General features: G+C 31.9%; 7 protein-coding genes and 1 long non-coding RNA gene across 10 annotated transcripts; 4 read left to right on the top strand and 4 right to left on the bottom strand.

The window, feature by feature from the left end:
- Positions 1-4,589: 4,589 nt before the first annotated feature.
- mRpL20 (mitochondrial ribosomal protein L20) lies at positions 4,590-8,802 on the bottom strand. Its single transcript, XM_088037408.1, has 4 exons — positions 8,764-8,802; positions 5,143-5,368; positions 4,980-5,090; positions 4,590-4,930 (listed from the first exon to the last, which is right to left on the bottom strand). The coding sequence occupies exons 2-4, from the start codon at positions 5,227-5,229 to the stop codon at positions 4,679-4,681; spliced, it is 450 nt and encodes a 149-aa protein (XP_087893534.1). The 5' UTR covers positions 5,230-5,368; positions 8,764-8,802; the 3' UTR covers positions 4,590-4,678.
- Positions 8,803-9,021: 219 nt separating this feature from the next.
- Positions 9,022-15,396, top strand: LOC148173810 (microsomal glutathione S-transferase 1-like). Its single transcript, XM_088037406.1, has 3 exons — positions 9,022-9,352; positions 14,909-14,985; positions 15,092-15,396. Exons 1-3 carry the CDS (start codon positions 9,221-9,223, stop codon positions 15,336-15,338), a joined length of 456 nt encoding a protein of 151 aa, XP_087893532.1. The 5' UTR covers positions 9,022-9,220; the 3' UTR covers positions 15,339-15,396.
- Positions 12,767-13,382, bottom strand: LOC148173811 (uncharacterized). Its single transcript, XR_015770189.1, has 2 exons — positions 13,174-13,382; positions 12,767-13,120 (listed from the first exon to the last, which is right to left on the bottom strand). It is a non-coding gene; the product is annotated as an uncharacterized LOC148173811 (long non-coding RNA).
- Positions 15,397-19,008: 3,612 nt separating the features above from the next.
- On the top strand, positions 19,009-40,713 carry Ack-like (activated Cdc42 kinase-like). 3 transcript variants are annotated; one of them, XM_088037404.1, is made up of 11 exons: positions 19,010-19,113; positions 19,175-19,265; positions 19,410-19,497; positions 19,584-19,941; positions 22,422-23,236; positions 23,286-23,547; positions 23,600-24,124; positions 33,867-33,938; positions 33,992-34,145; positions 39,638-40,188; positions 40,241-40,713. In XM_088037404.1, exons 2-11 carry the CDS (start codon positions 19,262-19,264, stop codon positions 40,436-40,438), a joined length of 3,027 nt encoding a protein of 1,008 aa, XP_087893530.1. In that variant the 5' UTR covers positions 19,010-19,113; positions 19,175-19,261; the 3' UTR covers positions 40,439-40,713. The 3 variants fall into 3 exon arrangements, with proteins under 3 accessions (XP_087893531.1, XP_087893530.1, XP_087893529.1); XM_088037403.1 differs by lacking the exon at positions 19,175-19,265 and having other exon boundaries at positions 19,010-19,174; XM_088037405.1 differs by lacking the exons at positions 19,175-19,265; positions 33,867-33,938; positions 33,992-34,145; positions 39,638-40,188; positions 40,241-40,713 and adding an exon at positions 28,890-30,253 and having other exon boundaries at positions 19,009-19,174.
- Positions 40,714-44,009: 3,296 nt separating this feature from the next.
- On the bottom strand, positions 44,010-45,529 carry Icmt (isoprenylcysteine carboxylmethyltransferase ste14). The gene is made up of 3 exons (XM_088035210.1): positions 45,000-45,529; positions 44,578-44,949; positions 44,010-44,531 (listed from the first exon to the last, which is right to left on the bottom strand). The coding sequence occupies exons 1-3, from the start codon at positions 45,186-45,188 to the stop codon at positions 44,247-44,249; spliced, it is 846 nt and encodes a 281-aa protein (XP_087891336.1). The 5' UTR covers positions 45,189-45,529; the 3' UTR covers positions 44,010-44,246.
- Positions 45,511-47,754, top strand: ast (single-strand DNA endonuclease protein asteroid). The gene has a single exon (XM_088035208.1). It carries the CDS (start codon positions 45,581-45,583, stop codon positions 47,741-47,743), a length of 2,163 nt encoding a protein of 720 aa, XP_087891334.1. The 5' UTR covers positions 45,511-45,580; the 3' UTR covers positions 47,744-47,754.
- Positions 47,755-47,963: 209 nt separating this feature from the next.
- On the top strand, positions 47,964-53,847 carry LOC148173806 (CKLF-like MARVEL transmembrane domain-containing protein 4). The gene is made up of 4 exons (XM_088035212.1): positions 47,964-48,133; positions 48,430-48,579; positions 53,024-53,290; positions 53,341-53,847. The coding sequence occupies exons 2-4, from the start codon at positions 48,445-48,447 to the stop codon at positions 53,482-53,484; spliced, it is 546 nt and encodes a 181-aa protein (XP_087891338.1). The 5' UTR covers positions 47,964-48,133; positions 48,430-48,444; the 3' UTR covers positions 53,485-53,847.
- Positions 53,848-54,346: 499 nt separating this feature from the next.
- Positions 54,347-61,603, bottom strand: Orc3 (origin recognition complex subunit 3). Its single transcript, XM_088035209.1, has 9 exons — positions 61,432-61,603; positions 61,062-61,205; positions 60,725-61,006; positions 60,195-60,677; positions 59,832-60,146; positions 59,483-59,782; positions 59,199-59,429; positions 54,636-54,826; positions 54,347-54,475 (listed from the first exon to the last, which is right to left on the bottom strand). The coding sequence occupies exons 1-9, from the start codon at positions 61,456-61,458 to the stop codon at positions 54,373-54,375; spliced, it is 2,076 nt and encodes a 691-aa protein (XP_087891335.1). The 5' UTR covers positions 61,459-61,603; the 3' UTR covers positions 54,347-54,372.
- Positions 61,604-70,832: the final 9,229 nt, after the last annotated feature.

Raw genomic sequence — 70,832 nt, 5'->3', positions numbered from 1 at the left:
AACCGTGTGAAAAACGCCACTTTCATATGGAGTTGTAGGAAAAAATTGTTACAATGTTACCAAATTATCTTTTATACAGGGTGATTTTTTTAAAACGGCAGGCGTTGTAGAATTTTTATTTATGAACCGATTTTAAAAATTTAAAAAACAAATTAAATGGTTTTTAATTTACTATAAACTGATGATTTTCAAATTTTTCTAAATGTCTAGTTTCTTTTGGGCGATACTCAACTTTCTTATTTTAAATTGGAACCCATATTTTTTTTTTATAATTTGGAAGATATTAATTTTCTTGATTCAGAAATGTGTAATATGTTCTACTTTTACCAAAAATATTTTTAAAAAAATTATCAAAATTGAAAAAAAAAGCAATAAAAGTTAATAAAATCTAGGTGCATGGTGTCAAATAAAAGAATGCCGTTATTGTAATGTCAAAAAGCAGCAAATAACAGAAAGAACCGGCATTTTTTTTGAAATTATTAATAACAAAAGACAATAATAATTACAAATCATAAAAAACAACTACCTAATTTAATTAAAATACTGTTGAAACGCATCCCGTTTTTTTCATAGCACAATTGACACCTACGAGAAATGCATTGTGCATTGTAAGGTGTAGCAACATCTTGTTGAAAGAAAACTTGTTCTTTCTGTTATTTGCTGCTTTTTGACATTACAATAACGATATTGTATTATTTGACACCACGCACCTAGATTTTATTAACTTTTATTGCCTAAATTTTTTCATTTTTGGTATTATTTTTTTTAATATTTTTTGTAAAAGTAGAACATATTACACATTTCTGAATCAAGAAAATTAATATCTTCTAAATTATGGAAAAAAAAATATGGGTGTCAATTTAAAATAAGAAAGTTGAGTATCGCCCAAAAGATACTAAAACATTTAGAAAAATTTGAAAATCATCAATTTATAGGAAATTAAAAACCATTTAATTTGTTTTTTAAATTTTTGAAATCGGTTCATAAATAAAAATTCTACGACGCCTGCCGTTTTTAAAAAATCACCCTGTAAATGTTCAATTTTTGTTGAACTGAGACAACAAAATCAAATTCTATTTGTAAACTTCGGTTAACATTAACACAATATTTGTCATTTTTTGTGACAATTTTGTATACACCTGTATAAGGAGAATATCTAAAATAAAAGCTTATCTAGAGAGTGTAAAGCCTCAAGAGAATTCAAAACAAATTTAGAAAGAATTTAGACAATCCAAGAAAATGGCCAAAACGAATCCAGAGGATCGAAAAAGAATTCAAAGATCCCTGTTTATACATATAATCACAAGAAAATTAAAATAATTCAAAGAGAATCTATAGTCAGAATTTTATTACTTTAATTTAACCCCGCCTAACATAAACAAATGACGATTTGAATTTGTTAAATCAAGGAATGGCTAACCTCTTTAACCTTATACAAGGTGTTTATAAATGTTTCTAGCATCAAGGGTAGCTCTGGAATTCCTGCCGTGCACTATTTTGCCGCTTTGTTTTCATAGTGAATATAACTATCTTGAAAATTATTTATAATAGAGATAATGTTACTTACGGCCATGACAGTTTTGTGTCCAAGTTTTTGATTTTCAGGTTTTAAACCACAATTAGACCTGTTTATTTCTCAAAATTTACTTTGCTCCATGTTTGAGGTTAACTGAAAATGTCAGTTGAAAAATCGAAACCCACATTTGTAATGAGCGGCAAATTTATTTGACATTTCATAGCCACCCTTGATGCTAGAAACATTTATAAACACCTTGTATAACAAAAAATTTGACGGTTCTAGAGTCACACTTGTCAAGAAGATTTGTGGTTTTGCGGGAAAACAATTAATCGTGAAACCATCGTCGATTTCGATGTTTTTTTTGTCTTCTATAATGTAGGCATTCTTACCCCAACGTCTGGCAAATCAGACTTGCAAACTAGCTATAGGTGGCGCTGTGAAACAACAATATATCGGCCCATTGAAAGATGGACTTTTGTATTTCGAACGTTTACATGACAAAAAATCAACAATTAAACCCATTTCCAACACCACAGAACTCTCTCCACATAAAAAACACACATTAACAGCAAAAAACGCGAAATTTTAACACGTGTTTATCCTTCACCGGACAGTTCAGATTTTTTCCGCTGCACGACGCGTCGATCTCTCGGTTGGCCAAGTATCAACGATTTATCAAAATTTTACAGAATGAATCAGACTTCCAGCTAAAATTCAATTGGCCCAAAAGGTAGGCGGAGTTAAACCAAAGTTATATAATTCTGATTATAGAAAATTTAAACTTTAGCGAAAGGTTGTTAAAAGAATTTGAACATACAAAGAATCTTGCAAAAATCTAAACTTAATTTGAGGACAAGTTAAGAAAAAGTAGAAGCTCTAAAAAGAAAACACAAAGAAGAAGTTCGAATAAAAAATATATACAGACTGATTGACCTAACCTGACGACTCTGACGACTATCAAATGCAACCAAACGTCGTCTGTTCTATGAAAATTTCCTTTACAATTTGTGTTCTTCTTATTTATAATTTTGTAATAAAGCACAGTGAATAAATACGATTAGAAGAGTAACCTTCATAAATTTAATTGTTCTAAAGTCTTAGGGCCAGTTTTATAATAATTTTAAAATTCCTTGAAAATTTGAAGAAAGTTTTGCCATAGAAACAGAAACAATACTTTAACGGACCTTTAGTTAAAGCCTCCTTTAAGCGATCATTATAAATCTGGAACTTATCTAACAGAAATAAACAAAAATAAAAAAAATTTAATTGACCGATTTTGGTCTATAATTTTGTAATTTTGCGTGTTTAATAAGTATACATATGTTAAAAATAACGATCTCCTTAATTTTGAATTTTAATTATTTTTAATTTGAATTGAAAATTCACAGAATTAAAACAATAAATACAAACATTTTGAAATTTGTAGTTAATGATTAAACAAATATTTAAAAATTCGTCACATGCGTTCTAAAATGTTGTTTTAAACTTTAAAGTTTATAAGTAGGTAAGTTACGAATAATAAATCCTAACATATTGAAATGCTTTAGTGTCAAATCGGAATTACAGTTTCTAATTCGTCTAAACTGAATAGTTATTCTTTAAGCATTTATTATACGACAAACCTTTGATCCCCAGATTAATGCTCAACTTGTAAAACGATAACACCCGTGGTGCTTATTACGATTTTTGTACGATCAGAGCTATAAAAATTAGGAGTGACAAATTAATAAATTAATAATTAAAAAATAACAACAGCGAGCAATGTGCATATCTCGCCATGTTTTCTAGAGATAAAACGGATAATCCTGAAGATATGAACGAAAATTCAGATACTGAAGGATTTGATACGATAATCTGAATATTTTTTCAGTCCCGAAAGTCAAACGAACGTTGTACAAGGTGTTTATAAATGTTTCTAGCATCAAGGGAGGCTATGAAATGTCAAAGAAATTTGCCGCTCGTTACTAATGTGGGTTTAGATTTTTCAACTGACATTTGTAGTTAACCTCAATCATTGAACAAGGTTAGTTTTGAAAACAAACTGTTCAAGTTGTGGTTTGAAGCTTGAAAACCTAAAATTTTGAACCAAAACCGTAACTGAAAAGTAGCAGACGAAAATGACATTTGAAATAATTGTGAACATAGTTATATTCACTATGAAAACAAAGCGGCAAAATAGGGCATGACAGGAATTCCAAAGCCCCCCTTGATGCTAGAAACATTTATAAACACCTTGTAGTACTTTTGTCGATCTTTTACTTGCCGCCCTAGGGCCCTAAAGAGATTTACCATATTGACAACCAAATACGGGCTGTAAATATGACATACTTCCGAAAATACACGGTATATTGAAAAGTAACTTAACTAAAGGCTATTTTTCCAGCAAAGAATTTTTGTAGGCGCCAAATTTGAAATGCTCATTTTTCAAATTGTCACTAAATAGTAGGAGCATTAGCAATAAATCTTTTTTTGTTATTTTTACTGCAGATTAGCAGGAATTCTAATATAACTTTGTTGTCTAAATTATATTTTGCGTTTATTATTAAACATGGCGTTTAGTTGTAGAGCCATCTATTAATCAAATTGGCATGTATCCACTACAGGTATATAACTTATCAACTTCAAATTTTGCTGATTTCAAAAAATACTTCTATGTAAATCGGCAAATCCTCTGCAGGAAAAATAACGTATAGTTTAAATTTTGGAGGTAAACTTTTTTAGCGATCGGTCAGTTTAAAGCTAAAGAAAATAAATTTGATTCACAGTTCCGCAGTCCTGCAAATTTTATTGTTCTGTTCGCTACAAATAAAGCCTTAACAGGTCTTAATCGGTTACAGGGAGTTACAAAAAGTAAATAAAGTAATTATTATATTATAATTTGACATCTAGAAAATGTGTGAAAACTAAAATAAGTCAAATTTGCTGTCATTAAACCCAAATAACTTTATTAAAAATAAACATTTGGGAACATGTTTGTTATATTGAGTAGTCCAATCTCTATAACCTGATATTTTGAGACCACGATTGCACCCAGCATCCAAGAATGGTAGAAGAAAATTCAATACATTCGTTTGGTTTGATGATAAGTGGAATTTTATGTCAACACTACTTTTTACAATCTACACATTTATTTATTATAACTTATAAACTTATAACATATCAAGTTTTCTTTTGACTACCTCTTGCTGCAATAAACAGAGTCTTATTTCCTTTTGGTGGTGTAATTCCCTCTTCTATAGCTCTTTTTTGTGCTACATCAGTTAATGCTTTGAATGTTAAAGGCTCCCAACATGCCAGATCAGCTAAAGTTTTTCGGTTTAACAAAACATTACTCCTCGCCAAGCTTTCTCGAAACACAGGGTAACTCACGTTGTGTTGTTCACAGCCAGCAGTAATTCGAGTTTCCCATAACTGAAAACATCAGTTAAAATCTATCTAAATCTCAATAAATAAAACACACATTTGCAAAATCAGTTTTTTTCAGTTTTCTTCCTTCCGTGGCATAAACTAACGCTCGATGGACTCTTCGAATAGCAATACTGTAACAATTTCGTGCTCTGCCAATGTAGTGCTAAAAAAATTTAATGGGTTATTGGAAAATGTTATCATAATGCAAAAAATACCGCCGCTAATTTGAAAACTCTTCGTTTACGCCATAATTCATCGGGGCCTCGACTTCGAACAAGATTCACAGCAGAAGTAAATACCATTTTTCCTGTTTTTTTCGGCTTGAGTTGAAATTTGAGGTTATATCGAGTTCTAAGTTTAGGACGTGATCCACGGCACGATGGGGTAAAGGTTCTCACACACGAAAAGATGCGGTTGTCAGGCGATGAAGTCTGCTGGTTTCTAAAATTTTTCCTTTGAAGAAAATTGCAACAAAGGAATATTTGTTGTCGCGTTAGCGCCCTTTAAATTGATTTTTCAAATGTTTATACAATTTTTTCTGAAATTCTTCAAAGATTTAGAGAAAAATAAACCTCTTTTGTTTCTCTTATCACGTTCAAAAAATTAAATCAATTTGATTGAAGGCCAAAATATACCAGAGCTCATTACTATCGGTCCACTCATTGAAAAGTTAAGTTGGCAGCAGTAACAATTCACACAACATTGCCAAAACTTGTTAAATCTCTATTAAAATTATTCTTTTGCAACAAATTTTTAATTAAAGTCCGTTTTTTTATTAAAAAACCACCAACACCGCACTCTCCCACCACTTTACAACCGGCAACGTCGTCGATGGTGACTTTTTGGTGTTAAAATCAAATAGGTTAGCTGCCTAATTGACAATTTGATTACACAAAACGGCCTTTCAGGCTGTGCCGAGTCTTTTCACTATTAAATCCTTTGATTTGCAATCCAACAGGCTGTAAAAGAAACGTTTTTAACGGAAACACTGCGTAATTTTCAGAAATGTCAAAAATTTGACAACTATTTTCTCACCAAAAATCTCCCTAGGCAACGTTGCCGGTTGTAATGCAGGGGAAGATTGCGGTGTTGGTGGTTTTTTAAAAAAACAACGGACTTTAGTTATTGATTAATACAGTTGACAACGTGTTAACTTCAAAAATCGCTACATTCAATTTTTCACTAATTCCCTAAGGAATGGAAAGCCTGATTTACACCCAAAAATTTTCGAAAATTTATTTTTACACAGGAGAGTGGACGGATAGCAATAAGCTGCATTTTATAACATGGTATAAAAGCCTTGAACCACATTTTATCAAAAAATGAACCGTGCAAAACAAGCTTTGAAAGTAGACATAATACTAAAGTCATGCATTAAAGTGGGCTATTAATGAATGATTTAATGTGTTTATTATAGGCAACCAATTACAAACGACTTTTTCCCGTTTTTGGACGAATCTAGAGGTATCTAGTGTTTCACTTTAACTAAAATTTTAAAGGCATAATTTATAAACAAAAATCTCAAAAATATTTATTGATTTCAAGAAAACTATTTCTCAGAATATTTGGATTTTGTTTCGTAATCTTTGGTTTTATTAAAAATACTGTTTTCATCATGAGAGACAATTTTAATAATCAGTAGGATTTTAAAAGGGATAAGTTAGATACCTGTAGCGGATTATGTTAATTTTGTTTAATAGATGGCTCTACAAGCAACTGTCAAGTTTGACTAATGGCAAAATATAATAATGAAAAACAATAATTTACAATTAAATACCTCTTAATCTGCACTGAAAATAACTAGAACTAATTTACCGCTTGGTGATAATTCAACAAATATGACAGTTCTTGGTTGAGGTTGCGCAGAAATTGCAGGAACTTAAAAAATCAAAACCGTCTATTAAATTTCGTGCCTACAAAAAAAATTTCAGGAGAAATGAGGGTTGAATCTTTCGAGTCTTCCATCTAAGCAAAATGATGCTATGACAAAAACGGTGCTAATTCTACATAATTGTATCTACTTATAGTACATATTTGATTAAAAAAAGATGTTTTTCTACGAACGTTTAATAATATTTCCAATATTTCAACTTTTTCGATTAATAATTTTACCTATATTTTAAGCATGTGAATAATGAATTCATAATTCACAACTTTCAGCTAATTATAAGTGAGAATTTTCATTGAACCAATAAAAAAACGTTTGGTGGTTACTGTGACAATTTGCATTATAAGCCCTTTATCAAAGAATCAAATGAGAATTTAACGATGGATATTAGCACCCCTTCGTTCTTCTGTTCTAATTTTACCATAAATGTTCAAAACCCTAACTCAAAATAAACAGGGTATAAAGTTAAAATATCCATTTGTTAATAGCTATTTAACAAACACGTTGGTTAATGAAAGCGATTAATTATTGAGCGATTTTAACCGGCACGAACGTAGTGAAACATAGTAAACAAACATGGGACTTGATCATAATTGCATTGCGTGTATAATGGGTTGCCTATAATAAAATCATTCATTAATAGCCCACTTTAACGCATGATTTCAACCGAAAAATCATGCATTAATAAAACCCAGAAACAAGCGATTTTTAGGGAGCTTTTAGGTTAAAATCTAGCGATTATTGATTGAAATTTTCATCTAGCGACACTGATTTAACAAAGCCATTGTCTTCAGAATTACAATCGTTTGAAAGATTTCAATACAACTATTTCAAAAATTCACAGAACTAAATTTTAGGTCGTTACACCAAATTTCACATTTTCAAATCCAATTAGCAGTTAATAATTATTGGTGATCTGTCGATTTTTGTTTGAAAAAATGCTTTTGCTTTATTTTTCTTAATTCACGTGCATTATTTCCAGACACATAAATGTATTTTTTCTACTTTGCGTTAACAATATACAACGCAAACGCGTTTCACAATAAAAACAATTGTTTTTATTATAGCACGCAAAACAGTTATTTTTTTTGGTTATGTTGGCTATGTTATTATGCCGACACTTAAACGTTAAATCATAACCTCAATGATGATCATCATCATGATCACGAAAATGTGAATTTAGGAATAATGAATCAGAAGAAAAGCAAACGTTGCAATACCTAATTTTGCAAAATTAAACAGAAAACGTCAGTAATTATTTGAATTGAAATTTTGTTAGACAAATGTCATTACCTCTTTTGTCACCAACCTAACTTGTCAAAAATCCCTAATCGAAAATAATTTCTTTCAAATGCAATTTTTAAATTTATTTACAATGCAAAGTAGAAAAAATAGTATATTACACTCATTTCATAAGACGACTTGTAGCACTCATTCTATTTGACCACTCCTCGCTGCGCTCGTCGTGGTCAAAACTCATTCGTGCTACAATACTCGCCTTATGAAATACGTGTAATAATGTACTATTGAAGTTCTGATAAATAATCACTAAAAGTTTGAAAAAAATCAAAAATAAGCGATAATGAAGGTCATAACACAAAAGAATATGTTTTTTGAAATCCTATATCTGTGACAAAACTAAAATTTCTAATTCTAAAATTGACGGAGATGCGAAGTTGTATTCATTTTATTGCATGATTTGCAAATTATTTTTGATTGTCATTTTACATATAACATGTGTTCATTTTAGTTTGAAGTCAAACCTGTTTTCAATGAACTTGCATGTTCTTTCTTTATTATAATAATTTTGACTTCAGGAACTATAAACCTGGTAAAACTTTATGATTTCTCTGAGTCCTTATTGTGGGCAAACTGTGATGTTAAAACTAGTGAGACGACAAATTTAAATGAACACGTGTTATTTCTATTACTATGTACGTTCAAATACCTTTGCACTGATCAGTGTTAATAATAGCGTGGCGTGGTTTTTATATTAGATAACATGATAACAAGAAATAAGACCTTGGCCCCAAAATAACTATTATCATCAGTATTAGTGAGAAACTGAGAAGTACACTTAGGCAACCCAATATACACACGTATTATTTTTCACAAATTGTTGTTATTTAATATTACGATTATTTGCAAAGCTGTGGCTTTACATAAATTTCAATAAGTAATTTTACAAACGAAGAAAATAATAGTAAAACCGTTAATATTTCCTCACTTAAACGATGTTTTAGGTTAGGTATAAAGTTCAATTATGCATTTTTGCTTGTCATGATGATTTTGTCAGTGTTTGTTATTATTACAGTGAGATTACCAGTAACGTAACAGTTGATATCGATAACTCACACTTGTAAGTTGTAAGTGATTGCAGAGCAAAAAAGTAAAATATTGCCAAAATGACCGGAACAGTAGTTGATTCCTTTGTTGGCTCTGATTTATTCAAAGCTTACGCCTTTTATGCATCGATTTTGGTTGTTAAAATGATGATCATGTCACCATTGACCGGTGCCACAAGATTCCGGTATAAGGTAAGATAAGAGATAAAAAATGTGCTTAATAATACCCTAAATCTAACCTACAAGTTACTAAATTAACTCATCACAATGAATAATAATTAAAAATGTAAGGTGTGGTTAAATGATGGTTCGCAATAATTTCTTTGCGTGCCATAAATCTGCAGTTTTGGCACTTGTTCCAAAAATTATTATTTTTCTCTTATTGCCAACATAAAGGCGCATTTACACTGTCAAAACTGTCAGAACTGTCCAAATTTGGTTTGATTTTGCCATCAGTTTATGTTGCAATGTAACCGTTCTTAATGAATTAACTTTGTAAATTTTAAGATACAAGGTTGGCATCATTGGCCCCCAGAATTTGACATTTGTCAAATTATTTTGGACATCATTTTATTGACATTTTGAAAATTTGAATGTGACGTGCAAATTTCGAAGTAACACTGAAATAAATAAAGGAGGCTTTACACTTTATGACAACCAAATGCCAATTTGGCCACGACTGTATAACCATTTTAGTTTCAACAATCTTGCAATGAAATGCTCAGAAGTTCTTATCTTGTACACTTTCCCACCACTTTACAACCGGCAACGTCGTCGATGGTGACTTTTTGGTGATAAAATGAAATAGGTTAGTTGCCTAATTGACAATTTGATTACACAAAACAACCTTTCAGGCTGTGCAGTCATTTCACTATTTAATACTTTGATTTGAAATCCAACAGGGTGTAAAAGAAACATTTTTAACGGAAACAGTGCGTAATTTTCAGAAATGTCAAAAATTTGACAATTATTTTTTCACCAAAAATTTCCCTAGGCAACGTTGCCGGTTGTAATGCAAAAACGGACTTTATACAAGGTGTTTATAAATGTTTCTATGATCAAGGGTGGCTATGGAATGTCAAAGAAATTTGCCGCTCATTACAAATGTGGGTTTCGATTAGTCAGCTGACATTTGCAGTTAACTTCAAACATGAAGCAAAGTAAGTTTTGAGAAATAAACTGTTCTAGCTGTTGTTTAAAACCTGAAAATCAAAAAAATTGGACACAAAACTGTAACTGAAACGTCATTGAAGTAAGTAACATTATAAATAATTGTCAAGATAGTTATATTCACTAGGTAAACAAAGCGGCAAAATAGTGTACGACAGGAATTCCAAAGCCACGCTTGATGCTAGAAACATTTATAAACACTTTGTATATAGTTCGTACAGTGAGAGTTTGAATGACAGAAAAGTCACTAAATCTACGCAATAAAAAGTGTTCCATACGCGCGAAATTTAAAATAACAAAGTAACCCCAGTTACTGACAACCAGTGACATGTTATAATATACCTAGACGGTGAAAAGCTAGTGGTGGGGGTAGAAATCCGTGTTCCTAGCATGGGCCATCTTGGAAATAGCATTTGTGTATGCAATGATATAAATCTGATACACCGGCGTATCAAATGTTGCCTATATTGCAAAATTTGTTTTACATTTTAAAAGGTAAAAAAAATGTTATTATAACTTTTCTAAGATGTTTATTCAACGATGGCATTAAAATAAGTTGACAAGCGTCGTTATTGATTAAATAATGAGTTAAATAATAATTTATTTGTAAGAAGACAATATTTTCTGTTTTCTTTTCTTTGTTGTAACATTCTCAGTGATTTTTAATAAATCCAATGATAATGAGTGTAAATACTAAATGGTCTGTAGTTTTTATAATGTATAATGTATAATTTTAATGTATAAAAATAGTTTAAAATTGTAGGAGTGATCAGTTTTGAAAATTTTTAAAATGGTTAAATAAAACCTAGTTATTAATTAAAGCTCTTGTTTATAATTTTGGTCGTTTGGTATACCACTTTAGTCATAATTTATCAAATTTTGCATGTTTCTTTAGACTTTTTTCGGTGGTTTATTTAAACTTAGAGTAAAACATTACACTTGAAAATTGCGGGTTGCCTAAAAATTTGAATCCACTATTTCCAATATGGCTGGTGAGTAGGAACATCATGGCGGGTACTTTGCACCATCTAGGTTATTTAGTTAAAGTCAATGCTGACAACCCTGTCAACCCATTTCGCGTAGGAATTTAGTGTTTTTAGTGTATTTTGTAGCATAATTTGCTGCCAACCTATATGTCAACTGTCGAAATATCCCAATTTCTCATGGGATATTCTATACAATGGTGGACACAGAATCTTGGACAGAATTGTCATTTGATTGTCAAAGTTTCTAAACCGGGCTTTACGGAGGACGTTTGTTCATAACCAAACTTTTAATTTTTGATTCAATTGTCATTTTGACATTTTAGCAATAATAAAACCACTCGACTCCTAAACTCTTCGCCCATGACCACGTCCAAGTCGCCCATGACCACGACCAAGTCGCTACATGACTTGTAGCGCAAAACCAATTCTGACTTCCTTGTGGCGGCACATCAAGTGTTATTGTAAGGTCACTAGATCAAATTGTCTGTTTTATAAGGTACCGCTGTTAGTGACAAAAAGAAAGACAACGATATCTTCTGTCTATCTCTACATGCGCACTAAATTTTGTGTTGTTTGTGTGGACACATTGCTTTATGAACTGTCAATTCTTGTCAAATATCGTTTGTAATAAAATGGTTTGAATGTGCGATTTCTCAACACGAATCGTTATGGTGTTTTTGTTTCCTCCGCCGTAAGTAAATACTATTTGACGTTTTATGTACGACGACTTTCCACAAATTTCAGAAAACTCCAAATAGAAGGTAGATGGAAGCCCTATCGAAGCCGACAATCATTGTGACATTGGTTAAGCAGTACGTATTGGGGGAATTCTAAAGTTGGTTTTTGTATATGAACCCTTGAGTACTTCTTATTATGTTATGGAATTTTGTACCTGTTAGTTTACGAATTCCGTGAACTAAATTTAAATAATGTTCCCCCAATTTGTCTTCAATCGCTTTTGTGTTTCAATAGCCCCAATACCAACATGAACTTCTTGCAGTCAGGCGAATAACTCGTTCATCTTATTGTTAATATGAGTTGAAAATCAAATCTATGGGCAAGAAAATGGATGAAGGAAAACCACTCACATGTGGTACATCACAAAACCTGCGTTATGGACAGAAATATTATTTCAAATGCCTAAAACACAAGCAATGATATTGTAAAGTGTAAGTATATCGGCCTCAACGGTAAACGTTCTCAAAATGTGTTGTAGGACCAACTGACTGCTATCCTTAATGTAACAGCGGGGCCTCATAAACTAGCAGGTGGACAAAACACAGTCATTGCACTCATCACTTGAACAGTGCAGATATACAGTCTCATGAGGATGACACACCATTGCTTTCAACATCAGCGGCAGAAGATAGTTTGTTTGAAGCCGCTGCTACTTCCTCATAATGAATGGGAAAATGCAATGGGACATGAAATATACATAAGATATGCAAAACTGGTTCTATAGTTTAATGTGGCGTACGAAGGTCCTTACACGCATTCAAATGGTCTCCTGTAGTGTTAAAAATATATGTAATTTTGTATTTCAGGGTGATTTAAGTAAATAATTTTAACATAACCTTAATATTTGTTCTTGATATTCATTTTGTTGCAGTTGTTTTGCATAAACTCATTCAAGATCTTAAACATGTCTACTTCTTCAAACTTGTAAATTCTTTCTTCTTAATAGCCCCTTTAAAATATCTCATGTACTTCATTTTCTGCTCATGTTCTTGCTACTTCCATTTGTGCAATGCTTTCTCTCAGTTACTTTAACATTTCATCATTGTTACTACATCGTCGGGAGAAGCTACAATATAATAAGTGCTAATAGCATATTCTAATTAGGGCGTTACTGCATACAAGTCGAATCGTTGGAGATTAGAAAAGACAGTGCTTGAAGTCCGAGACCGTTTCTGAGTGTTGCACCTCCTTAACGTGCTAAAATGGAATCGGTTCTAATGTCGGTTCGCTCACCTCATACGTATTCACATAGTCTGTTATAATGTTGGAACCAATTTTCTTTTTGTACCCACGGTTTATTAAGTGTATTTTAAACAAATAAATTTAAGATAACCTTACATTTTGTCAATGACAAATTTTACGTCAACAATTTTATGACAATTCCCTAGAATCTTGCGTCTCGTTCTAACCCATTGATTTATGGACTATGTCTGTCTCTCTTGAATTGCGCACTGGAAAACTAACAGCGGTACCTTATAAAACAGACAATTTGATCTAGTGACCTTATGTTATTGGTGGCATATCGCAGAAATACGTTTTTAAAATTTGCTTGACTTTTGTATTAACGTCAATCATAATGACAATAAAGCTAGGATTACATCAAGACTTTTGGAAATGACAGGAAAGTACTGTCCAAGATTGTGTGTCCACCATAGTAGTATATCCGGTGAGAGATTGGGATATTTTGACAGTTGACATATAGGTTGGTAGCAAATTATGCTGCAAAATACACTAAAAACACTAAATTCCTACGCGAAATGGGTTGACAGGGTTGTCAGTAACTGGGGTTATTTTGTTATTTTAAATTTCGCGCGTATGGAACACTTTTTATTGCGTTTAGTGACTTTTCTGTCATTCATACTCTCACTGTACGAACTATACCAGAGCTCATTACTATCCACTCATTAAAAAGTTAAGTTGGCAGCAGCCCCTAGCGATTTTTATCCGTGACAGTTGACAGCAAAAGCGTTTGACCTTGACGCAACTGTGGCATGCGTAGAAGCTAATCGTCAAGCGCAAGATTGCCAAAACTTGTTAAATCTCTATTGAAACCTTTCTTTTGCAACAAATTTTTGATTAATACCCTCCACTTTGACAACATGTTAACCTCAAAAATCGCCACCTTCAATTTTCCCCTAATTTTCTCCCTAAAGAATTGAAAGCCGGATTTACACCCAAGAATTTTAGAAAATTTACACAGGAGAGTGGACTGATAGCAATGAGCTGGACTTTACCTCCTGACGAACTAATTAGAAACTTATAGAGCAAGAGACAATTTTTAATATTGATGAGGAACCCAGATTTGCACACCGAGCAATCAAAATAAAAAAATCATTAAAAATGGCTAGAAGTCATCTCTGAAAACAAAATTTGTTTACAACTTCCTTCATTCTCATTGTGTCAACCTTTTCCCAAAAATGCATCGTTTTATCTACATTTGTGCCCTCCTAACAATGGTGTACGCTGCACCTTCTTCAAACTCATCCATTTGGAGAATTCCGCGAAACGAAGATAGTGATAAGTTGAATTTATCACTTTTCTTTCAAAAATTTCTACTAAATTCATCGAACACAACTGAGCAAGTTCCCGAGCTATCAAAGACTTCGTTTGAAAACGATACTGCACAGTCAATCTTCTCTACAAAGAATTCCACTCAAAGAGTAATCACAGGTTTTGGAGTTCATGGAGAAAAAGTTGATTTTGTCTATACTAAACGCGAAGGAAAGAACGACGCCAAAATGAATCGTATCAGTGCAGTTGCTGGAGTTTTTGCTCTAATTCTGAAGGCGTTGTAAATGTTCAATAAATAAAGCACTGTTAGTACTGGTTTGTTAGATTTTCTTGTTGATTGCAGGCTTTTGCTAACCCGGAAGATGCCGCTCCGAGTAAGTTGAAAGTGCGTGTCGACGACAACGTGGAAAGAGTTAGAAGGTAATAATTATTATTTACATTAGAATTGTTAACCCATAGTCAGATGGGTCGTAGACAAGTTGCTATTTTAAGTGTTGTTTTTCTCATTTTAACTGTTTCTTCTCAGGGCGCATTTGAACGACTTGGAGAACATCTCCTTATTCTTCATCATTGGATTTCTCTACATCTTGACCAAACCATCCGTGGCCTGGGCAACCCTCTTGTTCAGAGTTTTCACAGCTGCAAGAATTGCGCATACTCTTGTTTATGCAGTTGTTGTGGTGCCACAACCAGCTAGAGCAATTTCTTGGTTTGTTGGTTTTCTTGTAACGGGATATATGGCTTTGTCAACGATTTGCCATTTTTCGGTGTAACCGGTTACTGGGAAGAAGTTTTGTAACTTTTTAGATTTTAATAAAGACTTTAAACGTTTTTCTTGGTTTTATTGGATCAAAAACGTGTTAAATTATTGTAAGTAAAGGATTGAATAATTTTCAATTTACAAGAAGAGTTCAATCAAAATTATTATTGTCGAAGGGTTGGAGCTCAATTTTTCAAAATTTTAGTTGGTAGTGTGAATTAAGGGCGCAAAAGAAAATGTTAAACATTAACACACATGACTCCAACATCTTAAGATTCTTCTTAAATCTTCAGATTTGGGGGCTTTGCATTTTTAAGTAAAATATAGAAGAATGATTTCATTGAATTTTGCTTAGATCCTCTGGAGTCTTTAGATTTAGCTTTCGATTTTTTAATTTATTTTTAGGTACATTCTCTTTGTTTTACAATTTTTTTTGTTTCTTAGATTGTTTAAAATTTGAAGAATATCAAAGTTCACATATTTTCTATGGAGATTTTCTTTAATTTCTTTATAGATCTTATTTAGAGCCTATAAATTTTCTTTTAATTTCACTTTAAATACTTTAAATACATTCTTTAAATGCATACATTGTCGTTGAATTATTTATAGATCCTTTTGATTTTTTATGTTACATTCGTCTTTGATTGCCTTTGATGTTTGAGTTAATCTTCTGATTAGAGTGTTTAGATTTTCTTTATCCTTTAGATTTTTGGCTTTTCTAGTAGATTTTCATTGGATTCTCCAAGTTTTCCTCAAATTCTTTTTAGATTTTCACTGAATTTTCAAGATTTTGTATACATTTTTTTTCTAAGATTCTTTTTAGAGATTTTCGTTTTTTGAATTAATTTTTAGATTCACTCTAAATTCTGTAGATTCTCTGGATTGGGATTCCCTTGAGATTCGGTTTTATTCACTCTATATTGCTGTAGATTGTTTTCAGCTTTTGTTCAAACATTTTCTTGATTTTCATTAAGATTTATGTAGATTTTATTTAGATTGTGCATAAAATCTAATTGAATTTTTCTTGCATGCCTTAAATTGTTTTTAGATTTACTTAAGGCTCTGCATTTTGTATTTTTCTTGGATTCTGCTTAGACTTTTCTTTGATTTCTCTACATTTTCTATAGTCTCTAGATTTGTTTGAATTTTACTTTAAATTTTCTTCTCATTTTTCTGTGGTTTTAAATTTTTCTTAGATTCTCTAGATAATCACTATAACTTCTGGTTGAATAAGATTTTTTCTGTTTTTAGATTTTCTTTCGATTTTCTCCGAACTGCATAAATTCTCTTCGAATTATTTAGATCCTCGTTCGTTTCTTTAGATTTTTGTTTTTCTTTGAATTTCTCTCAAAATTAATTTTTCGATTTTTTTTAGATTTTCTAGATTTCTTTTAGGTAGTGTAATTTTGTTTTCCTATATTTCCCTAGATTTTCTGCAATTTTGGGTTTATTTAATTTTCTCAAGACTCTGCCTAGTCTTTTCATTTTCTTAAAACTTTCTTGTAAATTTTAATACGATTCTTGGATTTCTTTGAATTTCTTTAGGTTCTGCTTATAGTCTTCATTTTTCTTAAGAGTTTCCTTAAATCTTCTTTAGATTTGTTAAAGATTTTTATTTGGATTTTATTATTACTTTGGTGTTAAAATTGTGAGATTTATAGATTTTAATAGAAAATGTAGAATTTTTAACTCAACCTAGAAATTAAAAATTCCAAAATTTTCGCTTTTTGGTCCAAAATTGTGAAATTTAATACACTAAAATAAGCATCTATGAATAACAAATTCGCCAAATTTTATTATTTTGGTGTTAAAATTGTTGGACAGTTTTAATCAAAAACTAAAAAATTCCAAAATTTTCAACTTTTGTTCTAAAATTTTGAAGTTTGGTGCACCAAACTCTCTTAAGTAACAATTTTGACAAATTTCATTGTTTTGGTGTTAAAATTGTGGGATTTATAGATTTAAATGGAAAATTTAGAATTTTTAGCTCGATCCAGAAATTAAAATTTTCAAAATTTTTTTTTTTTTGTTCCAAAATTCTGAAGTTTGGTACGTTAAATACGTATCTATTGAGTAACAACTTCACCAAATATCATTATTTTGGTGTTAAACTTGTCAGACATCAAATTTTAATTAAAAATTTGAAATTTTTGGCTCGATCAAAAAATTAAAAATTCTAAAGTTTCAAATTTTGTTGTAAAATTTTGAAATCTGGTACACTAAATAAGCATCTCTTAAATAATAAATTCGCCAAATTTCATTACTTTGGTGTTAAAACTGTGGGATTTATAGATTTAAATGAAAAATTTAGAATTTTTAACTCTATATAGAAATTAAAAATTCCAAATTTTTGTCTTTTTCTTCTAAAATTCTGATATTTGGTACACTAAATAAGCATCGATAAAGTAACAACTTCACCAAATTTCATTATTTTCGTGTTAAAATTGTCGGACTAACAGATTTAAATTTGAGATTTTTAGTATGACCAAAAAATTAAAAATTCCAAAACTTTCAATTTTTGTTTTAAAATTTTGAAATTTGGTGCACCAAATAGGCTTTTCTTAAGTAACAATTTTGCCAAATTTCATTGCTTTGGTGTTAAAATTGTGGGATTTATGGATTTAAATGGAAAATTTAGAATTTTAGCTCGTTCTAGAAATTAAAAATTCAAAAATTTTTCCTTTTTGTTCTAAAATTCTGAAATTTGGTACATTAAATAAGTAAGTATCTATTAAGTAACAACTTCACCAAATTTCATTATTTTGGTGTTAAACTTATCGGACTTACAGATTTTAATTAAAAATTTGAAATTTTTGGCTCGATCAAAAAATTGAAAATTCCAAAATTTCAAAATTTTCAATTTTTGTTCTAAAATTTTGAAATTTGGTACACCAAATAGGCATCTCTTAAATAATAAATTTGCCAAATTTCATTGCTTTGGTGTTAAAATTGTGGAATTTATAGATTTAAATAGAAAATTTAGAATTTTTAGCTCGATCTAGAAATTAAAAATTCCAATTTTTTTTCTTTTTGTTCTAAAATTGTGAAATTTAATACACTAAATAAGTATCTATTAAGTAACAACTTCACCAAATTTCATTATTTTGGTGTTAAACTTGTCGGACTTACAGATTTTAATTAAAAATTTGACATCTTTAGCTCGACCAAAAAATTAAAAATTCCAAAATTTTCCCTTTTTGTTCTAAAATTTTTAAATTTTGTACACCAAATGAATATCTCTTAAGTAACAAATTCGCCAAATTTCATTACTTTGCTGTTAAAATTGTGGGATTTATAAATTTAAATGGAAAATTTAGAATTTTTAGCTCAACTTAGAAATTAAAAAATCCAAAATTTTTATTTTTATTTTTTATTTCTTATTGTTAGATCCTTCAAGCAATGTAATGTTTTGAGATTCAGTGTAATTGATAAATAATAAAATTTCCCAATTTGTTTTTATTCTCAGATATTCTTTGATTTTCTTCATCAACCAACACTTCATTTGCTTACTGATTGAAAATTATCAAGATTTAAAACAACAAACATTTTGCATTAGCAAATGATATTTGACGACGAAAAAAATTATCTTTACTTCCTTGGTGCACCTAAATTTACGCCACCGCAGTGTACGGACACCTTTAGCATCTAGGGAGAATCACGACATCACAGGACAAGTCCTGCAGATAGCCGGTGTCAAATTACAAACCGTCACTGTCAGTTGTCAAAAGTGTCAATTTCACGTCACAATGGAGGATTGATAAATATTGAGCAATAAAAATCTTTGGAATGTATTTATTTATTTAAATTGTATAAATATTTATCGTGCATTCATCATGGAAATTCTTCCAGGTACACTTTAGATGGTCACTGCAAGTGTGTACTAGTTCATTGTAGTGTATGTGTGTATTTTAACCAGTTTTCCCTAGTTTAGTGGACATGGGTATGAAACTCTTTTTATTTTCTTATTATTATATTTAAGTCTATTTGTATTTATCCAGAATGTTTTTTGTTGCACGTATTCGTGTAAACTCTGTTGAATTTTGTAAGATCCTAAAATGAAAGTCACGTTCATTCTTTGTTTTAGAGGGTGTCAATGCCTCCATCAAAAAGGGGCCTGGGCTCTACGAATTTCTTGTAGAGGCAGAACTACAACATTATTTTAATAGTTTTAAGTAAGTTTATCGATTTATTTCTACAATTCGGCACCTGCAAAGCATTTAAAAGTTCACTGAAATAACCATTTGTTTATTATTTTTAGAAACACACTGAAAATTGCTCATCCTTCTCAGTTGAAGTTTACAGCTGAAAGTGATTTATTAGAAATAGGAATGTCCAAACCGGAAATGAGACGCCTTCGTAAATACTATGATAAACATTTTCCACATAATTATTTATCAAAACTGAAAAAAATCATCAACTACAGAAAGCAGGGACAGTCGTCAAATGATGCCTATCTTTTAATGAATATTGATTCATTATCAGTGTCCAGATCTCCCAGAGTACCAAGCAAACACATTATTCCTGCTGCTAGCATAACCATTAATAAGGAACTAGGAATGGGTGAATTTGGAGTTGTTCAACAGGGAGTTTGGTGCAATGAAGGTGAAAGGATACAGGTAATTGTTTTCATGCTTAATTTCCAAACTGAACTGTTATTTATGAGGACAAGGTCGTCTTAGAAATTAGATACTTGATAATTTGTTTTAAATTTATATTGTATGATACAAAAGTTTGTCAAGGCTGCTAATGAAAAGAAAAAAAATAGGTGACGTATGGCGTAGAGTTCGTCACACCAATTAAGCTGTCAATAGAAAAACGTCATCTGTAGTTTATTTTGTTTACTGCACGTAATTAACAACACTGTTTAAATAAATAAATAAACAAACCATTATAATGTGTAATGAATGATAAACCATTGGATCTCAAACATATTTTGTATCGTACAGTATAAAAAAGAATTTACGGGTGTTTAGTTGAAAAAGCCATTTCTATAATTTCGTTTCTTGGATTTTCTTTCGAGTTTCTAATTTTATTTAATTAAGTTTAGATTTTCTCTAATTTTTGTAGATCTTCTGGATTCTCTTTATCTTCTTTATTCGTTTTAGTATCGCTTTAGATTTCCGTCAAATTTCCTGTAAAACTTTGTAAATTTTCTCTTGATTTTTAGTTCCTCTTAATTCTCTTTAGATTTGTCTTTAAATTTATCTTTTCATTTTTTAGGGGCCTTCGGTTTAAATTTTCTCTACATCCTCCAAGTTCTTTAGATTATCTTTAGAATCTCAATTCTCGTCAGATTCTTTATGTTTTGTTTTTAAATATTTAGTATATTCTTCTTTTTTTTTTCTGGATCCTCTTTAGATTTATCATAGATTCTCTTTGGATATACTTCATTGGGCATTCTAGATTTTGTCTAGACTGAGTGTAGTTTTTCTTCAGATTTTTTCAGATTCTTTGAATTTTGTTTAGATTCTTAGAATTACATATCTTCGGTTTTATCTTTGGATTATTTTTTAACTTTACTAAATTCTCAGATTCTTCTTGTATTTCTCTTTATTGAGTGAGAGTTTCTAGATTTTTTCTTGGTTCTGTTTTAATTTTCTTGATTCTTTAGTTGAATCTTTAGTTTTTATTTAATTTTTCTAGAGTATATTTTTGGTAGGTTTTCTTTAGATTCTTTAAATTTTCTCAAAATCTTGGCTTTTTTACATTTCGTTTAGATTCTTATTGAATTCTCTAGATTTGCTTTATATTTTTCTCAAATTCTCTCTGTTCTCATTATATTTTCAAGATTTTCTGTAACTTCTTTTTATTGGATTGCCTTAGTTTTTTTTTTAATTTTGTCTAATTTCTTTATGGATTCTCTTTACATTCGGTCTAATTCTTCTTAGATGCCCTTCAGTTTTTCCTTAGGATGTCCTTAAAGTTTACTTTAATTTTTAGATTCTTTTGCTTCTCTTTAAGGGTCTTTGGATTTTCTAAATTTTTACAGTGTGAAAATATTATTTTTAAATAGATTTTTCTCAGATTTTCTGTGGTTTCTGTTATTGTTTTATTCTCTCTAGATTTGTTTAAAGCCTTTTCAGTTTTTTAAAAAATTTTACTTCATATTTTTTCGGATTCTTTTTAAATTTTATGACGATCTTCAGATTCTTTCTCTAATTTTTGTAGATCCTCTGAATTCTCATTACATTCGGTCTAATTCTTCTTGATTTTCTTTAGTTTTTTTCAAATCCTGTAGGTTTTCTTTAAAATTCAGCTTGTTTTTTCTCTAGATTGTGCATAAAATCTCTTTGAATTCTTCTTATTAGCCATGATAGTGGGTGTTGTATTTGTGTGAACAATTTGACGTACTCTACAGTCGGTTGCAATATTGATTAATTAACTTTAGAAATTTTAAGATGACACGGTTGGCGTCATTGTCTCCCCAGAATTTGACATTTGTCAATTATTGTGTATCAAGCTTACGTAATTAATTAGTTTGGAGCCCTTGAACATGTTCTAAGTGAAATGAAATATTTATATGATTTAGTAATAAATAAAGGTAATTTATCAATCCAAAGACACACCAACTTGAAAAATCCAAACAGATCTGTTGGTCAAAATGTCAGATGCCAGAGTATGGGGTAAAAACAGACATGCGTTCATTAATATCGTTTTTTTTTAAACCACCAACACCGCACTTTCCCACCACTTTACAATCGGCAACGTCGTCGATGGTGACTTTTTGGTGATAAAATCAAATAGGTTAGTTGCCTAATTGACAATTTGATTACACAAAACGGCCTTTCAGGCTGTGCCGAGTCTTTTCACTATTAAATCCTTTGATTTGCAATCCAACAGGCTGTAAAAGAAAGGTTTTTAACGGAAATACTACCTAATTTTCAGAAATGTCAAAAATTTGACAATTATTTTCTCACCAAAAATCTCCCTAGGCAACGTTGCCGGTTGTAATGCAGGGGAAGATTGCGGTGTTGGTGGTTTTTTTTAAAAAAAACGGACTTTACCAAAAAAGCAACGCTAATTTATTGATTTTTTAATTGAGCACTCGCTAAGAAAAATAAGATTAAACTAAAATTAAACTTTTTTTTACTTATAGGTTGCAATTAAATGTTTATCCCGGGACAGGATGCAAAGCAACATGGTCGAGTTCCTAAAAGAAGCTTCCATAATGCACAACATAGACCACCCCAACATTGTGCGTTTCTTCGGTGTCGTCTTGCCAAACGTCGAAGGAAGTCTTATGCTAGTAACGGAATTAGCCCCACTCAGATCTCTCTTAGAGTGTTTGAAAGAACCTTCTCTAAGATCAAGCTTTCCTGTTCTTACTCTCTGTGATTTCGCTTACCAAATATGCGACGGCATGCAGTATCTTGAAGCAAACCGTCTAATTCACAGGGATTTGGCCGCACGAAACATCCTAGTTTTCTCTAAAAGTAAAGTAAAAATCTCCGATTTTGGCCTAAGCCGAGCTTTGGGCCAAGGCAAAGATTACTACCAAACCAACTTTAACGTCAATCTGAAACTACCGATAGCCTGGTGTGCTCCTGAGTGTATAAGTTATCTCAGGTTTACAACATCGAGCGATGTTTGGGCGTTTGGGGTCACACTATGGGAAATGTTTTCATATGGGTTTCAACCGTGGGCGGCCTTAACAGGACAACAAATCCTAGAAGCAATTGACGAGCCGAATTTCCAGAGATTGGAGCAGCCAGATTGTTGTCCTCTTGATCATTACAATCTTATGTTGGATTGCTGGAGGCATGAAGCTGCTGCTAGACCGAGATTCGCGGAAATTGGGCCCATTTTGGCGGACTGTAGACCCGAGCAAGTGCAAGCGAAGAACTCCGCAGGGGAAGGGCCTCATATGTTGTCGTTTAGAGTGGGGGATGTCATCACAGTGTTGGACAAGAAGTAAGTAAATCCAGGTCTTGATAATTGAAAATAGTCTCTGATTTTTCAGAACGCACCATCCCCTTTGGAAGGGGGTAACTTCCAGCGGCAAGACAGGTCTGTTTGACCCTATCAACGTTGTGGCTTATCTTGGGAGCGACTTGCCAAGCTCATCATTCCTCCGTACAGACAGCACAAGATCGTCATCGCGCAAAAAACTCAGAAGTGAGATGATAAGTGCTCCTCAAGGAGACTTGAAGCATACTAGTCATGTGGGCCTTGATGGTGCATACTTCGGCGACTTAAGTTTCTTGGGCGGCTCCAAAGGAAATGTAAAAACTGATCTTATTCAAGAAGAAGTAATCTAATCGTTGATTTTTCCAGTACGGCTCTGTGCCGACTCAAGTGGTGGCACCTTATAGACCCCACAAGGACCTAGAGGTCGCTCCACTCCTCGAAGGTGATCACGTTCCTGCGCCTGCTCCTTTGCAGGACCACGAGTACCATGAAATTAGTGATGAAGAAAACACCAACAGTCCACATTTGGACTTGGGACCCTCGCTTATGGCTGAAATGGAGTTGATGTTGAACTCTTTTGGTCAACCCAATCATTCGTTGGATCATGAAGGGTCTAATCGAAGTAACGAGTTGAGAGAGAAATTGAACACGAAGGCAAGGAAACAAGCAACAATTAAGCCGATTTCTACACATGATCAGAAGACTTTGGATACTGCGATAGCGTTGGCGAATGAGCTGTCATCGAGGTCGATGTCAGCACCAGCACCTACAACGCCAGCTTCGCCGAACAAGAAAAAGTTTAGTTTTAGGTTTCCTTCGGTCGGGGAACATGATAAGAATGCGGAGAGACGGAACTTCTCGGAAGAGGCGCTAAGCACAGCGGACTTGCAGGTATCTAATCTTTTTGTTTATAGTCTACTTATTACGCAACAAACGTTTATAGTTTATAAATATTCGTAAGGGCTTGCGTTATTCGCCGTTGTTTTTGAATCAGCAGGTCATGTCTTTGATTGTAGCAACAGTTTTTTTATTGATATCAAGTAATTTGACATTGTCAGACTCAAGGTCTTATCGAAATCTTAATAAAAAAACACAAGTTTTCAGCAATGTTGGGCATCAATCGACTACTACGGTCCTAAAAATTATTATACATATGGGGTATTCCACACCAAATCGACTACTTTTGACCCCGACTCTTTTCGATTTGATTGAAAGTTTTTCATTTTTTTCTACTCGATGAAAAAGAGTTCTCAGATTTTTTTCAAATTTTTTTACCCAATCCAAGAAAAGTTATAAATTTTTCCAAAAAATGCCATTTTTATTATTTTTATTTTCAAATAGGTATAACTTTTTCAAAAAATTACTTATTGAGACGTTTATTTTTCAAAATTTTAGTTTTGAAATGTACTTTTCAGAAAAAAATACAAAAAAAAAAATTTATAAATTCAATGAAATTTTTGTCATTTTTGAGAAAAACTGTTATTTTTCCGAAGTTCGTCATTTTTTATTTTTTAATTTATTTTCTCAAAAAAAACTTTAATTAAGTCTGCGATTATTCCCTCATATCCGAGAATGGGCCGATATTTTTTCTATTTTTTTTATTGTTTTAAGTGTTCAATTAAAAAAAATGTTTTTTTTTCTAAATGCTTTGTTTATGCAATAAATAATAAAATGAATGGAACGATTTTACAGGATTATACAGGTGTGTCGTAAGTCGCGAATAAACTCGCAAAAGCGAATCGAAACAACTTTAGTTTGAACGCAAAATTGAGTTCTTTATGATGAAAAGAGTTCTTAGTTTGCTTATGAATAAAAAAATAGAGGGTGGAAATCTTTGAAAGAAAATGTTCAGTTTTTTTTGGATAACACACTATTAAACACAAATACTCACTAATCTGTTGCAAAGTTAGCTCAAAGTGGGGGAGTGGATGTCGTTGAAAATTTATTTTTTGTATCTACAGGTGTGTCGTACGTCGCGGATAAACTCTCCACCACCATGTTTGGAAAGTTAAATATAAAGTATTGTTGAAAAAATTATTTTTGTAAATAACATATTTCTTGAGATATTGAGTAGTATTACTGAGCTAATTTGGCAACACTGTTACTATCTGTGTACCTATAAAGGTTGATTTTAATGAATCTTGTTACTTACTAACTTGCATTTTTGAATTCCGATTTAATAAATGATTCTTGATTTTTATCGCACTTCCCAAGCACTAGGTACATTGCCCAAGACTCGTTTGCAGAAAATTCTACCATGTGAATGTATACAAACAAGAAAATGAAAACCTAACAAAAGTCAATTTCATTGACTATTGTAAATCAAATTTTGCAATTTCCGTTATTTCATATGTTTTTATATATGAACATATTTCATATGTTGCCATGTCGTATACACAACCTTTTTTTCAAATTTAACACTTTCAATACCCAATAGTAATGACGTTTTGATTATTAAAATTGGTTGCATTCGTTGCAAATGCTTTAAAACTTCATTATTATGGTTACAGCTTTCTTTAAAGTTTACTGAATTTCCTAATAAAAAGGTGCTTGTACAAGTGCTTCCATCTTAAGAAGTGAAACTGATATAAGAAAAAAACACGTTTTTAGGCTTTTTTTAAGGCCGACCTTTATGAATTCGCCAAGTTTATCCGTGACTTACGACACACCCTGTATACGGAATTAACAGTTTCATTCTACAAATATAATGACTAGGTTTTATGTTGGATATAATTAACACACAAGGTGTTTATAAATGTTTTTAGCATCAAGAATGGGTTTAAAATTCCTGCCATGCACTATTTTGCCGCTTTGTTTTAATAGTGAATATAACTATGTCAAACTACACTTAAAATGTCACTCACGTCAATGACGTTTCCGTTACGATTTTGTGTCCAAGTCTTTGATTTTTAGGTTTTAAACCATAACTAGAACAGTTTGTTTGTCAAAATAAACTTTGATCTATGATTAAGGTTAACTGCAAATGTCAGTTGAAAAATCTAAACCTACATTTGTAATGAGCGGCAAATTTCTTTGACCTTTCATAGCCACATAGTATTTATAAACATCTTGTACAATGATTTTAAAAATAATGCACCAAATCATTTATTAGTTTCTTTTGTGACGTTTAAATATTTTACATATTTTGTGTTAACAATATAAAAGAGTCGTAGACTTATAACATAAAACATATCCTGTAACATCGTTTAATTGCATTTTTTATTGCACAACTTAAAAAAAAATAAAAATTTTAAAAATGAAACTTTTTCATTTAAATAAAAAAATAGAAAAAAAATTGACCCATTTTCTAGGATATGCGGTAATGATTCCAGAATTAATTGAAGTTTTTTTTGCGAAAATAAAATAAAAAATAAAAAATGGCGAACTTTGAGAAAATAACGGTTTTTCTCAAAAATGGCAAAAATTTTATTAAATATATCATTTTAATTTTTTTTTTCTATTTTGTTCTGAAAAGTACAAAAATTTTGAAAAAAAAACGTCCCTATAACTTATTTTTGAAAAAGTTATAGCTATTTGAAAGTAAAAAAGTCTTTTTTTAGAAAAATTCATAAGTTTTTTTGGGTTGGGCACAAAAATTTGAAAAAAAATCTGACAACCGTTTTTGAAAGAGTAGAAAAAGATGAAAAATCGAAAAGAGTCGGGGTTAAAAATGGTCGATTTGGTATGTAATACCCCATATACTTCTTTATTAATTTTAATTATTAATGATTAACAAAACTTATTAATTGTTTAGCTTAGTCTCATCATTTTTAAATGATTCCAAGCTAATCGAGTTTCTTAGAGTCTATTCATCGAGACGAGTCAGCGCGTCAAAACATTAGCAGTTAATGTTATCTCCAAAAAGAGGCAACTTAATTTATGCCTTTAGACTCACTCTAGATTCCCTTTTCCTTTTTCTCTAGACTCTCAAGTTTCATTTATTTATTTCGTTACAATTTTTAGATTCGCAAGAAGTTGTTTTCGATTTTTTTAGGTCAACTCTACATTTTTAAATTATTTGTTTTCTCTAAATTTCATTTACATGTTCCTCTAAAATTCTTTTTCAGGTTGTTTAGAGATTAATTTTTAATTCTTTAAATGTTATTAGTTTTTTCAGAGTTATTCAAATTCTTTAGATTCAGTTAATTATTTAAATAATTTGCATTACTTTAGATTTTTCGTTTATTTCTCTTTCATTTATGTTCATTTTTAACTTCCTTGCACTAATGATTTTTTTGGATTCTGAGGATTTTTAGTTTTACACAGACGCTCATTTTGTTATCTAAATGTTGCCTAGATTTTAATAATTTAAGATGATCATATTTTTTTTTAATTTTTCTTAGTTTCTTTTTCTTAATTCTCAACAACTTTCGATAAATTCTCTGGATTCTCTTTACTCAGTTAGATGCTCTAAATTTTCTTCAAATTCTTTTTAAAATTCCTGGGTTCTTCTTGAATTTTCTAGATCGTAACTCGACTCTCTTTATTGGGTATAAATTCTTTAATGTTATTTTTAGATCCTTCTTTACCTTCTCTATATTCTGTTAGAGTATTTAGATCTTAAATTCGTTCTATCGGGTGTTTAGTAAAAAATCTGGTCAAGAGTAAATTTTGAACAGTCATGCGCTTGTCATAACGAATAATTTGGTTGTTATTTTCTTTTATTAATCTGCACCAAAATTACAAAATCACATTTATTGCTTACGCTTCCACAATTTGGTGAGTATTTGACAACTTATGGTAACATTCTTTTTTTGACGCACGAATTTCAGGAGTTTTAAAACATTAGTATTGTGTAAATCGGCCTGCCAATTGACCAATCACAGATGTGCAAAATAAATTTGGCGCCTACAAAAAATCCACTGAAGCAAAAATGAAGTTTAGTTTATTTAGCCTCTTCATAATTTAGCATAGTTAGTTGCATAGACGATGGTTCTAAAAGTGTCAAAAACTGTTTTTAATCAAAGACATACCTCAAAGTTTCAAAAGTAACTGAAAATGAGTTTTACATGACCGGTTAATATAAATAATAAAAGATTTTATTAAGTTGGATGTGCGATGATTAGATTTTGAGACCAAAATTGTGAAATAATTATAGAAATAGTCATCGTTGAAATTGTAGACGTCTGTCCACTCTTCATTCGTGTTTTGACATTAAAATGCAGGTACGAACAAGCTAGGAACTACGTCCACCGTTTCAAAAATGGCTGAGAATTGAAAACCGCGCAGTGTTTCGTGCTTTATCTGTTTAATACAAGGTGTTTATAAATGTTTCTAGCATCAAGGGTGGCTCTGGAATTTCTGCCATGCACTATTTTGTCGCTTTGTTTTCATAGTGAATATAATAACTATGTTTGACTACACTTAAAATGTAAATCACGTCAACAACCTTTCAGTTACGATTTTGTGTCTACTTTTTTTCAAAATTAACTTTGCTCTATGATTGAGGTTAACTACAAATGTCAGTTGAAAAATCTAAGCCCACATTTGTAATAAGCGGCAAACTTCTTTAACATTTCATAGCTGCTAGAAACTTTTATAAACACCTTGTATAATCGTTCTCATTTAGTACACTATACTAACACTGACTACTTTCCTCCTCCCCGCTCCCATCGTTTAATTTTGTTTAATTTTTGTTTAACATCTTTTCTGTTAGAAGTTTACGAGTTCACCTTCCTCCCTCGATGAGCTTTCTAATAACAGTTTGCGCCTGCCGCTTTGGGATAAAGCTTCAGCTGAATTTTACTTCGCGAAGTCGCGGGAGTTGCTATCGCGCCCTTTTCCGTCGACGCATCGAGCGCCGCATAGCTCATGCCGCAACTTGTCAAGTTTGCACGACGATTCTTTCATTCCACAAGAGCTCGGTTTTGAAAATAGATTCCAAAATCTGTCTTTCGAGGATAACTATTATCGCCCCCAGATGCAATACCGTGATAGAACGTTGACAAAATCTGAAAGTATGGCTCGCAAAACTTACTCAGATCATCGGTTTCCATCGCACGGCTTTTTTCGCGATGTTCCAGAACCTGTCGGTTATAACGCCAATGGGTCTCAGTACTTTGAAACTTCGTACATTTACTATAAGACTGATAACATTTTCGATGGTAATTTCGAAAAAAACTTGAAGTATGAAAGACAGACTATCAAACCCAAAGACTTTTTCGACAGGCCTCGCACGTTGAGCTTTAGCGATACGCAAGAAAACATCCCCAGGAAGAACGGCCGCAGTATTCGCGATCGAAATCGACGACGGCAGTCGTATAATCCAAAAGCGTACGAATCTAGTTCGAGTGACAGTGATTGCATTAGTGTGGGTTCAGTGGATTTGGATTGGCGTAGACGCAGAAGACTTTCTCGATTGTCGGGTTCAAACACTAGCATTCGATCGGAGATGTGTAAGAGGTCGACGAACCCTTTTTTAAAACCGAATTTTGGCTCGAAAATCATGGGCAGGTCACCACCACCAAGTAGTAGCATTTTGAGTGGCCTGTCCCCCACGTCGGCGGCGCGATGTCAGCGGTCAACCAACTCAACTTCGTCGGATTCTAGCTTATAAGATAAAGAGCACGTGAAGTTGAGGAGAAATTGGGATTCTTGATCTTTTTATTGTCCTCTAGCTCTAGCAAATTGGACACTTTTTGGCTTTCCCAATCGCAACACCATCAAGTTCTTGCGGCCATCTTGTTGCATCTGATTTATTATATTCCATGCCTTACTTAGCATGTAGGTATTGCAACATTTTCCACTTCAGTTGTGCGGGAACATTGAGTTTACTGTTGTTGCTTGAAAGTGGATTTAATATTTATACCCAAGAATCAAGGTGGCACTGACTTTTTCACGGCCTTCTGTTTTTCTTTTGATATAAAAGAAAGCCACGGAAAAACTATACATTCTGTGTAATGAATTAATTTTTTTTCTTCACTCTACATGGTTAGAAAACACCATTTTTTAGATATTTCATGGAATATACAGGTGTCCTAGAACTCGTGACCCAGAGAAAAACGGCTTATGAAGACAACAATTCTGAACCAAAATTTCAAAACAAAAATTTTCTAGTTCAATAAATAATCGAGTTAAGACAAAAAAACGGTAGCCAATCCGGAAGCTGAACAGAATTTGAAAATTGGTAACTATGGATACATACTATCGTCCATTGGTCAGACTCTGGTTGCCTAGGAAATTGGGATGGCCTTTTCCTCCACTTCTAGAATAAGCTTTCGGGATTGGTTGTTAATTTTTTATCCTTTCTCGAATATTATTAAACTTAATCAGTCTTTGTTTTGAAATTTACCATCTGTATTGTTGTTGGCACCCTCCCTTGCTCTCTGGGTCATGAGTTCTGGGACATCCTGTATTTGAGAAATTCATGTACCGTATGATTAAAAAAAAAATGAGATTAAGTTATCTTTGAAAAACAAAAACAATCAATACTTAGGGCTTGGTTTGAATTAGCCGTTTGACAGTTGCTGACAGTTGGAGGCAACACGTCACTTTCAGGGTGGTTTTGTGTTTTAATAGAAGTTCAACTGAAGTTTCCTACTAATGGTACTTTTGTATTTTGAATTCATTTTGGTAAGTACAAGGTGTTTATAAATGTTTCTAGCATTTTGGAATTTCTGTCGTACACTATTGTGCCACTTTGTTTTCATAGTGAATATAACTATCAGGAAAATTATTTATAATGTTACTTACTTCATTGACGTTTTAGTTACGGTTTTGTGTCTAGTTTATTTCTCAAAACTTACTTTGCTTCATGTTTGAGGTTAACTGCAAATGTCAGTTGACTAATCGAAGCCCACATTTATAATGATTGGCAAATTTCTTTGACATTTCATAGCCACCCTTGATGCTAGAAACATTTATAAACACGTTGTACATAGCATGATGGTGATACTTCCTTAATCAATGATAAATAAAACTGACATTTTTTGGATCAAATCCAAAAGTATTTCTGTTATAAATGTATTGAAAGGCTTGAGCGATCCGATTTTTTGTCTTTTTGGTGTCTATTTTGACCATTTAAGTATACAATTTATTTCTGTGCAAATCAAGAGAAAAAAACAATATTTAGTTATCAAACATGTCAAGTTTTTTCTTCATTTTTTGGAAGGTAAGGGTGCTATAAATTTTCAGACACTGCAACTTCAAACATTTTCGGAAAAAAAATTCACAACTTCACAATGCCTAGACCAAAAATTTAAAACTGAATATTTTTGAATAGCTTACTGAAAAGCTCATCAAATTCCCCACTAAAAGTTGTAGGTTGCATTAAAAAAAACTTAATACGGCCCAGCAAAAATAGGGCACCTCTAACAACTGAAATTAATTTAAAAATGAAAAAATATCTTTCAATTTCTGACCTGATAGTGCAAAACACACTTCGAATTCAGACTCAGGAGACAATTTAACTTCTCCAAGTGGATCCAAAAGCAAAGATTCTTTTAGAGTTCCATTTTTATTTTATGACTCATTTGTCCAAATGCACACATTCTGATTTTTTAGATTTAAAATAATCTTAAACTTGTAGTGCTAAAATGTAAAACTCCCAAGAACTATGCGAAGTCAAAGAATTTAGATGCAAAAATCTTTGAGATACAGTGAAAGAAGTAAAATTCTTAAAATCAACAATTTAATTCGAATATTTGATTGAATTTTGAATTTTTGGATTCTAAAAATTTTAGAAAATTTAATTCTTAATTCTGTAAAGAACACTAAACTTTGAGAATCTAAAATTCTAAATTTTTACCTTACTAAAGTCCGTCCAATTTTTTTAAACCGAAAAATATATTTTTCAGGTTGTTTAGAGATTAATTTTTAATTCTTTAATGTCATTAGTTTTTTTCAGCGTTGTTCAAATTCTTTAGATTCAGTCAAATATTTAAATAATTTGCAGTAGATTTTTGGTTTGTTGGTCTTTCGATTATGTTCATTTTAGACTTCTTTGACGTGCAGTAATGATTTTTTGGATTCTGAGGATTTTTAGTTTTACACAGACGCTCATTTTTGGTTCTCTAAATTTTGCCTAGATTTTAATAATTTAAGATGATCATATTTCTTTTTAGATTTTTCTTAAATGTCTTTAGTCTGAAGATCTTTCGATAAATTCTCTGCATTCTCTTTAGACTCAGTTAGATGCTCTACATTTTCTTCAAATTCTTTTTAAAATTTCTGGGTTCTTGAATTTTCTAGATTGAAACTCGATTCTCTTTAGATTTAAGTATAAATTCTTTAATGTTATTTTTAGATCCTCTTGATTCTTCCTTACATTCTCTATATTCTGTTAGATTCTTTAGATCATAAATACGTTCTATCGGGTGTTTCGTAAAAAATCTGGTCAAGAGTAAATTTTGCTTGTCATAACGAATAATTTGGTTGTTATTTTCTTCTGTTAATCTGCACAAAAAATTACAAAATCACATTTATTGCTTACGCTTCCACAATTCTCCAAGTGGATCCAAAAGCAAAGTCGTAGATTTCGAAGTTATTCCATTTTTATTTTATGACTCATTTGTCCAAATGGACACATTCTGATTTTTTAGACTAAAAATAATCTCAAACTTTTAGTGATAAAATGTAAAACTCCCAAAAACTATGCGAAGTTAAAGAATTTAGATGCAAAAATTTTGAGATACAGTGAAAGAAGTAAAATTCATAAAATCAACAATTTAATTCAAAAATTTCCTTAACTTTTTAAACTTCGAAAATATAAAAACGTGAATTTAATTCTTAATTCTGTAAAGAACACTAAACTTTGACAATCTAAAATTCTAAATTTTTACCTTACTAAAGTCCGTCCAATTTTTTGACACCGAAAAATATAAAAAATTCCAAAGATTTGAAGAAAAAATAATCTAGAGAAGTTTAATTTTGAAGTCTCTGAGCCATTCAAGGTATCGCGGAAATAAACATTCTAGAGGGTTTAACAGTTTTGGAAAAAATTTAAAGAGAGAAATAAATCCAAAAAAAGAAATAGGATCTGAATCTGGAGGACCCAGAAATTCGAAAAAAACCGAAGGAGTGAACCAACTAAAACACCGAAATTTTAGACCATCTAGACTTAAGAATATTGAAATGTTCGATATTCCTAAAATCTAAAAATGCAAAAACATCTTTATTATGCCCTTTATGTTTGAATAACAATTTTTGAAATCACTACGAATTCAATTATGAATCAGTGTTTCCGCAGGATTTTTGAATCAATTGTGGCTTAATAAGTGCCGTAAACTTTGCATATCAACTGTTATGAGCAACTAATTCCTGAATAAAAATATAAAAATTTGGATTTAAAAAAATAACTCAATTAGACAAACCCAATCAATATTAACAAGTGTCCCAATTTCTGCCGCATAAACATCACGTTTAAACTCGAAATTATACAACATTGCTATACCAACTAACACAACGTAGCGTTTAATACTTTGTTATACACTTTATTATACGTAACGTATCCCTCCCATTTACATTACGATAGAAATAGGTCTAGGAATGTTATTGATAACTTTGTATAATCTTGATAAAGACGCTTCTATTGCGGTATCGCCTGCACCCCCGATTACTTTAATTTTAATTTAATTTTTTCTCTTTTAATTTAACCTTTTTCGTTTTTATTGTTTTATTTCTTTTTTCCCTTTAGTCCAAAGTTACACAAGAAGCTCAGATGGCTTATCAAGGTCTTGTGGAGAGTCCCTCTGCAGACGTCAGTCAGGTAACTACCATCTCCTTTACCTTATCTTTTACAGAATTTTGTTTTTTTCGCAGTTGATGGTTACTAACCCATTGAGAATTTTGCGCTCAGGACAACCCGTCATCAATCCAAGAACACGTTCAGCTAGTGTCGCTAGCACTTTACCACCGAAACTACACGAATCTGTGCGAAATTCTGTACCTGAAAACCTAAATGGAGCAAAATTAGGTAGAGTATTTGAGGTTTAGCAGGGTTGGGCATTTATCAGTTAAGTATACACTACCGCTCCAAAGTATTCGCCCACTTAAAAATATTATTAATTCTTTTGCAACATTTCACATCTAACTTAACTTTCTTCACCATTTCTGTACAAAACTGTCACTAATTTTTTGAGAAAAGCTTGAAGAACAATAAACTTCCGCAACCAAAAATTAAAGAAGTTTTGTTATCAAAATATTAAAAAAACGATAAACGTCAATCAACACTTTAGTTTTTGCGTTTATAGGCTGATGAATTGTGAAAATATGTAAGACGATAGACGATAACTTTTTCAAAATTTCTAAAAGTACATTAAAAAAATAAAAAAAAAGATATTTTCTCAAATATCAAAAACAGAAAAAAATTGCTGTCAGCATCAATGAAGTATATAAACATGAAAACAAAAAACGCGGAAGAAAGAAATTATTTTGGAGTTACTTAAAAAAATGTTGGACAAATACTTTTGAACGGGAGTGTACCTTGAGATGTCAATATAAAAGTTGCACAGAATCAAATTTTAAGTCCTTAGAAGATCAATTTAAAAAAACTAAAGAGAACACACAACTAGAGAAAATCTAGAAATAATTTATGTACGGTAAGTTGGGGTAAGATCGAACGAAGTGTGTTACAGCCACATCCAGAGAAAATTGTCTTTAGCAGTTCCTTCTTTGGAACTTTCCAATTCTTTTCATATTAGACTTTCCACTTTAGAAATTTCTAATTCTCTAATACATTTTTTTTTTAAATGGAGACGAGCGTAATTTAAAGAATCTAAAATACAAAAAATTATTAATTAAGGATTTTTGAATCTAAAGATACTCAAGAATTAAGAATAATGTGTACAAAATTAGAAGGATCTAAGGAATAATACACTGGCGGCCAAAATAAAGTGGTACAAGTCTTTCACCACATTTTTTAAAAAATCGGGCTGCGTCAAACAGGTTTTCAAAGTAGGCATAATGATATATTTTATTATTGTCGGTTTAACAATGACATTAATAAAACAAAACAAAAAAATAACGATTTTCTGAAAATCAATAAAAAACGAAGATCTACATAAAATATAAAGAAATCAAATCTTGCTTTACTTTACTGACCATTTTTCTGTTAATTAATTTTTCTGAATATTTATAGCAATAAATCAGCCATTCCCTATTATTAAAAAAAATTCTATTGTTGACAACAGAAGTACAAGGCGTTTATAAATGTTTCTAGCATCAAGGGTGGCTCTGGAATTCCTGTCGCTCACTATTTTGCCGCTTTGTTTTCATAGTGAATATAACTATCTTAAAAATTATTTATGTTACTTACTTCAATGACGTTTCAGTTACATTTTGTGATCAAGTTTTTGATTTTCCGGTTTTAAACCACAACTAGAACAGTTTATTTCTCAAAACTTACTTTGCTTCAAGTTTGAGGTTAACTGCAAGTGTCAGTTGAAAAATCAGAACCCACATTTGTAATGAGCGGGAAATTTCTTTGACATTTCTTAGCCACCCTTGATGCTAGAAACATTTATAAACACTTGTATATGAACCATTTATGGGTCAATTACACTGCGCACACTACTTTTTTTCCAAAGATGTAAAAGAGGTATCTGGATATACAGGCGTCCTGATTACGAAACAGTAATCAGTTTTTAAAGATCAGCTCTAGTTTTCAAAAAAATAGCTACAGGGTGATTCTTATTAATATTAATCAAAGGGTGCGTTGACATTTTTGGACATGTGTTTTCTTACACCATACGATTTAGCTCAAATTAGAAAAGACTGCGTGCTTTTCACTGGTGAACGTTATTTTGTCATTTGTTACCAAGCATAACAATGAGACAAGCTAATAAAAAGTATTCATCTGTCTTGTACCAATCACAATAAGCAAATCTAACACCTGACTTGACAGATGACAGATCAGTGACAGCGAAGTTGGTGACATTTCGCGGTATAAGAAATTCATTTTAATGGTCCAAAATGTGCTTTAACTACACTAGATTTACATCATTTTAGTTCGCATTAATGGTGCATAACAAGTAGCAATAGTTTAATGTTCAATATTGTCAAAAAATAATTTAATTATTACATGTACCCTAACCCCCGTCAATTCTACGCTTGTATGTAACACGTTTAACGAGTAAGGAATTGCACTACGCCCTAAGTCAAAATTTGCAAAGTCGTCTATGATTAATATTAATAAGAATCACTCTGTACTTTCATGTCAAATGTCAGGCTAAACCAACTGTCAAAAATTATGTATTTTAGAAGTTTTTTTTTTTTAAAGTCCTCAAATTCATTATAAATCGATGTTAGAAATCGATCAGAAGACTGCAATGACAATTGTCGAAAACGCAAGAATTGGTCTAAAGAAACATGTAAAATTTTATGATGAGAGAGAGAAATCAATGAAAATCGTAAATTTAAACTTAAATTGATTAAATTGCACAGTCTGACTTTTGAATTTCCCTCTATTGTTGCCAAAATCGCTTCTTCAAAATTTGGAACAACAATTGAAAATCAAAAAGAGCTGACATGATAAATCTGTTGACGGATTTTTACACAATAAGGCCTAAATTATGAAGAACCGTTGAGACTTTTTCGGAAAAGACTTTTTCAAACTTGTTTGTTTCACAAATTGTAGAATAAAAAAAAATCCATTAAAGCTTATTGTAAATGAAGGAATTGGGTTGCTGTCTCAGTTTCAAGAAAAAAATAAAAGAAATTGATTCCAATTTTCATGCTACGCCAATGATTACTAAGGTTACTAAAGTGCGGCTCATTGCTATCAGTCCATTCTCCAGTGTAAATTTTCAAAAATTCTTGGGTGTAAATCAGGCTTTCAATTCTTTAGGGAGAAAATTAAGGGAAAGTTGAATGTAGCGATTTTTGACGTTAACATGTTGTCAAAATTTAGTGCATTAATAAATATTTAATTAACAATTTGCTGCAAAAGAAAGATTTCAATAGAGATTTAACAAGTTCTGGCAATTTTGCGCAAGACGATTAGCTTCTACGCATGCCACAGTTGGATCAAGAGCAAAAGCTATTGCTGCCAACTATTATTAATGAAAATCGCTAGGTGTTGCTGCCAACTTAACTTTTTAATGAGTGGATTGACAGTAATGAGCTCTGGTATACATTATTAACTCACAAAATGCTCTGCGTTGTTAAGATTATTTTGAAATTTTTCTATTTACCTTAAAATTAATAAAAATCACCGAAAATGTCTTCTATATAGTTTATCCGGTGAGAGATTGGGATATTTCGACAGTTGACATATAGGTTGGTAGCAAATTATGCTACAAAATACACTAAAAACACTAAATTCCTTTAGTGGGTTGACAGGGTTGTCAGTAACTGGGGTTATTTTGTTATTTTAAATTTGGCGCGTATGGTACACTTTTTATCGCGTAGATTTAGTGACTTTTCTGTCATTCAATCTCTCACCGTACAAACTATAGTCAATAAGTAATCAAAAATTTGTTGCAAAAGAATGATTTTAATAGAGATTTAACAAGTTTTGGCAATGTTGTAAAAGACGATTAGCTTCTAAAGTCCGTTTTTTTTTTTAAAAATTACCAACACCGCACTCTATTCTGTTTTTTTGCACCAACTTATCTTCACTGCTTATACTCGGAAATTAATTTAATAGTAAATGTAAATGTTGGTACATATGTATATTGAAACTGCCATATTTTTATTATAAAATATTCTTATAGTGTTAAAAATTTTGTTATTTTAGTAACTTGCCTAATCCCTTATTGTAAAGTGATTGTAAAATGATAAATGCTTATTTTGCCTCTGTCTGGTAGAAATACTTTTTCAGGGGTAAAATAATGTGAGTCTGTGTTCTTTTTCCGTTCACAAATTGTGGCAAAATTGGGCGCCGTTATTAATTTCCTTCTTTCCTTGATCCAAATGGTACTATCTGCTTCTAGTTGCGTTATTTATCAGAGCAATTTAGATTTACCAAAAAAGTGTTTAATTTTCTTCAAAAACTTGCTTTTACATATCCGGTTTTAGACAACTCAAGCAATAATCTTTATCTTGCATGTTAGCCTTTTGTTCTACTTTCTTTCTTTTGTATGCTTTTGTATGTATGGTTATTTTTTAAAACCCTTAAAATGCCGTTTGCTTCCAAATTTATGAATTCATTTATTGCCCTTTATAAATATTTCTCTTCAAATATACAGTTACTTCATAGAGTCTTACCAATCAAAACAAATTTTTTCGCTCAACATTTTTCATTCTTTGATGAACTTTTAATTTGAGTGAAATAAGAAAGAAATAAAACATAAAACGTAGGAAATTACACAGAATGTGAACCCTTCCTGCATCAATGCATAATCATTTTGATCCATTTTTTGTTAATAAAATATCTGATTAATTTATTTTATTGAATTTCATTTTCTAAATTTTCCGTCCGAAACCGTGAAATAGTCGAGAAAGTAATTCGTGTGTTATTGAAGTATTTAGTTGAAAACAAGACTAAACTGAATGAATTTTTATTCATAGTTGTACCTATAAATTCATACATCAAGCATTATGAAACTTTGTTGTGCTAATGTTATTATTAGTACTTTTAATAATTATTATCTTCTAAATGTAATCATTTAGTTGTGCGAAACAGACAGGTAGAAATTTTAGACGAAATCCCTTGATTTACAGCTACCAACGCTGGTCAAGAAACCGCAAATGAGGGTACGCTTATAAATCAGCCTAGTCGTAAATTATCTGCAAAGTTCAGAGCTTCGATTGAATTTTTTTTATTTTATCTCACTCGTAACTAAACCAATTTTAATGATATCGATTTAAACTTAACGGGAAAGTGTTTTTGAAAGTGTTCTTCACTAATTCTTAGTTTTAAAATTCACAAAAATCGGATATAAACTTCTATTATTAAAACTACCCCAAATTATAGAATTTTAGTAATGTAACTTTTAAATTAAATGTTTTTTTTTTCAATGTTTGTTTCTTAGTTTTAGAGGAAAACGTGAATACAAGCAGTTGAGAATAAGAACGAAATTGATACATTAAAAAATAAGCAGAATATTTAGACGATACTTTACATGGGATCCTCCATAAGAAAAATGTCTTGGCACTCGCCTTAAGGACCGTGCATTTCGCGTAGGAATTTAGTGTTTTTAGTGTATTTTGTAGCATAATTTGCTACCAACCCATATGTCAACTGTCTAAATCTCCCAATCTCTCACCGGATAAACTATAATACGCTCAACTTTGACAACGTGTAACCTCAAAAATCTCTACATTCAATTTTCCCCTAATTTTCTCCCTAAGGAATTGAAAGCTTAATTGACACCTAAAAATTTTCGAAATTTTACACTAGAGAATGGACTGATAGCAATGAGCTGTATTTACGTATTTCCGTGAACGTCAAAAAACAGGCAGACTATGACTTTCAATTGTTATCTCATTGTTACCAACTTAAAATTGAATTTTCATGCTCCTCAGATCTCTCCATGGACGAAGCACCACCAAGACAGAATTTCACCAGTCATACTCTACCACATCCGTCAGAGTTTACTCACAGGGATGAAAACCCCATTCCTCTTCCTCCGCGTGATCGTAACAAGACTCTTCTTACTGCAAAACCCAGACATACTCGCAAACACCCCCTCATTATACCCCCAACGAATTTACAACGTACTTTAGATAAAATTAATACAGTGACTCCGCCCACTGTTACAAATTTTGATCCTTTCGTCAACCACAACGCCCCCGTTTACTCAAACAGTGTCACTCAAATTGCCGATAAGAATTTAGAGTCGATACATTTCGAAGCGCAGATTGAGTCGGATTTAAACGCTCTGGATGAAATACCTCAAGAACAAGACGTTGTTGATGGCGTCGGACAAAGCTTCGCTGCCATGAAAGTTGAAGAAGTCAAATGCCACCACGTGAGCTGCGAGGATCTTCTAAAGTTTGCAAACGCAAAGCCGATTCCAAGAACACGAGGGATTGACTCGGACGAAGTAAGGATCATGTTGAAAGTCTTAGGAAAAGTAAGTATCGTCTGCATGGGAAAATTTGTGGTACACGTCTCTTCTTCCTCAGATATCTAAAGAAAAATGCGTGGAAGTTCTCGATCACTGCGAGTGGGAAGTCATGCACGCTATAAAAGTGGTCAAGTTGCAAAACATGGTGAGTGGAGACATGAGTGTTTCTTATAACGCTCTGGAAAATTCCTCCTGGGACGTGGCTAAGGCGGCGCAATGGATTTTGCAACAAGACGGAGAAGTAACTCAAGTGTAACATATCAATTAAAGCACTGCATTTTCAGTTCATTTTAATATTCTATTTATTGTCTTGCCAAGAATGTAATATTATTTTTAAAGAATTTAACTTATTTTTTATGGATGTCTTTAAATAAATTTTGTTATAATATTAATTATGTTAAAATTATTTTTATGGAATTGGCACGTTGAGTCAAATTTATTGGTCACACACTTTTGTGAATGACTGCATTAAATTAGTAGCGACACTTTTTAAGAATTATACAATGTTTTACAATAAATTTGTACACAAAATTTGGCTTTTGCATTTAAAACTCCCTGTTTTATATGTGTTTTGTGAGCGCCATTGGATAAAACGTTGTGTGGCATACGTGGGTTATTAGATATTATCTACTCGCTTTTACTACACATTTCGTGGGTAATATCTAAAAAAAACACACTTAAATAATATAAATAACTATTAATCTTTGATGTTTATTTATTCCTCAAATACAAAAAATTTAGAGACAATTTAGATAATCTAAGACAAAATATGTATAAAGGACCTAAAAAGCATTCAAAGAAGTTAAGAAAATTTAAACATAACCAAGAGATTACTTATTTTCAGAATCTGAAGAGAGAATTTCAGGATAAATTCAAAGAAAAAGAATTGACAAAGTCCAAATAGAACTTTCTAGAAAGTTAGAAAACAGTAAATAACCCTAGGAAACCCATAGAAATATAATTATAATAGATGGTCCCAGAAGATTTCAGCAAATTCCGTCTACTAAAAAGCCTTGAAAAGCGGAAAAATTACCCTCTAGAGATAAAAAGTTACATAGAATTTTGGGCAATCCAAAGACTTCTCGTGAATTCTGAGGTACAAGGTGTTTATAAATGTTTCTAGCATCAAGAATAAATTTGCCGCTTGTTACTAATGTGGGTTTAGATTTTTCAACTGACATTTGTAGTTAACCTTGATCATTGAACAAAGTTAGTTTTGAAAACAAACCGTTCAAGTTGTGGTTTAAACCCTGAAAATCTAAAATTTCGACACAAAACCGTAACTGAAAAGTCGGAAACGTAAGTGACATTTGAAATAATTGCGGCAAAATAGTGTACGGCGGGAATTCCAAAGCACCCCTTGATGCTAGAAACATTTATAAACACCTTGTATTTGTAGGACACTTCTAGAAATCCTAGAGAATTTTAGATGACTTGGCTGATAGTAAAATGTTTTTCAGGAATCAGAAAAGTTCAAGAAAAGCCCAAATGAACTTAAATACAAATTTGCCGAAAATTCTGAATAAATTACAGAACCAAAAAGATTTTATAGAAATGTTTTACCAAAAGATGAACCAAAATTTTCGAGTTTTCCAGACAATGTTGGTTTTGAATTCGCAATCTGTATTGATCCTTCCCTTGTTCTCTGAGTCATGAGTTCTGGGACATCTTTATAAAGTACAAAGATAATACAAGGTGTTTATAAATGTTTCTAGCATCAAGGGTGGCTATGAAATGTTAAAGAAATTTGCCGCTCGTTACAAATGTGGGTTTAGATTTTTCAACTGACATTTGTAGTTAACCTCAATCATTGAACAAAGTTAGTTTTGAAAACAAACTCTTCAAGTTGTGGTTTGAAGATTGAAAATCTAAAATTTTGACACAAAACTGTAACTGAAACGTCATGGACCTAAGTAACATTATAAATAATTTTCAAGATAGTTATATTCACTATGAAAACAAAGCGGCAAATAGCGCATGACAGGAATTCCAAAACCCCCACTTGATGCTAGAAACATTTATAAACACCTTGTATTTACCAAAATGAATCCAAAATACAAAAGTACCATTTGTAGGAAACTTCAACTGTCAAGCGGCTAATTCAAACCACGCCCTAAGTATTGATTGTTTTTGTTTTTCAAAGATAACTTAATCTCAATTTTTTTTAATCATACGATACATGAATTTCTCAAATACAAAGTGTTTATAAATGTTTCTAGCATCAAGGGTGGCTATGAAATGTCAAAGAAATTTGCCGCTCATTACAAATGTGGGTTTACATTTTTCAATTGACATTTTCAGTTAACCTCAATCATAGAGCAAAGTTAATTTTGACAAAAAACTGTTCTAGTTGTGGTTAGAAACTTTTTTGTATTTAAACAGATTCAAGAAAATCTGAAGTCTAAGAAAAATTCGACCAAGTCTAAAGAGAATTCAAAGAGAATGTAAAGTTAATCCAAAAATAACTAGAGACTTTTAAGAGAATCTAAGGGAAATCTAGAAACAATTTATACAAGTGATCCAATCCTTATTGTTGTATGAACGGATTTTTATAAAAATCAAAACGAAGATTAACTGAACCACATCCATTTCTTAAAAAGATAAATTTACTTTGCTTAATTAAAAATTAAATCATTTTAATGATTGTCATCTTACGTTCTGAATAAATTTACACATCAGAAAAGGAGCTTAAAATTGCATTTTTAACTTTGAAACAGTTTAATTAAGGTAAAATCAAGACTCACTTATTCAGTTATATTAGTTTTAAATTTTGTTAAACAACATTTGATTAAACAGAAAATTCAGAGAGAATCTAGAAAATTTAAACAGATCTAAAGTAACAGTTATAGATTATCTAGAAACTATAAAAATGATTTAGAAAATCTAAAGAGAATTTAAAGGATCTAAAGCAAATCTACAGAGAGAATGTAAAAGAACTTAAGATTCGATAAATTTATAGAAGTCATTAAAATTTAATAATTTAATTAGAATGAAGTATTTAACACAGTCAAACGAATCAAAAATAATAAAGAAAACTGAGAGTAAAAAAAATTAAAAACTTAGAGAATTCATGAATATAAAATGTAAGAAACTCTAATTATTTGTGAGAATCTAAAGCTCTATCTTAAAAAAAAACAAAGAAAATTTAAAGGAAATTTGTAGAATCAGAATTCAGACAATTAAGAAAAAAAAATAACTTAAATAGAACGTAAAAATTATATGGAGTAATTTAGAAAATTTCAGATACTCTTCAGATAAAAATATACAGGTGTCCAGAAAGTCGCGCACACTGTATTATCGGGGAAAAATGTATGTGTTTTTTATTTTTCGAGATATGATGGATTGAAAAGTAAAAATGTAATGTATAAGCAAAATCCAAAGTAAATCATAAGTACATCTAAAGAATCTAAAGAAAACCCAGAGAACCGAGGACTCTGAAGAGGTTCTAAGAAGAATCTTAAGATACAGTATCCATTTTTCTTAGATATGTATGTATTCATCACCGCTCAACATTAACAAAATTAAAGGAATGATAGTGATAAAACAATCTAAAAGTTAATGTAAGAAGTGGTTTAAGAATAGAAAAAATATTAGAAAAATGTGTTTATGGCACTGACTTTTCAAATGGTTTAGAACAACTTTTTCGCAAAACCACATCAATTGAAAAATAAAATTTATTGTGTTTAGACATGATTTGGGCAACCAGTTATTGATGAAAAAAATTTTTTATATCAACACCACTAATTTAACATTTTACGGATGGAAATGGGTTTTCTCAAAAGTAGCAGTTTGGTATTTACCATTCTTTGTTGGAATTAAATTTAAAATTACGAGAAGTAAAATATATCTTTATTGTAGATTTAGTAAATATAACACATAAGTTAATATAAAAAGTTGAAAGATGTTTAAGTAATCAGGCATCTGTACATTTCTGTTCTCTTTTATAATAAAAAATTCATTTGACAAGGTAAGTTGTGACTTAAAAGTCACCCATATGACTTTAATACTGTGCCAAAGTCCAAACAAAAAATATACACTTACACTAATTACCTTTGTTAATGCGTTTATATTTTATACCCTTCAATAAAAGGAATTCCTGTTCCAACCTGCTGTTGATAATCACAGTAGTTTTGTCCAAAAAAGTTCAACAACATACTCTCTTCTATGTAAATTCTCTCTTTAAAAAACATCCAACTAGCAATAGTGTAAGCTGGAATGCAAATTGGATTCATGAGTATGATTTGGGTTCCTATAGACCAGTAGAACCATCCAACATAACTGGGATGTCTGAACCACCCATAAACCCCATGAGTAACCAAAGTATGGTCATTTGACTTTTCACATTGTACCTTAAAATGTCTCTCAAATTAAAGCTCATTAAATGGCCAATTTTACCAAATGATTAAAATTTGAACCAGCGGTTAATATGGCGATTTTCCTTAATAGTTCTCCAATAATGCAGATACCAATGCCAAGATTGGAAATCCACGTCAGTTCTTTGAGGCCTGGGAAGAAGTAGCTTTCAATGAAGAATTCCACCCAAGAACTCACTGCAGCAATTGTATATTGTGGACTATGATTTATCACAAATGAATCAGTAGAAACTTGCTTAGGCTGCACTATAGCAATAGCCAAAAATTCACTATAATGAAATAAAGCCATAACAGACATGTAGCCTCCAAATATTTGCATATTAGCAGGCGTGACTAGCTTAACATAAATTCCCAGCGACAATATAAGACCCAAAAAGGCTGCACGAATCGCAATCTGCAACAAATTATGTAAATAACACTTCTTGACAGAATCTCACTCCTTACCGCAAAAGCATTATTACTGTAGATAAAACGAAGAAAAAAATATACATTTACGGAATAAAGAAATATAATCACTGTGTTTACTACCAGATTTGTGATGTCATAGTAGTAATTAAACATGCAAATAGTGAAAAAGGTAATGGATGATCCTGAAAAACTCTGCAGGGAAATTTTCGCCTCCGGACTTAGCATTTTTGGATCTGACACTTCAGTCGACTTCTCTCACATTGATTGTTCGTTTCTCGTGCATCATTTATAGGAATGATGCCTTTAAACACACTTTTTTTGCGTTATGAAATCAAACATTTTCACTTCAACACGGAGTTGTGGTTAGAGTCACACCCACTGTTGCGTCTCCCGAAATAAAATCACCTTACCCCTAATTCTCGCCAAAGCTCACGCAATCTCACCCCGCCACGCTTTCCTTTGCCCTTTGGTGCAATCTTAGATTTTTCTTCTCGTATCTTTGCGAATATTCCCGTGAATTTCAATCACTAGCGGTACTGTAGCCACCTCCATCAGGTGACGTTTCTCACTGAGGTTATGTGTCAACATGACAAAAAGTTAACCTCACATGTGCTCAGATGGGTGTTCGAGGGTTAACAACATTTATAGCCAACAGATCCCGGCAGTACTTACAAAACTACGAGCTTCACGACACTTACGTGGTCATCGATGGTAACAGCATCGCCTCACAATTGTACAAATGGCATTGCAAGTGCAACGATTGCTTCGGGGGCGACTATGACAAGTATGCTAACGTTGTCAACAACTTCTTCGCGTTGCTTTCGGACTGTAACATCACCCCCTTGGTAGTTCTTGATGGCGCGTACGAGCAGCGCAAAATGAAGACCGTCTATAGTCGAATGAAGAACAAAATTAGTGCGGCGAAAAACCTCAATAGCGTCACTGAAGGGAGGATCTCCCTCTTCCCTTTGTTCCTGCGGGATCTCTTCGTGGACTTGCTCATCAAACTGCAGGTGCAATGCATTCGCTGCGATTTCGAAGGCGACAACGACGCTGCTTATCTTGCGCGCACTTTGAATTGTCCTCTTATGAGTTTTGATTCGGATTTTTATATTTTCGATGTTTTGTACATTCCGTTTTCAACGGTAGATTTGCATGTGCACAAGAAGAAGGACGTGCGGTACATAGAATGCCAAGTGTACAAAGTAGAGAAATTCTTAAACTCAGTTGGGGGTTTGGATAAGAGTAATTTACCACTTCTTGCAGTGCTGTTGGGCAACGACTATATTAAGAAACGAGCGTTTTCTGCGTTTTATAGACAACTGAAATTGCATAAAACTAGACAAAACGAACAACAAACGCAAATCAAATCGGTGATAATGTGGCTGAAAGACGAAACTCCAGAATCTGCATTGAGGAAGATCCTGGGGCGGTATAAAATGCGGTACCGAAAAGCCTTGGCGAGGAGAATCCAGAAGGCCATTGAAGCTTACCAATATGGAGATACTTCAATTTGTGAGTATTTCAACATTACCGACACCAATGGAGCTGAAGACATGATAGTCGTTCCGAATCCGGAAGAAATAGACGATGAAGATGAAGACGAAGAGTTGGTCGAGGAGGAAGTAAGTTCAGACGGCTCCAACGAAGAAGAAGAAAAAGAAGACGATAAGCAAAAGTGGGAGATTCCCCAACTCTTCCGCGACAACTATCAAAAAGCCCTCTACCCCCCGTGCTTCATGGACATCATAACTTCAAACACCTACTTCTGCATCCAGCAGATTGAAGACACTTCATCGGAGCATTCGCACAGTATAAGCTTGAAGATATTGAGCGCTCTTCACAAAATTTTAACATTTCCGAGAAGACGGAATTTGATTTGTTTAGCAAGACATGGACACGCGAATATCAAGAAACATCTTCTGCCGCTGTACGAAGAGTACGTGCCTACACTACAAGACATTGAACACATGGATGTGGCAACGTGCAAGACGAATCTGTTCAAGATTTTAGAGATTCAGGATGGCATGTTCAGTTCGTTTCCAAATTCCTGGCATCTGTTTTTAATGGCGCTGAAATATTGGATCAGTCATTCCAAAAATAAAGTGGATCTTGCTTTAGTCTACTCTATAATTCTCTGTGGGATAATAATAAACTACGTCGATCCAAAAGTGGGGTTTTATAGATCCACTAAATCATTTTTCGCGAAGTATGGTACAATCAACGGTACAACAACGTCACATTCTCAAAATATCACCGAAGCTTTGGACGATATTGATTTGAACAACAGTGTGGCTGCCATGAAGAAGCTAATACACTTCTTTCAAATGGACGCAAAGATGAAGTCTTACTTGAAATTGTTTGACAGGAGCATCGTGCACGAATGCGCACAATTCCAAAGTTGTTTGTTACATGTAAAGTACTTGAATGCCTTATTTAAGTTCCCTTTGCCAACAATGGTAATATCAGATTTCTACGATGGAACCTTCGTCTATAACATGGCAACAAATTTGCAAAAACGAAGCGATTTGAAGGCTTACATCAAGTTGTTGTTACAAGATTGCCCCCAAATTTTGACCGCTTTTGAACTGATGATGGTGCAAATTGAGAGCGAAATCAATAATCTTGGAAGGAACGCGACAATAAAGAGAAGGAGGCGGAAGAAGAAGACTAGACGTGTTGTGGAGGACGCTGGGAATCCCATGAACGAGGAAGAAGAGGATGAGTATTGTTATGACGCTAATAACAAATATTCGTTGTTATCTTTCATTAATAAATGATATTTTGTTACATGATTTTTTCAGTTCTCTAAATTGGTGAAATTTGCATACTTTGGATTCTTGCTCCGCCTGAAAGACCCATAAAAGGCGCCTGCAAAGAAAACAAAATTTTACATTATTGCCGTCAGTTTATGCAACACTTCCTCGTTATCTTCTATCCCGCTTGACTGAGATATTCATATTCAGCCGCCGCGTATTTTTGTCATTTCCATCTCTTTTTATTATACACCCATTGTCGTTACAACGCGCAAGACTGTTGGTCGGCAATGGGTTACGCCTCCAGAGAAAGCTCAACGCGTTTGCGGTGATGTGAATTCTAGTCGATAAATGTGTGAAATTTTGTAGTTAAAAAACTCCAAATATATTTAAAACATAGAAATTAATCGTGTGGTAAGTATAAGTGTTAAATTTATTTATACATAAACAACATATTTTCTTTAACTACGTCAGTCTGAAAATCATGTGGGAAAATCAATCTCGTATTAAAGTTGGAGCTACAAGCATTAATAGCAAGTTTTTCATTATCATAGTGTTTATAGTATTATAAAAAAGTCGGTGATATGTAAACAAACATGTTTGACCCTATTTTGAAACTGTAAATTTAGACCTACGTTGAGATATTACCGAATGTATGACATCATCCCAAATAAGATTAGTCAACAATAAATTTAACTTCTTATTTTTAGGGAATTCCAGACAAAATGGCTGATCCAGGCTTTCCAGGACAACACACCACCACAACAACAATTACCTCCAACACAACTGTACAAACCAACATCAGATATGATCCAGCTTATGTGAGGACTCTGCCTGGAATCTTGAAAATTGTCCAGATAGTAAGTGTGCTTCAGCATTTTAGAGATTGAAAATACAATAATTCAGGGTGTTAGGTAACGTTACGCCCATAGCGAAAGAGGTGATGAAGGCAAACATGAAAATAATTATTTGAAGTTTTGTTTTGGGTTTCCTTTAACCATTTAAATTCTGGGCATTGAATCAAAGTTGAATTAAAGGTCAAAATTACAGTTATTATTTTTTACCAGTGGCGTAGATTGTTCATGAAAATAAACGTATTTGCAGTACTTATTCCTCTTACTGACGCCACTGATTTCATTCATTCGGTCGAAAAAACAAATAAAATAATTACAGATTTCGAGGTAGTTTATTTTGCTTGCCCATTAAATCGATGGTTGTAACACTAATTAACATAATGTATACATATACAACTATTTATCTAAATCTAATCGGATTTAGATAAGTGTCAAAAGCTTTCAAAAGACCAGGTTACTAACCTCAAATTTTTAAAGAAACGTTTTCGAATCCAGGGAAGTTTATGAAAATATTGCAAAATTTAAACCCATTTAGAGCCCAGTTTAAATTATTTTGAATTTTTATTAAAAATAAAAGTGCTGTCAAATTACAACAGGTTTGATTGTTACATTTGTAAGCAAAACATTTTGGTTTGTTTACCGTCTGTAAAGTGTGCAACCTCCCACTCTGGAGGATCAATAAACCGTGTCGGTCCATTTAAATACCATTGAAAGCGTTGTTTAGATGCAGTATTTAATTATTTTTTATATTGTAGTTGGATTGCAACTTCTTAAAATCTATTGCCTTATTGATAATTTTGATCAGTGAACGGTAAATGTTTAATTTCAGCCAGAGTACAAGCTGGTATCTCTATTAATTTTTGGGTAATTTTGATAAAATCTTGAAGTTCTTTTTTAAGGATATTTATATGCAACTTTGCAAAATCCATGACGATACTAAATACAGCAGATATGGCAAATTCAATCTATTAGGATTTTTTGAATAAAACTATTTTCTTGTAATTTATTTCGCGTTAGGAATATCTCTAAAAGTTAGGTATTATTCTAAGAGAAGTTATTTAGAAGAAATGAACATGTTTAATAATATTTCATTATCAATAATTAATTAACGATCGATTTTAAAGATTTTAATATTTAAAAAAAACCGAAATAAGAATTTTAAGTTGAAATTGTGTAAGGAATGTCTTCTGAGCAACTTTTCTTAAAAATCGAAGATGTCCAACATCGAGGAAAAGTTCACTTTATTCAAAAACTCGTGGACAATCTATCATTTCCAAATTCCTTCTTCTAAAATTAAGGAAGATATAAGCTTATTCATTTAAAGTACAAAGCACTGTTTTTTTTTTCGTCAAATCTGCATGTATGTTATTTTAATTTTCATCGTCAAGCGACAAACGCCTATAATTTTTTATTGCGATTTTTAAAATATCAAATTTGGAAAGTCGTCATTCGTTGGTGTTTTTGGACCACTAATTACGTTAAAAATGTCCTAAAATAAACAATTACTAGTTAATGGCAGTATATATAATACATATTAAAAGATTTCAACCCAACCATAGTAAAAATACAGTCAAAAATAATTAAATACTGCATCTAAACAACGCTTTCAATGGACCGGCACGGTTTGTTGATCCTCCATAGTGGAAGGTTGCATATTTGACAGGTGGTAGTGCCCGCACTCCATTGGCCGTTCGAACACAACTACAACATAATCTATAAATTAATGTTAATATCAAGAATCTATCAAATAATGTTCAAAAATTTTACGGTGGTTGTTAGTTAAGACCATCGCCTGCTTGATGGTGAAATATTCCAGTTTTCCTCTATTCTATCAAGCAGACAACAAATTTTTTCAAAGCCAATTGCGCATGGAAATTTATTAGATCATATAATCAGTATTTAAACCGTTTTAATATCTACAAATGATAAATTGCAGTTATCTATTTATAATTATAATACAGGGTTATTCAGTAAAGTTGATCTACGTACACCCTACTATTGACGACAACGAAATGTGTACGGCAAAATTGCAAAATTGTCTAGCGTAATTTTCGCTTTAAATCATAGGCGCACTTCTAATTGTCATTTATGACAATTGATGACAGTAAGTAGTTAAAATCGGCTACACATTAAACTGTAGTCGAAAAATCAAGAGCTATTGCAAAATTTGATGAAAATCGGTGGGTTAAAGTAGTGGCTGCTGGTTGGTAAGAGTGTTATAGGTAAAATAAAATGTTTGGAGAAAAATCAAAAATAACGCCGCTGGTCACAGTTTGATTTACATTATTAACATTAACTAACAGTCCACTTTCCTGTGTAAATTTTCTAAAATTCTTGAGTGTAAATACGGCTTCAATTCTTTCGGGAGAAAATTGAAAAATTAAAAAAAAAATCGCCTCTATTTCAAAAATCACCCTGTATTCAACAGTTTGTGAAACACCCGGTACATATGAGATCAGGAATATTGCATATAAAATAACGTATTACATATCAGGGGAAAAAGTGATACACGTGAGACACGGAGCGAACAATATTAAGTTGTTGTAATTAATATTGTGCAATCTAAAAAAACTCATCCTCAGTTGGCTTTGAAATTTCAAGTAATGTCTTTGATTGACCAAACAGACTTTTGTGAAAATTTAAAGACAAATCAGAACGTCGTTATGTTTAAAATAAATCTCTTATGAAAAATGAATAACACGTTTCAATTTCCAATTTTAGCATTTTAAGACTATCAGAGGTCTTGTAATTTCAAGTCATATTCCTGATTCATCAGTGATCAGTGTTCAAAAGTATTTGTTAATGAACTTCAGAGCTGTGTCAGTTTCAAAATTCGTTAAAAATGATTTTCTATTGATAAATACATAAAATATACAAGGTGTTTATAAATGTTTCTAGCGTCAAGGCTGGCTCTGGAATTCCTGCCGTGGACTATTTTGCCGCTTTGTTTTCATAGTGAATATAACTATGTTAAAAATTATTTATAATGTTACTTACGTCCATGAGGTTTCAGTCACAGTTTTGTGTTCAAGTTTTTGATTTTCAGGTTTTAAACCACAACTAGAACAGTTTATTTCTTAAACTTTACATTGCTCCATGTTTGAGGTTAACTGCAAATGTCAGTTGAAAAATCGAAACCCACATTTGTAATGAGCGGCAAATTTCATTGACATTTTATAGTCACCCTTGATGCTAGAAATATTTATGAACACCTTGTAAAGTCCGTTTTCTTTTTAAACCACCAACACCGCAATCTTCCCCTTCTTTACAACCGGCAACGTTGCCTAGGGAAATTTTTGGTGAGAAAATAATTGTCAAATTTTTTGACAGTTCTGAAAATTAGACAGTGTTTCCGTTGAAAACGTGTTTCTTTTACAGCCTGTTGGAATGCAAATCAAAGGATTTAATAGTGAAAAGACTCGGCACAGCTTGAAAGGCCGTTTTGTATAATCAAATTGTCAATTAGGCAACTAACCTATTTGATTTTATCACCAAAAAGTCACCATCGACGACGTTGCCGGTTGTAAAGTGGTGGAGAGTGCGGTGTTGGTGGTTTTTTAATAAAAAAACGGACTTTACTACACTAGAGCTCATTTCTATCTGAGCACTTATTAAAAAATTAGTTGGCAGCAGCGCAGAAGTTAATCGGTTAAGATTGCCAAAACTTGTTAAATTCATCTTGAAATCTCTCTTTTGCAATAAATCTTTGATTACTTCTTGATAAATTTGAGAAATTGATTCTTTTACAACGTGTTAACCTCAAAAGTCGCTACATTCATTTTCCCCATAAATAATTGAAAGCCTGATTTACACCCAAGAATTTTCGAAAATTTACCCAGGTGACTGGACTGATAGCAATGAGCTCCACTTTACGTTGTGTGAGACATGAAAAATAAAGAATTTTTTACTGGACCTTGAAGCAACTTAACGAAAATTTCGCTCTTACATAAATTAATCTTTATGGAAAATTAGGTTGTCCCTTGATTCTGGAAAGAAAATTTTAGTACATTCTTATTGCCAACGAATAAATAAACATTAATGCACACATGCAGTAAAACCAGCAGATTTTGATCATTAAACTCATTTACTACAGCAATAACGTGCTGATTCGGTATGTGTTTGCTTTACCTATTAGATATGACTTTATTTTGTAACATGGAAAAGCTAATTAGTGTTGAAAAACGTAGTTTGTACCAATCGAATATTATGAATATTGAATAATGCAATCGTTATCACATTTATTCGGGGACGAAAAATGGGATTAACAAAGTAATTCAACTAAAAATAAACATGAAGGTCGTCTGGATCTTGTAAGATTGTGGACACGAAATCCTGGGCAATCTGTCATTTCAAAAAGTCACAAAAAATTATGACAATTCTGCCCAGTATTCCGTGCACCCAACCGTACACATTCAAATTGATATTTTCTAAAGTTCTAACATTTTTCCAGGCCTTAAATCTCCTTGGTTTCATCTGCATAGAAGTAAGTGCCTTCAGTACTCACACCCGAGGCAGTTATTTCATCTTCTGTTCAATGACTGGCTTCTGGTTTACTGGACTCCTGCTTCTTTTCTATCTATTCCACATCATAGAAAAACTATACAGGATTCCGTGGTTGAAGATCGAATTAGTGTTTTGTGCCTTATGGACCATACTGTACTTAATCGCTTCATGTCTAGCGGCCACTCTAGGCCTTGAAGCCTTTGCTGTCGCTGCTGTAAGTACAAATCTTGAAACAAAAATTTGTTTTAACACCTTTATTTGTAGTTCTTTGGATTCTGTGCTATGGTGGCTTACGCAGCGGATGCGTTCTTCAAGTTGAAAGCAGTACAAACTGGCGAATTGGCTCAAGGAGAACGCGTTATCAATAAACAAACTGCAACTGCATCACCCACAACGCCTCATTACTGAAGTGTGTTCAAAAGATGTGGATTCGTCTTGTACTGTTTACTTTAAGTTATATAGTTGGAATTTTGTACAATTCGCTGTAGTACATAATGTGTAGGTATGAAAGTAACACCACTTATTCACGTATCGATTTTAACATACTGAAATGGTAAAAAAGGTAACTTGAATGTATTTTCTCACATATCTTTATCTACATATACTGAAATATCTATTTATACATAACGCAGATTGTAAATATTTTGTTATAAATGCACTTTCTCTTGTTGTATCTTGAATAAGAATTCAATCCATGTAATGAAGTGTCCATGACACTTATTGTACTTTTACCGCTGCAACGAAAATCAAATACAGTTAAAATTAAGTGTTTTCTTGATTTATAACATTCAAATGTCAAATGTCAAATTAAGACAGCCGATTAACATCACAAATCAATTGGTAAAAATGGACAAATTGACATCGCTAAACAGATTTCAAAAGACCAAGGTTACTAAAATTGACAGGTTGGCTACAAAGTTTTGAGCCAATAGAAGCAGGCCTCTCGAACTGGCGCGAATACGTCATCGCAAAGCTCTTTTAAATTTCGATTAAATTTTTTCATTGCTAATATTATTTAAAATAGCAATACTTAACACTTTGATGTTTCTACAAGAACTTTGTTAAACAATAATGGCGATCAACAATGTTTTTACACCGCAAAACAATTGACAGAACTTTCTTGTGACGTCATTTATGGTCGCACGTCCCTAACAACCAAAAGAGGGTGGAGTTTCAGCCTTAGTAACGAGCAAACCTGCTTAATTTAGGAACCTTGTGTTTAGACCTTGTTTTTAAAATTACTCATGGGGTAATCAAAATAAAACAAATCCCTTTCAATTTTTTATTTCACAAGAATCATGCACCCCAAGTAAGTCTAGCGACATGATCAGTTTTTCGCTTCGAACTTTTGATAATTCCAAGGTACTCCAACTCGGCCACGGCTTGAGTAAATCGGGCTCTGGTCAATAGTTAAGGTTTCAAAGTTCTTGTATTGGCAGGCGGATTTGACCTCATAATTTCAAAATTGATAGTTGTGACAGTGACAGAAAAGAAGAGTTAATCAAAGACATACTTAAGAATTCCACAGTGAACTGGGAGATGAAATTAAAAAAGGATACTGCAATTCTGGCTCAACTTTAGGTTTTGACTCATCGTCAAGGTCTTGGGGATCCACAATACTTAAGAACGATTGGAGCCAGTCGTATAAATTGATCATTTTTCCACATTCTAAATGTAATTTGTAAATTATGCTGATATCTGGCATTGAACGCAATATGACTCCGTCATTCGAAATTTCGCAACAGGAGCACTAAAATACATACATAAATCAGTCGTAATTAAAACTTAGTTAGTTTATTTAACTAAACTTAGTTAATAGTTTTCAAAGATGTGAAAAGAACTCAGAAATCGGTAATTTGTGCCTACAGTACTAGAATGAGTAGAATTAGAGGCAGATTTAAAGGAAGGCCTCTGCACGACTCCAACTTTATTTTAATTCAAAACGATAATAAACAAAAGAGTGGAAAACCTAAAGAGAATATAAAAATAGAAATTCAACAAAAATAAGAAGGATTCAAAGACAATTTGGAGAAAATACAACGAGAATTCGTAAGGCTCAAAAAAATGGAAGGAAAAAAGAATGTATAAGAAAAAAAATCTGGAAAATATAAGAAATTTTTCTAGAGACTAAGGGAAGTCTATACAAAGTCCAAATACAAGAAAGTTTAACTTACAATTTAGACAATATAAGAAAAAATACAAAGAGAGTCTAGAAAAGTAAAACAGAACCGGACGATTTGACGATTTACAGGATATAAGGAAAATTCTAGAGGCTTAAAACAGAATTCATAGTCCAAAGAATTTGTAGAGGCGCTAAACAGAATTTAAAGGAGATAAAAAAAAACGAAGAAAAATTCAAGATAAATCTAATAAAGCTAACAGAATTTGAGGAAAATCTGAAAAAGCTAAAACGAATTGGATCAACTTATTGCATATAAAGAGAATCAGGGCATCTACAGAAATTAGAGAGAATCTAAAGAAATCCGCTTATTTTGATGCTAAACGACGATTTCTCACTGATTTTCGCCGTTTTCTCGCTTGAATTCGCAAAGAAGAGCTCGAAATCTACAAAATCACCAATTTTTGTCAAGATTCAACGGCTGAATTGCAAGAAAACAGCACAAAATCATCAAAATTCTTAGAGAAATCCGCTTATTTCGATGCTAAACGACGATTTCTCGCTGATTCTCGCCGTTTTCTCGCTTGAATTCGCAAAGAAGAGCTCGAAATCTACAAAATCACCAATTTTTATCAAGATTCAACGGTTGAATTGCAAGAAAACAGCTGAAATTTGCACGAAATCATCAAAATTCTTAGAGAAATCCGCTTATTTCGATGCTAAACGACGATTTCTCGCTGATTTTCGCCGTTTTCTGGCTTGAATTCGCAAAGAAGAGCTCGAAATTTACAAAATCACCAATTTTTATCAAGATTCAACGGTTGAATTGCAAGAAAACAGCTGAAATCTGCACGAAATCATCAAAATTCTTAGAGAAATCCGCTTATTTTGATGCAAAACGACGATTTCTCGCTGATTTTCGCCGTTTTCTGGCTTGAATTCGCAAAGAAGAGCTCGAAATTTACAAAATCACCAATTTTTATCAAGATTCAACGGTTGAATTGCAAGAAAACAGCTGAAATTTGCACGAAATCATCAAAATTCTTAGAGAAATCCGCTTATTTTGATGCTAAACGACGATTTCTCACTGATTTTCGCCGTTTTCTGACTTGAATTCGCAAAGAAGAGCTCGAAATCTACAAAATCACCAATTTTTGTCAAGATTCAACGGCTGAATTGCAAGAAAACAGCACAAAATCATCAAAATTCTTAGAGAAATCCGCTTATTTCGATGCTAAACGTCGATTTCTCGCTGATTCTCGCCGTTTTCTCGCTTGAATTCGCAAAGAAGAGCTCGAAATCTACAAAATCACCAATTTTTATCAAGATTCAACGGTTGAATTGCAAGAAAACAGCTGAAATTTGCACGAAATCATCAAAATTCTTAGAGAAATCCGCTTATTTTGATGCAAAACGACGATTTCTCGCTGATTTTCGCCGTTTTCTGGCTTGAATTCGCAAAGAAGAGCTCGAAATTTATAAAATCACCAATTTTTATCAAGATTCAACGGTTGAATTGCAAGAAAACAGCTGAAATTTGCACGAAATCATCAAAATTCTTAGAGAAATCCGCTTATTTTGATGCTAAACGACGATTTCTCACTGATTTTCGCCGTTTTCTGACTTGAATTCGCGAAGAAGAGCTCGAAATCTACAAAATCACCAATTTTTGTCAAGATTCAACGGCTGAATTGCAAGAAAACAGCACAAAATCATCAAAATTCTTAGAGAAATCCGCTTATTTCGATGCTAAACGACGATTTCTCGCTGATTCTCGCCGTTTTCTCGCTTGAATTCGCAAAGAAGAGCTCGAAATCTACAAAATCACCAATTTTTATCAAGATTCAACGGTTGAATTGCAAGAAAACAGCTGAAATCTGCACGAAATCATCAAAATTCTTAGAGAAAGTCGCTTACTTTGATGCTAAACGACGATTTGTCGCTGATTTTCGCCGTTTTCTGGCTTGAATTCGCAAAGAAGAGCTCGAAATCTACAAAACCACCAATTTTTATCAAGATTCAATGGCTGCATTGCAAGAAAACAGCTGAAATCTGCACGAAATCATCAAAATTCATAAGAAATCGTAAGGTAAATCAAGAAGATTAATAATATATGTATTAAATCTAAAAGTTACTAATTTATAACAATTTAAAGCCTTAAAGGGACAAAAAGAATCCAAAAGGAATCATCTAGAGAATCTAAGTAATCACACAGAGGATCTAGAAAAACTAGACAGAATCTAAAATATGTAAACTTTGATAAAATCCCGAGATAATATGAAAAAAATTAATAAATAAAAATTAACACCAAGTTAATAAAAAATCCGTTTATTCACGAAAAGATGTTGAGATCACTAGCACGCAGTCCGAGTTGAGTGAATAAATATGTTTGATTTACGCGGCATTTATGTTTTTATTCCATTTTGACAAATTTTATAAATAAAATTTCAATGGCTTGAAGCAGAAGCAGGCGCCTCAGTATCAAATTCCGTGTTAAATCTAAAAACTAATAATCAAGACATTAATTTGCCCCTTCATCCCCAATTTAATGTAAAAATAAAAATCTGTTCGTTATTGAAATTTTTAAAATGACATTAGTGAAATCATGACGGTTACTATAGAGTTAATAAAGTCGATTTAAATAGTCAAAATAGAATAAAAACAATTTAAAGAAAATCTAGAGAACTCGAAGAAAAATTAATAAGAATTTAGGCACAGCCTAGAAAAATTAGAAAAATCTAGAAAATTCGAATAGAACCCAGAATGTAAGAAAAATTTAAAACTAAAATTGGAATGTGGAAAATCAAACGAGAAGCTAAAATTTAAACAGAATCGAAAATGTAAGAAAAATTTAAAACTAGTTAAATTAAGAGAAGAAGAAAATTAAGAGAGAATCTAAGATTAATCTAAAAAAAATGAGAAGCAATCTAAGGAAAATCAAGAGAGTAAATTCAAAAAAACAGATTCTCAACAAATGAATTTCAAAAAAATGTAAAGAAAATGTATGCATATTTTATAGAACATCTAGAAAATCCAAACAAACTTAGATAGAATATGCGGAAAATCCAGAGAAAGGAAAAAACAAAAATAAAACGAATCCAATGAAAATTTCAGTTTAAAAAAAAACTAGAAAATGTGGAGAATTTACAAAAGTTGAAAAGAATCTAAAGTGAATTTAAAAAATGTAAGGTAAATCTAAAGGAATAAAAAGAATATAAAAAAAATAAAAATTCCTAATTTATAACAATTGAAGGCTTTAAAAAAGACGGAAAGAATCCAAAGACAATCTGGAGAATCGACAGAAATTCAGAGAATCTAGAGAAACCAGACAGAATCTAAAATATGTAAACTTTGATTAAATTCGGGCATTATCTAAAAAATATATAAAAATTTAATGAAAATGTTCGAAGAAAAATCAATACGAAATTACATACTCGTATGCACAGTCTACAAAAATCTAGAAAATTTAAACCAAACCGAGAATGTAAGAAAAATCTAAAATTAATTAGAATGTCGAAAAACTAATGAGAATCTAAAATAAATCTAAAAACAATCCACAAAAAATCAAAAGAGAAATTAGAAAAAAGCCAGAGAAAATAAAAAAAAAACAGAGACCCCACAAATAAATCCTTGGCAAATGTAAAGAAAATTTATAGACAATTTACAGAATATCCAGAATCTATCTCGAATAGAATTTATTTCTATTCTCCAAAGAGAAACTCGTAGAGAGAATTTTAAGATATTAGTAGCTACAGTCGCGAACAAAAAATGTTGTTGGTCGGCAATGCCCCCGTTTTGACATGTTACCTGCAAAGTTTTATCGTTTGATCGGTTCTTTTGTGCGCTACCTATTAATGTCAATTTGATGACAAACATTTTGTGCTGTCTTTCAGTGTTTTCTCATGTGGCCGCCTCTAGTAGTAGTTTGACCCGTATTACACTGACAAAAATATCTTGTCCGTCACTGTAAACACATAGAACTAATAATTATGTAAATACTTACTTGCAAATAATACTGGGGATCATTCAGAGCTGTATGAATGGCCGCTCTATGCGACCCAATAATATGATTTTGAATGGAAATATCATTAAAAAAGAAAATTTCATGAAAACAGAAACTTGTAGGCTCTCGCAAATAAATCGTGAACCGATTGGAAAGAAAATTCAATATCCTGGACCTTATCATCTCGTATTTATTAATCGGTTTGTTCTGATGCGACATTTGTTTCAATTTCTAAAAATTTTCCCATAAGATTTTTTGACAAATGCACCACGAGAAGTACTCACTTCTTTAAGTTTTAATCTGTCCATTAGTTCAGTTAGTTCATCGTTGTCTTGTTCATTAATCTCATCGTTTTCTACTTCCAAGTTATCCAATTGTTGCATAAAACTGCCAAGCTTCTCAACTAAAATTCCCGCCACCTCAGAATCCAAGTGAGACTCATCAGTTACAATGATTTCACTGATTTTATTGATTTTTCTTAAAAGTTCATCCTTTGACTGAAATGATAACAACTGGAAACATTCGTGGTACTCTGGACAACTGGTAATATTCTTTGAAACCGCCACAGCATACAATTCTCGAACCTGCAATCAAAACTGTTTAACTCAAAATATTAAGTTTTTCGATGAAAACCTGTTTTCCTAAAGGCGCTTTGGGTAAATCTGCCACCAGCACGTGCAAACACTTTAAAAACAAATGAAAAGTTGGTAGGTACGACATAATTTTCTTAACTTCTCGCCTTAAAACCGCTCTAAAATGCTCGTCGTTTGTTAACAACTGAATTCTAGTTTCTGGATCTTCTTCATCTTCAACTAGTTTTCTGAAAGACATGACTTGGCGAGCGTTTTCGAGATCTTCATGTGAGAATTCTTCAAGGACTGGCTTAATATGCCTTATTTCACACAAAGCCATGGCGTTTCCTCGACTGAAGTGCTCAAGCATTGCGTACTAAAACACGTGTTTATTGAACAGTACCGAAAAAATCGCCATAATTACCTTGAAATTCTGGATAAAACCACTCACGGAAAGATCGTAAAATAAGAATATATCAATAAATAAGTTAAATACTTTTCCGCCGAGGTGAAAGGGGCATTCGCGCGAAAAAAAGATGTTTTCTAAAACGTTATTCAAGTAATTTATAGACTGACTTGAGCGAAATACTTGAATGTTTATTTTCGATGACACGTGACAAGGCAGTGAGCGATGGACAACCGAAAGAGAAGTGGCAACGCCAAAAACGAAAACGAATGGTAGTATATTAATGTAGCAACTCGCGATTGAAAGAAAGTCTTGGAGGACTTTTGGAGAAAAATTCTCAAATTCCGGAATTATGACTACAATTACATTTTTATTAGACCGGACTTTTTGCTTTTTCGGACTTTTAAGTTGAGGTGTTAGGTACAAGTCTTCATACCAAGATTGTAAGAATGAGAAGTTACATTGCGACTTTTTAACTTGTTGTGTTTCTGAATCAGAATCCTGTAAAAGAGAAAGAATTATAGAGAAATCTGAAGAATCAGAGTTACCTCTTCTAGCTGTTGGTCATTACTTTGAACCAGTTGATTGACCATAGTTTCAGCCAGATATTTCAAAGTTTGGCAATCTTCTCCATTTAATGTACATACGTGCGGTGTTACTGCTGCCTTCAGTTGCTTCTTTAGAGTTTTAAATTGTGCTGAATGGTCTGGCATGTTTATTCCAGTCAGAAGAGCTGCAGCGGGAATTTCAGACACTGCATCTACGTAACAATTTTTAATATAATTAACTAAGTTGCTTAAAACGCTGCAGAACATATCGTTGTTTAATTTCTGAAACGGGAACAGTATTATTTATTCAACATTTTGTTGAGAATTGAATTTTTACCTGAATTTTTGTTTCAATGGAGTTCCACAATGTTTTATACCTTTTGTACCACAAACTATCACAGAAAAATTTTCCACTTGCTTTTTTCTTCTTTCTGAACTTCTTGGATGCAGCGTTTGCCCCATTTTTGAAGACGAAGACGCCCTAGAAGCAGAACACATTTTGGCGCCAAATTGTCAAGAATCTTCAGTGCACTAGTTCACTAGCGAGGTTTGTTAAACAATTGTTAGAACTATGTAATGTTTATTAGTTTAATTACAAATTGCCCATAATATCAATCCTTTACTGTAATATTCCAGATTCAAAATTAATTTATTACTGTGAAATTTAGGGTTATGTGGTAGGTGATAAGATGAAGAATTCAACTTACTTTTGAAACTGATAATGTTGTGGACATTGTTAGAACTAATAGATTGTTCACTGTGATGAAATAAAAATATGAAGAAAGTTACAAACAAAAATATAATAATAAATAAACATATAAAGTGACTTTCACTCGGCAACCGGCAGAACTCGGAGACAAATTAAAGTGTAGGCAACCAGTAATTAGTGTAAAATACAAGTTATACAGGATGTTTATAAATGTTTCAAACATGAAGGGTGGCTCTCGCAAAATCATACAGCAATTTCCTCTTACTTTGGGAAATAGTTATTTGTTTCACTAGGCTAGAAAATGGCCTTTTGAAGATGAAGGGAAAGTATTGAAATTCGAGCCCGGGGGGCGAGTATTTCAATTTTCGAGCAGTTCCAAAACATTTTCTAGCCCTGTCAAACACGAAATTTTGTGCGCCGACAGTTATTTATTTTGAAACGTCATTCCTTCATTTAGGGGAATTTCATTAGCTGGGAAATAGGTTGGTAGCACTCCATTCAAATCAAACGATTGCAGATGAATTTCAATTTAAATTGTTTCAGCAAATCTTTGTGGTATCTTTGCGTAATTAATCTAACTTTATTATTTTCGAAGGTCATTGGCCTTCAAATCGGCCCACAAATTGACACAATTGACATTTATGCAGCGATGCCAACTGGCAAAATGAAACCAACTATTTGAAATGTCACGTTTGATTGCCTAGACATTCAAAAGGTGATTTTCTTGCCGCAAATGAGTATTAAAAATCGCATGAAAAATCACGGAGGCGCACAAATAAATTTTTCTATTTCGCGTTCATAATGAAGATATATCGAAATATCGTATCGTATCGACGCGTTTGAGCGTATTTCGGTATCGTAATGGACCAATCCCGTGCCAATATGTCTAGGAGCATATATTTTTCTTAGGTTTGCAGCAGGCAAACTGTCAACCTGCCGTCAACGTTGATAATTTAGATTTTGGTTTTGAAAAACCATGATAAATCGATCAATAAACTATTATTTCTTGTTGTACTTGGCTTAATAATTCATCGGAGAAAAACTCTTTGGATGCAAAAGAACCATCATGATGATGATCAACATCTTCGCTCTCTTGGCTCCCTTGGGCTCCGGTAACCTCAAAACGTCACACCTGTCAAACTGACTGAAATTGGATTTGGCTACTTCGATCTTTTTTCTTGAGCATTTTGCAAATGTCAACTACCCTAAAATTCCCTAGATTTCGAAATCAAGTTTTTTCGTTTAAAATAAGGCGAAATAGAAAAAATAGCGTACGATACTTGTTCATAATGCATTTTGCCGCACTTAGTACTTAAAAACGTGCGTGCGGCAAAATGTTCATTATGAAACGCGTTTCATAATATACTAATTTTAAACCATTTCTCAGTTTTAATATAGCAGAATTATTAATCCTAAGGTTGGTAAATTAAATCATTAATTCCGATTAAATAGATATTTAACATTATGTTAAAATGACATGCAACCGCTTTTCCGCCAATCAAATGTTAGCAATTCTCAAATTAGTTGCAGGATGAACTTAATTTAATTATTGTGTAAATCGGTTTTATGGATTTTTAAAATATTTTAAGCTTATTATTTTTGTTTGTCTAACTTGTTCTTTTTGTTTTCAAATAAAAATAATATAACATCCCATAATGATAAAAAAATAAAAGTTTGTAAAAACAAGGAAATAAAAATGGATGAACTACATTTTAAATAGTAATGACAAAATCTTTCATCAAAACTAATTTAAATGGAGACGTAATATTTAAGCAAAACAAAAAAATATTTATTTCTAATAAGAAAAAACATTTTGTTTTCTAAGTAATGACTACAAAAACGCGTCATTTAGAGCTTATTTAATCAGCAGTGGTTAATAGTTCATAGTGTACAATACAATACTGTTTTTTGCGTGTTTTTTTCTGCTAACATTTGACGTACTTATGACTTATTTATTGTCTTCAAAATGCTCATAGCAAAAAATTCGCATAAAGTGAAAAAATCGGTCATCTTAAATTCTTTCACAGCGGTAAATCAGAGCAAATTTTCATTGTTCTTTAAAAAATGTGAATCAAATTTGGAGTAAAATAAAAACTTGTCGAACATTTCTTGTCTTCCAACGAGTTTTAGTTGTGAAAATACGCGTTATATGTCCGTTTGCATTTTTTTTATGAAAGTGGACAGCCATTTTGGAATAAATACTATTTCTTAATCCAACACTTATTTGAAGAAGAAATCCAGTAGAATCCGGTTATAATAGCGGCGAAGGGGAATGAAAATATGGTCACATTAAGCGGACGTCATAAAAAGCAAACTTGTAAAAAAATTGGCAAAAAAAAACCTAATTTGTTAATGTAAATAAACAATATAATTCTCAAAAAACATACAACAAAATAAAACCTAAAATATATGTATTTCAAGAAGTCCTTTGATAACGAAAACTAATTTTTCGAATTTGCCGCTTTAATAGGTCCATTAGAGTACTCAATTTGGCGTCGTTTATAGGTATCTACAAGAGAACTCAAAGTAGGAAATTTTGAATTTTAAATTTAATTTAGAATTGGCAGAACTAATTAGTATGGCTGTCACCTGTTTCCTGTCAAGTTCTTGGTCAATTTGAATTTTACGATTCGTGTTTAATAAATTGCTGCGTGAATAAAAAATGTATCAATATAATTGAATTGTCCTTTGCGGCCAACAACAATTGTACCTAAATACAAGGTGTTTATAAATGTTTCTAGCATCAAGGGTGGCTCTGGAATTCCTGCCGTGCACTATTTTGCCGCTTAGTTTTCATAGTGAATATAACTATCTTGAAAATTATTTATAATGTAACTTACATTCATGATGTTTCAGTTACAATTTTGTGTCCATGTTTTTGATTTTCTGGTTTTAAAACACAACTAGAACAGTTTATTTCTCAAAATTAACTTTGCTTCATGTTTGAGGTTAACTAAAAATGTCAGTTGAAAAACCGAAACCCACATTTGTAATGAGCGGCAAATTTCTTTGACATTTTAGAGCCACCCTTGATGCTAGAAACATTTATAAACACCTTGTATAATAGATGTGAATACTGGCTGTGAGGTTAGGTTACGTTATGTCAAAATTCAGTGACAGTGAAACTCAATAAATGTCAAATTTTAAATTAAATTTGAAAATCAAGTGGCAAGTCGTGGTTACAAAACCATTACCAATCGTGTAACACGAAAACCCTTAGAATTGGAAAATTTAAATTTTTTATTAAAAAAAGGGTGCAAATTCGAAAAAATTGTATAAAGGACTTGTTTTTATTACTTGTTTTATAATTGGCCATTATAAAACACGTTCTTTAATATACTATTATAAAAGTTAAAAATACATATTCGTAATAAAAAAAAATTACGAAAAACTGCGCAATTTTCAGAAATGTCACTAATTTGTCATTTGTTTTTTAACCAGAAATTGAAAAATGTAAACCCACATTTGTAATAAGCGGCAAATTTCTTCGACATTTCATTGCCATCCTGGATGCTAAAAACATTTATAAAGACCTTGTAACTACAAATCCATACAAATTCCCCTACATAGATCCAAAAAATATTTTCAAAGTTAGCTATGCAAAAAATCACGTAGGTGTCGCAAATAAATTCGCAGGAATTTGATATTTTAAGCGTATTATTTGTTATTTGATTTTGAATCATCCTGAATCTGAAGCTTTGTTCAAAATTACAAATCCAAATTAGACTAATAGTTGGCAATAACCAGTTTGAAATTGTGGCCAATCTTTGCGGTCTATAACATCATCGTTTCTGACAAAAAAAGTTTAAAGATGTGTGCAGAAATCGTCGCTGAATTGACAATATCAGTCCAAATTACCGAAAAGTTGGAAATAAAACCAAGTGGCGAAATTGTTTTTATGGAACTTTCCGTTAGTTTATTTATAACAATGCGGTAAATTGTTCAAATTTTGCTTACTATAGTTTCGTTTTGATTTGGCGGAGTTCCTGGTTTTAAAATTTTAAAAATAACGTGTCAAATTGCTGTCAGAAGTGTACAAATTTCATGCTAAATAATGTTAACGAAAGGTGTCAACTTATAATATAATTGTATTTTTGAGTGCATTCGCTAGTCGTCAGGATCGTCAAGTTAGATGAATCAGTTTGTATAAAAAATCCCACTAACGACAAAGCTTAAAAATCTATGCTACAATTTGAAAATGTTTTATCTCTTTCGTACACTTTTTTATGGGAAAAGTTAAAGAAAACTTTATAACTGAACACAACTTGCAAAAATTTCCAGTTTTGCAGATTCCCAAATTGTTATACAAGGTGTTTATAAATGTTTCTAGCATCAAGAGGGGCTTTGGAATTTCTGTCATGCGCTATTTTGCCGCTTTGTTTTCATAGTGAATATAACTATGTTCACAATTATTTCAAATGTCACTTTACGTCTACGACTTTTCAGGTACGGTTTTGTGTCAAAATTTTAGATTTTCAGGCTTCAAATCACAACTTGAACAGTTTGTTTTCAAAACTAACTTTGTTCAATAATTGAGTGAGGTTAACTACAAATGTCAGTTGAAAAATCTAAACCCATATTACTAACGAGCGGCAAATTTATTTGACATTTCATAGCCACCCTTCATGCTAGAAACATTTATAAACACCTTGTAGATATTTATTATAATAAGGGCGCAAATTATTCACGACAAAAATCAGTTAATTTCGAGATCGTAGATCGAGAGAATAAGATTTTTGGAGTGAATAATTTGCCCTTACACTCGAATATAATACTAGATTTTATCCAAAGCCTCTGTTGGTTGCAACTAAAGCATTAAAAAAATTGACAGAAGTGACAAATTTTTACCGTCTAGAAAGCTATGCCTGCGTTGTTGTCAAGGAAATGCAGCATAATTTTCTGTATGGCCTCTGGAGAGTAATAGAGTACTTTGTCTATCTCAAATGAGTGAATAAAGATCTCTTTATTAGTGCATTTTGGATAAACAATTTTTATTTGTAGAAAACAGGAATTTGAATGGATAAAATTTGATGGAACATAATTAATAAAAAGTCCAAAAGTAGATTTTAACAATAGCTATTTAAATCCCCCAACAGACTTTTGTGTGGGAAATTTCTCAATTTCTGGTGATAGACCACCCTCTATGATCTGTACATGTATGTTTGGTTGTCTACTGTTGCGTACTTTTTCCTAATTCTACAAGTGAAAATTATACTTTAATATCTTTCGAAACTAAATGACAACCAAAATATCAACTTCATAGGAAAATATGTAGATATAAAATTGGTGCCACTATTGTCTAATACATTTTTTTTTACATAAAAAACATGAGAATACATATGTATATAGGAGCTATGGACCAGTTAAAAGTATTGAATTTTTGTTACATGTTTTTAAATATTTTTTCTTAAATGTTTTTGTTAAATAATTTTGCAAAAAAAAGTAAACAAATAATATTATGTATTTAAACCACTTGGTTCAATTTTGAAATTTTAAAAAAATTGAACCAAGTGGTTTAAACAAAATTTTAAAATTTTAAAATTAAACCAATTTTTATTATTATTATTTTTTTTTAATACATTTAAGAAAAATATTTGAAAACATGTAACAAAAATTCAATAATTTGATAAAATAAAATATTAAATAATTTTGTAAAAAATAGTAAACAAATGATATTATTTAAACCACTTGGTTCAATTTTAAAATTTTATTTAAACCTCTTGGTTCAATTTTAAAATTTTAATATTTTATTTAAACCACTTGGTTCAATTTTAAAATTTTATTTAAACCTCTTGGTTCAATTTTAAAATTTTAATATTTTATTTAAACCACATGGTTCAATTTTTTTAAAATTTGAAAATTGAACCAAGTGGTTTAAATAATATTATTTGTTTACTTTTTTCGCGAAATTATTTAACAAATACATTTATGAAAAAATATTTGAAAACATGTAACAAAATTTAATAATTTAAACTGGTTTATAGATCTTAAGGTCTTTTGGAGCGTTTAAAAAAGAAATTTAGGCTACATTTTGATGTTTTTTTTACCAAGCACATTTTTCTAACATTTCATTCTACAAATTTATTTTAGCAACCAACTGGGTGGTACATATTTTTATTCATTTTATTTAATTTCTTGTAGTAATTAAACTTATATTTTAACCTTTTGATAATTGTTATTAGTAATTAATAAATAATGATAAGTTTTTAAAGGTTTGGCCATAAATGATGTAACTCAACAGTGATTAACCCAATCAGAGTTATTAATATTGCATGAAATCGAATTATGTATGAAAGCAAAATAGATAAAGGATCCAACCTGTTTAACGCATTTTAGGCGTTGCTTTGGTGATTTTAGTAATGCTTTTCGAAAGTGGCCTGACCAATTTTCGTCTTTCTTTCTCAAAAACGAGACCTCTAACAAAACAAACATGCATAATAATAAGAAAGAGAAATATTTTATTAGTATAATATTGTTAAACAAGAATTTTGATAGGATCTACAAGCTCACCAAATATCGAAGTTGCATAAAGTAAGTCAATGGCTTCCAAGAAGACAGACAAGAACACTTTAATAGCAGACAGCTACTGAGTAAAAGCAAATATATGTCAGTGTGTTGCACTTTTTGTTCGTTTTACACCGCCATAGAATGCATTTCCGCTTCTACTTCCAATTCTCACTGATTGATATTTTGCCATTGATTCATGTAATTGTCTCTTTTCGACATTTTCAGAAAAACAGTGCAGACGATTAGAAAGCTGTTTGTCCAACACACGTCCAAAGGTGTAAAAGGCCGACGAAATTTTCCGCAAACACCTTTATTTTTTATTTGCCAAGGTTGGAAGTCCGGTCATTCCGGAAGAGATTCACTTAATTAAAAAGTCACTCAATTTGTTTATTTAATTATTATAACTTGGTGGAATCATTGATTTCACTTACTGTGAATCTTGGATGGCAATGGCCCACGAAAGTGAACATGTCGGAACCGCCGTTATTTTGACTCCGGACAACGAACTCCGGAGCCGAGCCAACAAAAATTTTACTTGAAAATACTGAAATTTTCGCCACAGTAATAAAACTTCTTTAATTTTTGAAATAAGAAATTTATCAGCTCCATCTTAATTGTGGCCATCTGTCCGAAATGACTGCCTTATGCAACGTGTTTATTACTTCAAAAGTGTATTACGGAACATAATTAATATTTAATTAATAATCAACCTATCATCTGTATAATTGACAGTAATCTGAATTATTAACTGTCCGCTCAATTAGTAGATACGAATAAATAACGAACGTTTTAGCTATTTTAACTTTCAGTTATCTTACTGTATTTTGACAATGAAAGGAGCGAATCAAACTAATTAATTTATAACCGTACAGGTTTACTTAAAGAAACAATTAATAATGAGTCGTTATAATAATGCATTAGTTGATTAATTAATTTCTTGAGTTGTTTGAAACCTTGACAATGTATTGACGTGCGCTCAAAATATTCATTTTTGTTATAAAAGATCCTTAATCTTAATAAAACAAGAAAAAATTAAATTAATTGTACTAAGTTCAGTGCCACGACTCAAATTAGCACAAAAGGAAAAATATTTCGCAAATATTTGTTTAGATTTTAGAGGTTCTATTTTTCGTCATTTTTAGTCGGATTTTTAGCATTAAATATCAATGGATCAAAAGGAATGGATCATTTGAAACCAACATTTAGCAGTGAACTTGGCAAAGGTAGGCCATTCGAGTTCAATGCCTTACTTTCATAACTTCACAATCTCTCTTACATCACTTGTACTACTATACAGCGTGTGAGTGGGGAAATTTACAACTGAGGACGTTCTTTTCTTGGTTTATCCTTAACTTTTATCCACAAATTGATATTTTTTAAAACCTTTCACAACAAAATTTGACATAAAACAAGACAATTCTGAAATGGAGAGGTTTCTTCAAGATTCGTTTCAGTACTTAGCGGTGACATTCCATCTCTTCACATTACTGCTATGATAGTTTTAATATTTTCTGTTTATTTTAGCTCTTTAGTTGGTTTAAAGTTTCCATAAGCCATTTCGGCTTCCTGCCGTTAATGGTTAGTTGGGAAAGGGTTTATGGTCGTCGTGTGTATGAACAATAAGATGCACTCTTTAATTATTAACTGCATACTTGTAGCGCAAAGTGGTCAATCACGCCATCCTGTATAAATCTGGTTGAGTTCAACGGCATCATCATGTGTGTTCGATTCTTGTAATGTACTCTTCTTTTCTGCACTGAGTGCAGAGCAGGTAAGTGGCACAACGTTCGCAAATAACCTAGCAGTCTTGATATCTAACCTTATTCACTTTGTCGATGGACACCAAAGTGTGTCCACCAACTGTTGAAGAGTACAAATACAAACGCATGGCAAGAAAGCGGTATGGTGCACTGCGAAAACACTTACTTTTATAGGAGGATGACCTGATGGTGTGACGCTTCTTTCAGTTTACACTTGCGTCTAACTATAGGTAATTATTAAAAATGGGAAATACATTTTTCAAAATTGTCTAATGTGACTACTATAGGACGGTGGTAAAATTGAAGTCAAAGTTTGGTTGAAATAATTTACTAATTTCCTACTTTTCCACGTACAATTCTTCTTCTAAATTACTCTATGTTGTTCCGTCATCTACATGCCAACCTCATAGCGCGTTCTTTATTAATTTTAGTTTTATTTGCCCAAAATTTTACATGTCATTGTTGGACTAAATTTTCATTTTGGGAGCAAATCAAAAACTGAAAATTTTGAATTTTTCCCTCAAATTCCAGTAATTTCAGCAATTAAATTTGTGGAGATTGTGCTTCTTAAGGCATTAATTATTAACTGTGTCAAAATAGAAAATTACGGAGTACAAAAAAACAATTTTTTGAAGTATTTATTTTCGGAGCGATGCAGAAATTCCATTAATTTTGCATTTTTTTCTCTAATTCTTTAATTTTACCCCCAAAACAATTAAATTCGTGGAGATTATTTTTTTAAGGCACTAATTAAGTGTGCCACAATACAAATTTATTTAGCAAAATTGCCAAAATTTTGAAATGTTTATTTTCAGAATAAATTACAAATTCTGAAAATTTTGCATCTTGTCCGATTCTGCTAATTTCGCTCCTGAAGCAATCAAGTTTGTCAAGATAATTTTTGAAGCATTTGTTAAGTGTACCAAATTACAAAAATATAGAGCAGAAAAATCAAATATTAAAAATTTTCATCTTTGAAGCGAATCGAAAGCTCTGAAAATTTTAAATTTTCTCCTCTAACTCCAGTAATTTTGCTTTCTAAGGAATCAAATTTAAGGAGATTATTCCTGTTAAGGCACTTAGTAGGTGTATCAATTTACAATTTTATACAACAAAAAAATTTCTCCAGTTT

Source organism: Gnatocerus cornutus, chromosome 5 (genome assembly GCF_029298725.1).
Source record: "Gnatocerus cornutus isolate USDA-ARS CGAHR chromosome 5, icGnaCorn1.1, whole genome shotgun sequence".
In the NCBI taxonomy this organism is placed as follows: Eukaryota; Metazoa; Arthropoda; class Insecta; order Coleoptera; family Tenebrionidae; genus Gnatocerus; species Gnatocerus cornutus.
This window is presented reverse-complemented; position numbering and strand designations above follow the sequence as displayed.

Excerpts from the sequence above, each read along its gene's own strand:
- mRpL20 (XM_088037408.1), bottom strand. The coding sequence starts at position 5,229 with ATGGTATTTACTTCTGCTGTGAATCTTGTTCGAAGTCGAGGCCCCGAT. Across the intron at positions 5,091-5,142 it reads GAGTTTTCAAATTAGCGGCG|CACTACATTGGCAGAGCACG; the intron begins GTATTTTTTGCA and ends AAATTTTTTTAG. Across the intron at positions 4,931-4,979 it reads AAAAAACTGATTTTGCAAAT|TTATGGGAAACTCGAATTAC; the intron begins GTGTGTTTTATT and ends TGATGTTTTCAG.
- Ack-like (XM_088037403.1), top strand. Across the intron at positions 19,498-19,583 it reads CATTATTTTAATAGTTTTAA|AAACACACTGAAAATTGCTC; the intron begins GTAAGTTTATCG and ends TATTATTTTTAG. Across the intron at positions 24,125-33,866 it reads TAAGCACAGCGGACTTGCAG|TCCAAAGTTACACAAGAAGC; the intron begins GTATCTAATCTT and ends TTTTCCCTTTAG.
- LOC148173810 (XM_088037406.1), top strand. The coding sequence starts at position 9,221 with ATGACCGGAACAGTAGTTGATTCCTTTGTTGGCTCTGATTTATTCAAA. Across the intron at positions 9,353-14,908 it reads CCACAAGATTCCGGTATAAG|GCTTTTGCTAACCCGGAAGA; the intron begins GTAAGATAAGAG and ends TGTTGATTGCAG. Across the intron at positions 14,986-15,091 it reads AACGTGGAAAGAGTTAGAAG|GGCGCATTTGAACGACTTGG; the intron begins GTAATAATTATT and ends GTTTCTTCTCAG.
- Orc3 (XM_088035209.1), bottom strand. The coding sequence starts at position 61,458 with ATGTCCACAACATTATCAGTTTCAAAA. Across the intron at positions 61,007-61,061 it reads CCATTGAAACAAAAATTCAG|AAATTAAACAACGATATGTT; the intron begins GTAAAAATTCAA and ends TTCCCGTTTCAG. Across the intron at positions 59,430-59,482 it reads ACAGATTAAAACTTAAAGAA|AAATTGAAACAAATGTCGCA; the intron begins GTGAGTACTTCT and ends GAAAATTTTTAG.
- LOC148173806 (XM_088035212.1), top strand. The coding sequence starts at position 48,445 with ATGGCTGATCCAGGCTTTCCAGGACAACACACCACCACAACAACAATT. Across the intron at positions 48,580-53,023 it reads TCTTGAAAATTGTCCAGATA|GCCTTAAATCTCCTTGGTTT; the intron begins GTAAGTGTGCTT and ends ACATTTTTCCAG. Across the intron at positions 53,291-53,340 it reads AAGCCTTTGCTGTCGCTGCT|TTCTTTGGATTCTGTGCTAT; the intron begins GTAAGTACAAAT and ends CTTTATTTGTAG.
- Icmt (XM_088035210.1), bottom strand. The coding sequence starts at position 45,188 with ATGCTAAGTCCGGAGGCGAAAATTTCCCTGCAGAGTTTTTCAGGATCA. Across the intron at positions 44,950-44,999 it reads ACAGTAATAATGCTTTTGCG|ATTGCGATTCGTGCAGCCTT; the intron begins GTAAGGAGTGAG and ends AATTTGTTGCAG. Across the intron at positions 44,532-44,577 it reads GTTCAAATTTTAATCATTTG|GTACAATGTGAAAAGTCAAA; the intron begins GTAAAATTGGCC and ends AGACATTTTAAG.
- ast (XM_088035208.1), top strand. The coding sequence starts at position 45,581 with ATGGGTGTTCGAGGGTTAACAACATTTATAGCCAACAGATCCCGGCAG.